The sequence below is a fragment of the Furipterus horrens genome, unplaced genomic scaffold (genome assembly GCF_987537825.1).
Source record: "Furipterus horrens unplaced genomic scaffold, mFurHor1.1.pri manual_scaffold_7, whole genome shotgun sequence".
In the NCBI taxonomy this organism is placed as follows: domain Eukaryota; kingdom Metazoa; phylum Chordata; class Mammalia; order Chiroptera; family Furipteridae; genus Furipterus; species Furipterus horrens.
The window spans coordinates 15,228,486-15,289,433 of NW_028327177.1; the positions used below are offsets into that span (position 1 = coordinate 15,228,486).

Below are 60,948 nucleotides of genomic sequence, written 5' to 3' on the forward strand. Positions count from 1 at the left end.
CCACTGCTTCTCCATCCGGCCTGAGTGCTCTTTTCAAAGCCCACCGCTGCCACAATTCAGCTCCTCGTCACTTCACACTGAACTTGAGGGTCAGAGTCATAGCTGTGTTCCTCACCTCCTGCCTCTCTTATCTGTGGAAATCTGATATTTCCCCTTTAGGGTTTTATTTATTTGGTTAACCAGTTCCCTAACATTAAGGAGCTACCTAGTCTTTCTAGATTCCTGGACTTCTTTTTTCTTTTAGGTACATGGTATCCTTTTAGAAAAATATTTTCTGGGCTTTCGACCTACAAAGCCCCAGGGCTATGTTTCATATCCAAGAGGGTTCCCTAATCGCTTTCCCTTTATTGTAGATAAATCTGCACTATCTTCTTCTAACAGTGACAGCACTGCCCCAGCCCTGGTGTTCTTCCACCCGCTTGTATCAGCAGTGCCATCATGGGTAGAAGAGTCAATTTTGGAGACAAATAAATTGGGGCCCTTGCTTAGCCATCTGTTAGTTGTGTAGTGATGAACAGGACTTACCATGTAGCCCAGTTTGATCACAGAACTGAATACTTAGATGTTCTTTTCCCCCCTAAACTCAAGTCATTATATGGATTATGAACAATTAATATTAAGGATTCCATAGTACCATACTCTTAATACCCTCTTCCCCCAAAACTTTGAAATAATATTTATAATTTATTGGCTACCTAACTTGCACCAACAGTACCATTCATGAGGGATTTTGTGAAGAGTGAAATATGAGTATACAGAATAATTATTGGATAAACTGACATTATAAGAGCGAATACAAGTGACTTGAATATTAATTTATGTCTTTCAATTATTTTACTAGCAACATGCATTAGTGAGTAATTACTGAGTGAATATAGATTGAACAATTAATTGTTCACTTTGCTACTATTTAACCTAACATCTTTCAGCAAATAATGTCAAACGAATGAGCAGCACACCCTTGAGCATTCTGATTTGATCTTTTTTTGTTTCAGTCGAAGATACATTTCAATACCCTCGAGTACTCTGTGCTAATTCTCCTTCCCCACTCCTCAGAGTTTCTCCCCACTCCTGTCACATGTACCAAGGTGGCTCCGAATTTCTCACACCTAGCCAGAAAAAGGGACGGGATGTAGGGAAGAAGGGAGCAAGTGGTGAGCAAAGATGCTCTGAGCCTCCCAGCTGCAGACCCCGCATACCTCTCCTGGCTGCTGCTAAAGGTTTATTTCAGAAGCAGAAACCTACCCATGAAGACCTCCCTGATGCTAAGGTTGCCCAAATGGGCTATCATGTCGTCTATTTTAAAGCACCTCTGGTTAAAGTTGTCTGCCTCACTTGTGTTTCTTACAGGCTTACTCCAAAGAAAAGGTATTGAGTGAAGAGAGTATTGAGTGTGTGAAAACTGTTCATTGTTAATTGTTTGTGCTATTACAGTTGTTCCTCCTTTATCCCCCGCTTTCCCCACCTCCCTCCAGCCCCACCCCCTCCCCTCCCTCAGTCAGTCCCCATATCATTGTCCATGTCCATGGGTCATGCATAAATGTTCTTTTTGGTTAATCCCTTCACCATCTTTGTTGTTTGTTTGATGCATGTTCTTGGTGTATGTATTGTGGGGACTGGAAGGTAGAACTAAATGTTCCATAATTTGGAAATTGTCTTTTGAGGTTTAGTATCAAACAGCATAAGGTGAATTTTATTAAAAATACACAAAACTACGTGAGCTTTGGTGGTGTTTACTACTCAACAGTAATTACCTGTTTGTCACTGAAACCCACTCTACTCCCAGAAAAAAAGCAGCATACAAAGTTTGATGAGTTTCCACCGATGACAGTGATAAATCTCTGATGGTAATTAGCTGGATTCTCTCAGGGAACAGTAATGCTGTTTCACTTCTTTTGCCTGTTAACATATGTCTCCAAGGAGGGGAAATTGGCTGGTATCTTTTCAAAAGATCTTCAGGAAGGATTTTTGAGATTTCTGGCTAGTTCCAAGTTAACAAAAAAAAATGTTTCCAAGTACTGGGTACCTTATTTCTCTATAAAAAGTTCAACATAGTTTTATTTCAGTGATTCAGAGCATTAAATATACATCTGAGCTAGAATAATGGGGAAGATTCTTCATTATAGGCTTCAAATAATTAGGAAGAAAATGTTGCTTAAGGCGTAGGGACAAGGCTAAGAATATAGGTATTGGATGAAAAAAGTCAGAAAGCACTAAAAAATACATTTTGTTCTCTAAAAGAAAGGTTTATAATTTTATTTTATTTCATTTATTTTTTTAGTTTTCCGTTAAAGGAAGTAAATGTTTATTGAGAAAAGCTTCGGAAATATAGAGATATATAAATACCAATCAAATTTCACTACTCAGACATGACTGATGTTAATATTATGATATTATCTTTCAAAATTTCTTAACCTCTCTGAACTTCAGTTTCCTTATTTGTTCAGATAAGGTTAACAATAGTACCAACCTCCTCAGCTTAGTCTGAGAATTAATTAGATAAAACATGTGAAAGCTTAATGTTTGATACAGAGTAAGAACCTCAAAGAGTTTCGCTGTTATTATACTTCATTGCATATAGCCATTTTTATATTTCATAAATCAGGGTCATACTTACCTTTTATATCCTGATTTATTCATTCAAAATATTATGATCATCTTTCTAGTCATTAAAATTCCTTATAACATATTTTTAAGCTTCATAGTATAGTATTTCACCCTGCAGACCCGTGGTGCTAAACTAAGTGCAATTTCACACCCTGTGGACATTTTGCAATGTCTAGAGACATTTTTGATCAGCACAGCTTGGGGAAACAGAGTACTACTGGCATCTAATGAGTAAAGGCCAAGGGTGCTGCTAAATATCCTACAAGGCCGAATACAATCTCCCACTACAAAGAATTCTCCGGCCCCAAACATCAAAGTGCTAAAATTTAGAAATCCAAGAATATATCAAGATTGTTTTTAGAACCAAGCCATTTTTAGTAAACATTTAAATAAATTTTATTATTATTATTATTATTATTATTATTATTATTATTATACTGGAATAAAATTCTGATTGTTCCTATTTGCCGAGGCTGTTCTGTGGTCTGTGTAATAATTTACTTTTAAATTGCATCAATATAAGCCATTGGGGGAGTGTTCATGTGCACATGAGTGTGTGTATATGTGTGTTGGCTTGCACTTGGGAGCATAATGCAAATCATCTTTAATCCACATCCTAGGGACAATTAATTATCACTTGAAATGTTCTAAAAGGAGTCAACATTGTAAGGGTAGATTATTTGGTACTAAAGTATTCTTATTGATAGCTACACTAGAGGGTTTATTAATTAACATAAGCAGTATTAAAAATAATTTTTCATTTGTGTAATAAGTGGTGATTAAGTGTTGATTAATGTATCCTTTAAATATGCTTATTGATATCTACACCAGAGGGTGTGTTAATTAGCATAAGTGCTATTAAAAATTAATGAAATAAGCCAGTCAGAGAAAGACAAGTACCATATGATTTCACTTATATGTGGCATTTAATGAACAAAATAAACTAACAAAATAGAAACAGATTGATAGATACAGAAAACAGACTGTTAGAGGGGTGGGGGGTTTGGGGGGCATGGGCGAAAAGTGCAGGAATTAAGAAGAAAAAAAAAGTATAGATACAGTATGGTGATTACCAGAGGGAAAGGGGGCTGTAAGGGGAGGTAGAAGAGAGTAAAGGGGGGATAAATGATGATGGAAGAGACTTGACTTGGGGTGGGGAACCCAATGATGTATTATAGAATTATACACCTGAAACCTACGTAATTTTATTAACCAATGTCACCCCAATAAATTCAATTAATTTTTTAAGTAAATTTTAAAATAAGTAATTAAATATAAAGTCTTGGAATACCTCAAAAGAATAATTTTCATTGGCGTATTGAGCGATGTTTCCTGTGAGCGATTGACAAGGAGTAAGTTACAAGAGTCATTGCTCTCAGATGCCGGAGGTGTAGGACAAGCCCAGGAATCCAATGCCATCAGTAAAGTATTTGAGGTTGAGAGTCCCCTGGGTCATTAGCCCCTCCCTCCACCACCAACCCTGAAGCCTGTTAGACCCCTCACTTGCCGTACAGACGATGTTTTGTTTGGCCTTACAACAGAAAGCAAAATGTTAGTGACTGTACATAAAGCAGAGACCCAGGCTCTCTCAGAGAATTGTGAGTGGAGTGCATTCAAACTGGTTTGGAGGAGATATATATCAAAACCTGAGTTCCTTGATACTGTTGCTTAGGACAAAATTACTTTGAAAGACACACAGACACACGCATGAAGGTGGAACTCAAAAGACTAATATTTAGGGGAAAAAACAGAGGATCATCAGATTTTTGATTGATCTAGACATTTCATAAATTTATGACTTGGGGCCAGTTTCTTCTCTGAGCCTTACTTTCCCTCATGAAATGAGGATGGATCATAATTACCAACATCAGCATGGTTGTGATGATTGAGATGTTAACCATGTAGCAAAACACTTGGCACACTGCAAGTATGTTGGCATTATTGGCATGTCTTTATACCCAAATCTACCTTATTCCTTAGAATAAATTTTCAGAAATGTACTTTCTGGTCAAGATACCACCTTTGAACATAACATGATAGATCATTCATATTTTCTCAATAAAATACTAATTCAGTGACTTAATGATTTTCATGTTTTTCTTCACTTTTGGGGGGGAGGGGCGGGGAGAGAAGATCAGTCTTCCTTTTGTTCTCGTTTGGTGGAGTCAGCTTTTCTACTTGGTTTCAAGAATGTACTTTGGGAACCTGTATTCCCAGTTCTTTCCCACTAGCCCTGGAGTATTCAAGTGCAATCAATCCCGGAACCCTCCCACCTGGCTCCTAAGATTATTCTAGAAAAGTCTCACACCAAGACTTGCAAATAGCATGATTTTAGAGCCCCTGAGACTGAGGGAAAAGAAATCTTGCTCTTTGCCCTGAGAAAGATTATTATTTGCATTTTATAACTAGGAAGACATACAGTTTTTCAGCATCACAAAGCTAGTAATGAGTATGTTAATGTATGGATATCTATGTGTAATGATATGTCGATGTAGGTTCATCACTTGTAACATATATATTATGCCAGTACAGGTTATTGATAGTAGGGGACGCTGTGCGTCTGTGGGGAAGGGGCCTTTCCGCTTGATTTGCTGTGAACATAAAACTGCTTTAAAACCTGAAATTACCTTTTTAAAGTGAATAATACTCTATTATAGGCTTTGGGAAGAGCTGAATGCCATCAATAGAGGCAGAACTCTTGGCACAATGCCAGGCATATAGTAACTGCTCAAGCCATGTTTATCTTTGTTGTTGGAGCAAACATAAACAAAGGCAGGAATTGCTTAATCTGTATATCTCCATTCCCCATAATAATAATTTAAACATTTATTTAAACAAAAGAGAGGGGAAGGAGAACATACTAGGGACTAAACGCCTCTAAATACCTCTATCATATAATTAGTTCTTAATTCAACAGACATTTATTGCCCATCTGCAATGTGTGAGGCACCTAGGCTCATGCTGAGAATAGAGAGATGAGTGAGACCCAACAGCCCAGAAGGCAGGAAATCTACAAACAGGTACATGTGTTCAGGAGTCACAGGCAGGGAAATCTAGATCAAATCAATTTCATCATCGAATATTAACCATTTTAAAATATCAAGGGAGAAAAGATCTGATTCACAATAAGTTAGTTTGTCTTCTTTTTCTTCACAGGTATAGCATTCCATTCCAAGAGGAGCTTCATAGTGATTCAAACTCATCTTCCATTATCATTCTTGACAGTACTCATCATGAAATGGAGACATATTAGCTGCAGCTCAGGGTAAGAAGGAATTTAAATTGAGATTTGTTGGTTTGAAGTTAAGTCTGATTATAGTTGTGAACTGAAATCATTATGTGAAACTCAACTCTACCCATTCACTTTGCTTTAAATTTAGAATGCAATTCCTCTTTTTTATTTGACGTTCACATTTTTCTTCAACCTGTGTAATTTATTTTTATGATTGACATCTTGGTTAGATTAATTTTTATCATTTACTCTCAGATCTGTTAACACTTACATTATTATTTCCTGCCTTGACATAATGTAATTGATGCCTAATTAATGAAATATCCTACCTAGGCTAAATGATACTCATAGAGAATTGTAATAAAAGTATCAGAGAAATGAAATATATTGAGTTATTTTTAGAAAATGAATCAAGATAAATGTTACTCATGAGTAATATTATTTTATATATTCACCCCATCCTTAATAATACTGTTTGATTCCTATTACTTTTAAACATGCCACTACAATGTCCCTTAATTAGTATAATAAATTATTTCTACTAGATATCATAATCTCAAGTAGTTATTTAGCAAGACAAAATTTGATTCCATAGTCCAAGAACCATAAATATCTACTGAGAGGTGCTCAATAATTAAAATAACTCCTGGAAGAATACCTTTGGCTTTTAGCTTTTCAATTTAAGTCAAAATGTTCCCATTCTGGTGAAATGTTCAAAATATATGATAGAACCTATTTATAATGTTGGCATTGGAAAAAAGGCTTACACTTAATTAATAAGCTTCATGTAAAGAGAGCGAGACACTGTGCTAGAGGAAATCTATTTGACCTTCAAACGAATTCCATTAAATGTGAGCCACAATTTTGCTTTCTGATTAGATAAAGCAACGGAGCCACCTGTTAATTTGCAATAAGAAATGCAAGTATCAAGCCAATCACAATGTTCTTATCAGTTAACATATCAACTTCCAAAAAGAAAAACATATAATTTGGAAGCCAAACTGTTAGATCTTTTCTGCCCCTCATGACAGTCCTTTAAGTGAGTGAGGTTTTAAGAGTCCACTGGCAACACTTTTTATTTTTCCACTCTTGGGCTTGGCACCCACTAAGAAACAGAGTGACTGACATAAACTAGTGGAAGACAAGGGTTGGAAGGGCACAGTGATCTCTCTTGCACTGCACCTGGCAGTGTTCACAAACACCCTCTGAAGTAGTTACTATATTCTCCCCATTGTACAGATGAGGAAACTGAAGCAGAGAGAAGGCAAGTAATCTGCTCATGTTTGAACATGTACTAGGTGGTGGAGCTAGACGTGTAAAGCCAGGCAGTCTGCCTCTAGAACCTACACATAAATAATTGTCTCCCTCCCCTCCCAATATTTTTTTTATGTCAATGGGATTCTAATTAATTGAGAACAGAGGTGCAAGCAGGAAGCTCTTCTGTTGCACAGTTGGGTCTCAGTCATTTTGACAATTGACAGTTTATCTGAAAGAGTCACTTCCTGTCAGTATGAGCAGCTCAAGTGAAGCCAGAAGTTTGAGGACCACAAAATCGAAATTGACCACGTGACTCCCATGGCTACCTGTACCCATCTGTACAGGTTCCCTTCCCTTTACCTGAACCAAACCCTCCTTGCTTGTCTACCTCACAACTCTTAACCCACCAAGGTTCAGTTAAAGGGGAATCAGTGCCCATTTTTAAAAACGATATATGTACTTGCCATAAAAGCTCCATGGAAACAGAACTAGTATTTTATATATTTTGCTCTTCCTAGGATAAAGCACACTAATCATGTGGCTTTAAAAATGTAGGCTCTGTAATGAATGTTGTACAATCATAAAATCTAGTTTGGTCTTATTCTGGCTGTTTGAATTCCACTCGACAGTTCTACTATACCTAATGTGGTCTAAGTGTGGGCATAGTTTCGAGATTAATGTGACTATTCTTCTCTGGGTATAAGAAAAGTCAGGAATTAAGAATAAACTAGGTAAAATTTCACTGTATAATATTTGCAGTTTTATCTAAAAAGCAATACATACTAGTAGAAAAATATAAAAATCATGAAACAATCATGTCATCTCACTTTACCATTGATATATTCCTTCTAGTCTTTTTAATGGCTTTTGTGAAGCCAGTAAAAAATAGAAAAAAATGGAGTAATAAGTCTCTTGAAAAAGCAAAATACGTTAGTTAAAATTATATGTTAAAGAGAGAAAAGGAAATGTGAAATGATATGGCACCTCAAATAGGGATAAGGAAGGTCCTCTGTAAGTCAGCAACATGTATTGAGTGATTGCTAAAGGCAAGATAAATATGGTGATAGTAATGAAATCACCTTTGTGACTTCATATTCCTCAGCTTTCAGATGGTGATCAATAGATAATTCCATTCAGTCACTCATTCATTCATTCATCAGAGGACTGTGACTTGACACAGTATCATATATTGGTTAGCCTTATAGGCTAAGAAGAACTTCAGAAGACATTTTCTCCTTTATCTAACAAGTTCATCCAACAAAAATTTCTGACACCCTACTGAGCAAAAACAAATTAAGCATGATTCCTACCCTAAGTGAATTTATGTAGCAATCTTTTGTCAACCCCTGGGGTGTACCTTCCTGAAAAGTCTCACTTTCATCAAACTCGAGCTTGGCACAAATCAAGGTCTCATAAACTTGGGCGTGAATAATGATTTAAATGGCATTAAATATATATTTAAAATAATAAATAATACATATTCCAAAAGAGGACCTGCTTCCAAAACCAATCGGATTGATGGCATTAAAACCCAGTTGTATTAGAAACCCTTCCAATTAATTGCCTCTTCTGTTGTTCGGGATACATTGCTGGGGTATTGTTCTGCTGAGGCAAAATGGATTTCCCCACAATTTTAACAACATATTATAGGCCTTCTGGGTCTTCAGATTTTTTAGCTGCCCTTACTAGCTTGAAATGTAATGACATCAACACTTGCATTCTTCCTGTTTTGTTTCAACATGCTCTGCAGCATCAGCCTTGTCATTAGTGATCACAGTGCTTGAGGGTACAGTTGTCCTGATCTTGAATCTATAGATAGAGAGGGTGGAGCATTCACACACACAGATTCTCTCTCTGTAATATTTTCATAAGTACATCCCTGTGATCTCCAAGAATGAGGCGCTAAATGTGGATTCATTAACAAGACTGCACTGAACCACATTTTTTAAAAATCAGATAACAAGATCCTGTTATCTCTACAAAAATAAAAAATGGCCAAACCTGGTATGAGACAGAACCCTATTTTGTAATATGATTCTAAAACTGCCTCTAGGAAGAAATTAGTCCTCCTGATAAAATGCATAAGCAATTTTCTCATGATGTTTAATGGGTTTAAGACTTGTTCTGAGAACCAGTCATCTATCCTCCCAGCTGACTCTCACTCAGCAACTGTTTGGAAACATTAAATCAAAACTTAAAAATATTTACATAAACTAAGATGAACCAAAAATTGTACCAAAAAAAAAATTAAGAATAAATGTAAGAAACAAATACAGGAAGATGTGCCTGAACAGTAGTAGTTATAAAGATAATTTAAAAATCTGAGGAGCTTTGATGATAAGCTTAGTGTTAGTTAAAATAGGGCACAGCAAAAGAAAGAAAGAAAACTAATACAAACTCAAACTATTTTCAAATGCGGTGACTACTCAGTAAGATCTCATTTTGCTCTGTGTTTGGTTCCTCCGTGTCATCAGTTTATTGATATTGCATGTTTGAGCTTGCAAGTTTTTACTGAAATAAATTCTCCACAGAACACATTGAAGAAAGTATTTATTATAGAAAATCCTTAAGAGAATTTCATGTTCACCATTTGTTTGAAATTCGAAAAGGGGAAATGTTAATAAGGGGAGAACTTGTATAAAAAGTTTGCTTTTGTTTTTGTTTGTTTGTTTTTACCATATAAGGAATGCTCTTGAAAAGTATCTCTTAATCTGAGGTCACTTCAGCCTGACAGTCTAATAACTGAATCAACAATCTCTGATATTAGATGATAATCAATTCTTATCTGCATCTTACCTCTGTTAAAAATACCGACTTAATTCCATAGAGACATCTTCTTAAAGTAAAATAAAATTAGGATCACCTAATGAACTACTGGGCCAACTGCAAACTTTGGCAAAACCAATCTCAGCATAGCAGGAAGGGTTTTTTTCATCAGGGAAAAGGACTTTCATTCTACCCTGAACTTCAGACAAACTCTGCAGAACTGGAGCTCCATGAACTACTAATTTAACTGATAAGGACTAACTCCCAGATGTTTCATGCTTTCTATAGTGAAGGATTCATTTGCCTCTCAGCTACATTCAGCAAACCTCAGATAGCAGAAGGCTCCTCAACATAAATGGACTAAGAAAATTGCAGGAAAGTCAATTTGCTTTCCTGCTTGGCAACTTTTCACTTCTGGGATGAAGAAACTGACTATAATTTGCTATAAAGTGATGGATTCAGCTATGTGCATGCAAGTACCAATAGTATATCTTAATGGAAACATGAGAAGTTATTGCTGGCATCCTCTCCTTCCCCATTAGAAACCAAAAGGCTCGTCCAGCTATCCCATTTTTCATAAAATAGACTACTTCTCTATGTCTGTATTTGGAACAGTGCATAAGAGTAATAAATGCAATCTGGAAGGAGTTGTAAGCCACACTAGAAATTCTGAAATTGCACAATTTTAAAAGTTATTATGTTTTGATCCCATCATTGGGCTTCAAATAGTTGTTTTATTCCCAACGGATCTTGCTAGTACTAGGAAAGACTTGCAGGTTGCAGCAGAAACCACAGGCAAAACCAGATTTCTAAAGGCTAAGTAAGTACAAGTTGACAGTTGAGCCCATAGGTTATGGAGTCAGACCTCAGTTCAAAGAATGAGTCTGCCACTTACTAGCAGATACTTAAATCTCCCCAAGTCTCAGTTTCTCCATCTGTGAAATGTTATAAAAATATTACCTATGTTAGAGTAAATAACATTATATATTAATATAAATAATATATACATATAATATTTTGTTGCTCTAGAAACTAAATGATGCAATGTCTAGTTTCCCTTGCCATCTGTCAAAGTGCCTTTCATACAGCAAATGCTCAAGAAATAGAAGTGATTGTCAACATCATCATTATTATTATTATAGGCAAGAATTACCAACATTTGCCCGGGGTTAGAAGTACAATCTATGAAGTTAGACTTCAGCGTACAAATACACTTTCCTAGTGATCTTGGAAAAGTTACTAATACTCTTTGCTGTCATTTTCCTTGTCTGTAAAATGAAGATCATGGTGATACTTAATGTATAAAGTTTCATAGGATTAAATAAGTTAAATAAAAAGTGTTTAGATTTTCAACAAATGGCACTAGAATTGGACATTCAGTTGCAATATATATATATATATATATATATATATATGAATCTAGACACAGAATTTACAGTCTTCACAAAAACTAAACTAAAAATGGAACCTAAATATAAAACAGAAAGCTATAAGGCTCTTAGATGATAGGAGGAAATCTAGATGACTTTGAGTTTGGTGATGGCTTTTTAGATACAACACAAAAGGCATAATCTATGAAAAAAAATAATTGATAAGCTGGACTTCATTAAAATTAAAATTTTCTGTTCAGTAAAAGACATCAAGAAAATAAACAGGCAAATCACAGACTAAAATATTTTCAAATGGTATTTCTTATAAAGGACTATTATCCAAAATATACAAAGAATTCTTAAAACAACCCAAATAAAAAAATGGGCCAAACAGCTAAACACAGCGCTTACCAAAGAAGATACACAGATGGAAAATAGGCATCTGAAAAGATGCTCCACATCATGTCATCAGAGAAATGCAAATTAAGCAACAGTGAGATACCACTACACACCTATTATAACGGCCAAAATCCAAATAACTGACACTAAATGCTGACAAGGATGTGGAGCAACAGGTACTCACATTCATTGCTGGTAGGAATATAAAATGGTACAGCCACTTTGGAAGTTAATTTGATGGTTTCTTATAAGACATGTTACCATACAATTCAGCAATTGCACTCCTTAGTATTTGTACAAAGGAGCTGGAAATTTATGTGCACACACAAGAAACCTACACGTGGATATTTACAGCAGCTTTACTTGTAAATTGCCAGAACTCAGAAGCAACCAGGATTTTCTTCAGTAGATAAATGGATAAACTGTTGTACATCCAGACAATGGAATATTATTCAGTGCTAAGAAGAAATGAGCTATCAAGCCATGAAAGGATATGGAAGAAATTTAAAAGTATATCACTAAGTGCAAGAAGCCAATATGGAGAGGCTACATACAGTATGATTCAAAATATATTACATTCTGGAAAAGACTAAGATATGGAGACAATAAAAAGATTGATGGATTGTTCTCAGTATCTATGAGCCCGATGATTACCAAGTAGGAGGAGGGTTGTAAGGATGGGTGAAAAAGGGGAAGAGATCAAGATATGCAAATTGCCATTTATAAAAACAGTCACGGGGATGTAACGTATAGCATAAGAATATAGTCAGTAATGTTGCAATAACTGTGTATGGTGTCAGATGGTTACTGGACTTATCAGAGTATTCACTTTGTAAGTTATACAAATGTCTAATCACTATGTTGTACACCTGCAAATAATACAGTATTGTATGTCAACTTTAATTGAAAAATTAGAAAACATAGGGGAAAAAGGTCAGTGGTTGATAGAGGTTAAAAGGAGGGAGGGCTGAACAGGCAGAGTGCAGAGGATTTTTAGGGCAGTGACACTACTCTGTATGATACCGTAATGATGGACACATGTCATTATCCACTTGTCCAAACCCATAAAATGTGCAGCACCAAGCATGAACCATAATGTAAATACTGACTCTGGGTAATGATGCTGTTGATGTAGGTTCATCTATTGTAACAAATGTATCACTCTAGCGGGGCCTGTTGATAATGGGGCAGGCTATATATGTGTGGGAACAGAAGGTATATGGGAACTCTGTAGCTTCCTCTCAATTTTTCTATGAACCTAAAACTGCTCTAAAAAAATAAAGTCTTAAAATACAAAAAAGTGCTTAGAACACTGGCTGGCAGAGCACTGTATAAATATCAATTGCTTCTAGTAGCAGTAAGTAGTAGTGAGAGAAAAATACAAGATCACATGTAAATTAATTCACTTGCGTTTGAACCAAGCAAGCAAAAAAATAAATAAAAACTAAAAAATGAATCAGTGTTACATTTCCTTAGCTTGAAAGTGACCTTTGAAGATTGTTATTCCTGGCCATGTACAGCAAGCCATGAGGGTGGGAACAGGCGTGATGGGGTGAGGAAGACAGCCACCACCTTACAGCAAAGAATCATCCAACCCAAAATGGCAGTAGTGCCTAGGTTGAGAAACCCTGCTCTCTGCTCTCTGCTTTCTCTCTCCTAGATGTCTTCTGTATAGTTTTCTCTTCAGCTCAACTCCTATGCGTTCCTTTTAATTCCTAGACTTATAGGTTGGTTTATAATGACAAAGCAATGCGTTTTGCAATGAGGTCACTTTTGTATCAGACAGAAACTAGCATTCTTAGAATATGTGTATTACTTGTGAGGATGAGGTATTTTGTTAAAAGAAGATACATGTAAGTTGCTGTTCCCTACAGAAATGAGCTTATTTTCTCACTTTTATCTTTTATTAAAAATAAGTGATATGTCAAACCAGCCCATTTGTTATCCTCTACCCTTAAGATATGTTTCAGTGATGTATCTGACAATTTACTCATATACTCAGATTTTCTTCAGATGTAATCTCTGCACTATAATAAAGATGAGGTCTGTTGTAAGAATCCTCCAAAAGGTGGAATTCAATCACATAACTCATTAATTCTTCACACAAAAATGTTATATCAAAGACAGAGATGTATTTTTAAATTTTTTATGATAAATTCTAAAAAAAAGGAAAACGAAACAAAACAAATACCAAACTAGATAGGACATCTTTACTAGCACAGAATATTATTTAAAAGCAAGTAGCTTCAAGTATATTGGTAGTACTAAAGCTGTTCTTTCGTTTCCAGAAGCCTGTATTAGTTTGCCTTCTATCCAAATCTTCAAATATCCTAGTTCAAGATACACAATGTAGCACATCAGACAATGAATGACTTAAAATGAATAACTTAAGAAATCGCTGAAGAAATCCCTGCTTTGGAGCGTGAGTCTCTCTGACAGAGGTCTCATCCCCTCACTCCACTCCAGCCACACACACTTCTTGCTGTTCCTTCAAAGATCCAGGGGTAGCTCCTGCCTCAGACCCTTTGCACTCCCTGTTCCCTTTCCTGGACGCTCCTTCCTTAAAGGCCCACGTGGCTCCTCCACTCACTTCCTTTGAATCTCCCCATGGATATCGCTTTCTCGGGAAGCCTTTCCTCCCCGCCTCGGTACTCGCTGCTCCCGTTCCCTGCACGTGTTCTCTCCATTGCACTATCCCCTTCTAATGTGTTACATATTTTACTCGCTTCATGTAGCAAGGAATCAGTAAACAAAAGGGATGACGGGCAGTGATGCTGGGACAGGTAACGTGCATTTTGCACAAGTGGATTTAGTAGGTGTTGTCTCGCTTTGGAGTTCTACTGCCAGTGGCACGGCAGCTTCTAACTCCAGTCCGTGGCTAAGGCAGTATGATCGTGGAAGCTAGTGCGCCAGCAAGGCCTTCCCCGTGCCCCAGCATCCGGACAGGTGCAGAGGTAGCCCTTTCTTTAGAGGGTGATTCTCAGTTGATATCCTGGGAATCACCCCTGGAGACACAGCTAGAGCAGGCAGCTCTCTACAATCTGTCTCATTCATCTTAGATTATCCAAATGTTCCCTATTATCTGAAACAGAGCCCAGACTAATATTATATGTATACTATACTATTTCCAGAGAAGGAAAACTCTGATTCCAAAAAACCTCCGCTGCCTTGCGGCATACCTCTTCAGGGGAAAGGCTAAGGGAGTAAACCCCGACAGAAAATCCGGAGCCGGAGTCCCTAAGGCGGTTTGACGTTGTAGTCAACACCGGCAACTCCTGCGGCGCACCTGAACCCAAGCTGTATCGACTCCGTCTTTCCCTTGGACCCTTCAGCTGCGAAGAGAGGGGGGGTCTGCTGCATGGGCAACAGCAGACCCTCCATATTACCCTGCCCAGGCTCTGTAGCTTCAGCGTCATCACAAGATGTCGATTCAACACGGGAGGAGACAGATACCATGTCACTCCCGAGTCGGACTGCACAGCCATTCTCGGCGGTGCAGATAGACTCTTAAGAAGCTACACCATCGTCTCTCGAGACGGATGGCTGCCGATGATGATGACTATACTATTTCTATTTATACCAATGTTATATCCTCATTTTACAACAGGAGAACTGAGCATCTAACAGGAGCACTAAATGACAGCAATGGGTCAAACCCACATTTCCATGACCCCGCAAACAAAAGAAGAATTCTAGGTTCCTCTTCCAAAGGCTCAGAGAAACCTACCCAGCCCCAGAAAGTCCTTCTCCGAAGCCCTCACAAACATGGGTTTCTGGAACTGATGAATAAATATATTCTTTCCAGCCCAGCCCTCCACCTGGAATAGTTCGCTCCTGCTGTCGATGCCTGTTCAGACAGCTCCTGAGAGGCGAGGAGGATCTTGCATCTCAAGATTTGAGCATTTTGCCTGGTGTATCCTGTATGATATTTTTGTGGAGTTTTCAAGATATGTTGTACTGGGAAACTCAAATTAAATCACAAAAATCAGCTGGTTATAAAACATCCATTGTGGGTTTGCAGTGCATGTTATGGATTCAGATCCTCTTTCAACTAAAAATGGTTTGTTTTTCTTTTGTGATGACTCAGCTGATGGCCTGTGTGATTTGGGACAATCGGAGACCAAAGATCTGGCTGTTGCTTCCTGTCTTTTGCACATTATGTTGAATCAGCTAAACTTTTTTTTTCTTTTTTCTTTTTTAGTTTTGTTTGGGGGGGCTGGGTGTTGGGTACAAGGGGTTTACATGGTATTCTCACTGCTTTTGCAAATGTTTAAATTTTATTTTACAAGTGCACTTGACAGTCATATTATTTTATATTAGTTTCAGGTGTAAGCATAGTGGTTACACAATCACATACTTTCCAGTGCCCACTCCCCAATATTTCCAGTACCCACCTGGCATCGTACTTAGTTTTAACAATATTATTGATTATATTCCCTATGCTCTACTTTACAACCCATGAGTATTTTGTGACTAAACTCGTTCTGCATCTAGTTATTTTTTGTATATCTGTGGAGTTTGCTTTTGAATCTTAAAACATTTGTTTTGAAGAGAAAGCCACCTCAGAAAAACATTATGGGGAAACCCTTTCCATTATTTATATCACATTATACAGACAAGCCAAGGATAGGCTACTTCTCTGAAGAGACCATTCTTGAAGGAGAAGTTTCCATGATATGTAAAGCAAAGAAAGTAGGTGAGATCCAAGGATGAAGAGGGCCAACACATTCTTTCAGGGATATTTGAAAGTTAGTAACACAAGTTTATCAAATAACGTATAAGTTAATTATATTGCACTTTTAACACAGTATGTTTTTAAATATATTTCAAGAGTTAGTCCATGAATTATAAAGAATTGGTCCAAAAAAACTACAAAAGCAGCCATTCCTTCTAAAGATGCAAGTTAGAGAATGAGAAATTGTCATAGCTATTAAAAGAAAAGAGAAGCTCTCTCTTGGCCATCAAAGTCAACAGTAAATTGACTGCTGCTCAAATGGAAATCAGATCCTGACAACAAAGAGAATTAACCTAAAATTGTCAGTTTCATATTATTTAATATAATAGTTTATTGGTTTAAGAGAAAGAAGAGAGAAGAGGAGAGAGGGTAAATAAAATCTTTGCTACCATCAATAGAAATTCTATTTTTAAAAGGATTTTATAGTCGCAAATTCTGTCAAAAAACACCATTACATAAGATGTTTCCCTAAATATAAAGTACATATATAACACTAGGTGATTCACAGAATGTACCAGGAAGACTCGGGCCAGAGCAATTGCTGCGAGTGGGCAGGGGTGTGAGAAAGCGCCTGCTCTGTGCAGAGCCAGGTATGCATAGAATGAAAAAGGAAACCTTGGGAAGGAGAAGCCTCCTATTTGGATTTGCAGGATTTACTAAAGCACCTGAAATGTACAGTTTTTGGTTAATCATTAAATTCCACAGCCTGACACACTGCCCCACACGTGACGGTTCAACGAATATTTGTCGAACTGTTGGATACCATCGGTGTCTGCTGAGCCCAGGGGCACATGGCACCTTTCTTCCTTCTTCTTGTCTTAAATGGTGAAAGGAGGCCCAGAGCAACAAGCAGCTTGTTCCAACCATGAGGCAACAGCCAGCGTTCTAAGGATGATAGAGCAGAAAGATGTAAAAGATGTGGGTCTTCGAAGCTATAGGGAGCTGCTTCCTCCATATAATTTGTTATGTGAGATAAATAAATGATTTATTCTTCACTCCTGAAGCCACTGTAATTTATTACAGAAAAAGGCCATTTATTATGTGCAGAAAACAAAAACAAACAAACAAAAAAATACCTTAGTTAATATACCCCTAAAAGGAAAAATCTATCTTTTCTCTGGGTCTTCAAAAACAGGCCCGGTCTGATTTCAAGTCCCCTTCACCACAGCACTCCAAGACAAAACAAACAAACAGAATTACCTGTTTGCTGATACCTGCAATTCTTCGATTAATAGAACACTTTATCTAGAAGATGTGACATTGACTCAGACTTAATTGTATAGCTCCTGCTGTGGGCATTATCTTTGGGTCTGCTCCAAGAGAGAATTTCCTATATAGGGAACGTTCTGGCTCACAAATTCAAATAACCCTCAACATATCTATTCTTAATTATTACGGATGTCCTTGTTCAGCCATTACTAAGCTTTTGTTCTCAAATTAATCACACTACTATCGTGCATTACTGAAACGATTCCTCATCAACCATCTTTTTCCTGGATTCTTCCCTCAAATGGTTACAAATAACTATCTGTTCCAGTTAACAATGTATTGTGTCTCAGCTCCAAATCCACCTTTCTTGGTCTTGCTTTGTGATACAGGAGCAGCACTAAAAAAGTTATTTGTCAGCTGGTGCAATGTTACGCATTGTCAGTAGGGGGCGCGGAAGGGACATTGCTAGAGGAAGGGGCTGCTCTTCCTGGTTCTTGCGTGTTTTTTGCTCCTGAAGCTCTTGACAGCAAGCAGCATGTGGAGCACCCCTGGCGTTCATGCTCCAGCAAGTCTTGCCAGCACCACTGCACCACTGCAGAGTCTCACTAGCACCTCAGAGGGTGGCTTCCCAGTGAGTTTCACCAACGTCTCAGCGGGCTGATTCCCAGCTAGTTTCACGGGGGCCCCAACAGGTGGTTTCCAGCCAGCCCTGAGTGGTGGTACTTCAGCAGATTTCTCTGTCATTAAATAGGCCACAGCCACACCCTCTCTAAGAGGGTCTGGATGTCAGTTTTGTCCTTTTTCCAAGCCCTTTCCTTCCATGGCTATTAGCCTCAGCTGTAGGTGTAAAAGCTGTTTTCTAGATCTGCTATTCCTGAATTCTGTAGAGTTCTCTTTATTGCTAAGTTGTAATCCCATTATTAGTTAACTATTAATAATTGATCCCTTGGCAATCAACTCCTGTTATTTCAGTATTAGATACTAATTCTTTATATTGAAATATTGCTCCCAAATTACTGAGTGGTTTCTGTCTCTCCTGACGAGACCCTGACTGGCACATCTTCCGCAGGCCACTCCTAGGAATTCTGTATGGGGTAGCTTTGTTTTACACAAATGTCAAGAGTCTACTGACTTCTAAAATAAATCATCCTACCAGTTGTAGTTTCAGGCACTTAAGGCCAAATTTCTAAGCCTGATAATCCAGTACATTAAATTTAATCAATACAGAGTATATTATTTTGCAAAGGCCCAGGAATCAGAAAAAACTCAATTATTGAATTTGTGTTGTGGTGGACTTTCTTAAACCAATTAAAATTTATTTAAATTGTGTTTCTGAGAAAATATTTTGAATATCAGTCTGAGAACTAAATTGCACACTTAAATACTTCAATGTTTGGTGAAGTATTTGTGTATTAGAAATGGCCTCTGCTGTTGCCTGCAACTCAAGGATTTGAAATAATTTTTACTTCTACTAATAATGAGCCTATAAGCCAACTACCTTTAAAAAAAAAAAACTACACTTCTTTCAACTCACACAATTAAATGTCAGAACATTTGAGATTTTTAGGTTCTGTGCTATCCTTTGTCAAGAATGACCCCTAGTAGAAAAAATACAGTATTTGCAAATGATACATTTGATAAGGGCATAACATCTAAAATACATTAAGAATACATACAATTCAACAACAAAAGACAAACAAGCCAATTAAAAATGAACAAAATATTTGAATAGATATTCTCCAAAGAAGATAAATGGCCACCAAGCATATTAAAAGATAGTTGATAGCACATTAAAGTCACATGGGATACCACTTCACACCTCCTGCAATGGGTAGAATTTATAAAGAAAAAAATAGAAAAGAAACTAGTGGTGGGGAGGATTCAGAGAAACTGGAACCCTGAGGAATGTAAAATGCTGCAGACACTGGGGAAAGAGTTTGGCTGTTCCTCAATAATTAATATATGATTCAGCAAATCAATCCACTCTTAGGTATAAACCCAAAAGAATTGAAAACAGGTGTTCAAACAAATGTGTGTACGCAAATGTTCATAGCAACACTATTCAAATTGCCGAAAGGTAGAAGCAACCCAAATGTTCATCAGCTGATGAACAGATGAGCAAAATGTGGGAGAGCCATATAGTGGAATATTATTCAGCCATAGAAAGGAGTGAAGTACAGATACACAGTCTACTGTAGGTGAAGCTAAAACACATTATGCTAAGTTAAAGAATTAGAGGCCCTTCCTGAGTAGCTCAGTTGGTTAGAGCATTGTCTGGATAGGCCAAGGTTGCAGGTTTGATCTCTGATCAGGGTACATACAAGAAGCAATAAATGAATGCACAAATAAGTGGAACAACAAATCAATGTTTCTTTGTGTCTCTCTGTCTTCCTCCCTCCCTACCTCTCCCTCCCTCCTCCCTCCCTTTCTCCCTCTCCACCCCTCTTTCCTTCCCTCCCTCTCTACCTCTTTCCCCAAAAATTCAATTTAAAAAACATTTTTTTAAAGAATCAGGCAGAAAGGTCACATATTGTATAATTACATTTACATAAAATATCCAAAATAGGAAAATCCATAATTAGTAGTTTTCAGGGGCTGGAGGAAGGAGGGAATAGGGAGTGACTATTGAACAGGTATGGGGTTCCCTTTTTGGACAATGACAACGTCTTAGAGTCAGTAGTGATAATTGCACAATATTGTGAATATACTAAACTACTGAATTGTACACTAAAATGAGTTAAATGGTGAATTTTGTATTACATATATTTTACCACAGAAAAAATGATTGATTACACAGGAGAACAATTTTTAACATAATTCCTGTTGCATTCGATTTTTCAGCTGTTTTAGACTTAAATAGGCATGCTGATTTCAAAATTGCAGTTAGTTTTCCTCTATCACGTCAAGGTTTTTCTGTACAGCTTACCTTAATGCAACCACTCTAGGCTGGATCAGGACTGGGTCAAGTGAAGCACTAGTGCTCTCTTATTGCCTGAGGGCAAACCTCCCAGTAGAGAGGGGTAGGGGACGACCTTGGAGACCAGTGATAGGTTTGTACTTGTCTAGGCTATTCAGTTACACACGAGACAGTGTGGTGAGAGGTTTTGTGCCGCTCTATATAGTGAATCGTATTCTGATGTATACTCCGAGTTCTTGTCTGTGTACAGGAGTTAGCAAAATTTATTTTTTTATTTACATACGTACTTATTTCCTTTCCTTCAGATCATGTCTGTCTCTGCTATTTCTTGTCATAAGTGCCTAAACAACCCTGATTTGTTTTGTTCTATCTGTGGCAGTTTCACCATTCCCAGTCAAAAGACAAACATCACCGCATTTGTCAGGCAAGCCTATTTTGCATATTTTAAAGTAAAACTTGTTGATCAAGATAAGTCCTGGGCCCCTCACAAGCTGTGCAACAATGTATCGAGTTTATGGATGTGGACAAAGGGAATACGTGATCAATTGCCATTTGGTATACCTATGGTTTGGTGAGAGCCCAGAGATCATTCAAATGACTAGTACTTTTGTATAGTGAAAACATCAGGATAGAACAGGAAAAATTAATGTAAAATAGAGTATCCTAGTCTACCATCAGCTATACGCCCAGTGCCTCACTCAGCTGCAATCCCAGTGCCAGTTTTCATTGAACTACCCTCTTTCAAAAAACAGGAGTATGGTGAAGAACTAAGTGACAGCAACGATGAAGATTTTGAAATTGAAGATGAGTCAGTTCATAAGGGATTTGATCAGCATGAGTTGAATGATTTGGCACAAGATTTGGGACTATCCAAAAAGGCTTCAGAACTCCTAGCGTCAAGACTGCATGAGAAAAAATTGCTTGAAAAAGGAGTGAAGGTATCCTAGTTTCGATCAAGAGAAAGTGCACTTCTGCAGTACTTTCCAAGTGACAGTGGCTTTGTGTATTGCCATGACTTACACGGTTTAATGGAGGAATTGGGAACTCCGATCTAGAACGCAACTGAATGGCAACTGTTCATCGATAGCTCAAAGTGGAGCTTGAAGTATGTCCCCCTCCACAATGGCAATTCATTTGGTGCAGTCCCAATTGGCCATTCAGTTTGTTTTCATGAAGAATATGAAGACATAAAGGGAGTCATTGATCTGTTGCAATATCACAAGCACAACTGGATCATCCGTGTTGACCTTAAAATGGTCTGCTTCCTTCTTGGTCAGCACCGCAGATACACCAAGTATCCCCGTTTTCTGCGTATGTGGGACAGCAGAGCTCATGAGAAGCATTGGGTGGAGTCACATTGGCCTCCAAGATCTGACCTCAAACCTGGTGATCCAAACATTCCACACGAGCCACTTGTTGACAGAAAGAACATTATATTCCCACCTCTGCACATAAAACTGGGTCTCATGAAGCTATTTGTTAAAGCTTTGCCAACTGAAGGAGACTATTTCAAGTCTCTCATTTTGGCATTTCCTAGCCTGTCGTTTGAAAAGATAAAATACCTCAATATGTATGTTTGGTATCAGAGCTTTACTACTTGTACACAATTTGACTTGCAGTAACAATATATAGCCTTTATATGAATAAAATAACTCTAAATAAAGAGTATATTCAGGTAATTTTTTTCTTTATTTTCCTTTGTAGGTACATTTTGTATGATTTTGGGGACAAAGGGAGGGTATCCTGTACCTTAAAAAGTTGTTGTGATAGTGGAAAAGCTGGGGTCATATTTGGATTCAGATGCCAAAAGTTAGTCAAAAACAAGTGTCAGATCTAACTCATCAAAAATTGTGTTCCCCAGTGTTATGGGAGGGGAGGAATTGGAGATGGAAAACATAAGCAATTCTTTTAAGGATTTCTGCTGTATGGGAAACTGAAAAATGCTGCCGTAATTGGAAGAGGATGTGGGGTGAAAGGAGAGTTTTGAAAATATTGAAGATAGTACTATCTTAGGATAATTATCAGAGAGATGCTTGTTGAATGGATGACTACTGGACAGACACATAGGGTGGCAGAGTTCGCCTCAGGACGAGAAGGTAAAGACTGTCATTGAGACCCTCAACAGGTGACACCATGACCCTCCTCTGCCTGTGATGCTCACTGCCTCACTGTGCTAAAGCAGCGGTTCTCAACCTATGGGTCGTGACCCCTTTGGGGGTCGAACGACCCTTTCACAGGGGTCGCCTAAGACCATTGGAAAACATATATATAATTACATATTGTTTTTGTGATTAATCACTATGCTTTAATTATGCTCAATTTGTAATAATGAAAATACATCCTGCATATCAGATATGTACATTACGATTCATAACAGTAGCAAAATTACAGTTATGAAGTAGCAACGAAAATAATTTTATGGTTGGGGGTCACCACAACATGAGGAACTGTATTAAAGGGTCGTGGCATTAGGAAGGTTGGGAACCACTGTGCTAAAGAAGTGAGTAATGACAGCAGGGAAGCAAAATAAAATATGAAAGACCATATCTTGATTGAAATATCAATTAGGTTTCACTCCAGTTCTTCTTTGCATAGTGGGATAGTGGATAAAGCTCACTGATTTGTGCTAATAGCAAGATGAATGAATGACAAAGACTATTTCCACTTGATTGCTGCTAAATAAAACATGAGTAATGTGTTGAATTGGATGGATCCATATAAATATACTTTATAAATTCCAAATGGTCTAGAGTAAATGCTGTTTGAAAAACATTCTCTGAAACCTTGAAAATTTACTTAAGTTTAAATTTTTTCTTTAACTTTTGATTACAGTTGACATTTAATATTAGTTTCAGGAGTAGAGCATAGTGGTTAGACATTTATATAGCTTACCGAGTGATCCTCCCAGTAAGTCTTGCTGTGTGCCATGTTGCAAACTGGAAAAAAAAAGGGGGGAGGGGAATGTTGGGAAGCAACTCTCAGTTTTAGTTATGGAACTCAATAGAAAATAAAGATCAATAGTGAAGAATACAATCAGCAGATCTCAGGAAAAAAGAACAGTAAGTATGTTGAGAAAAATAAGTATGTTACTAGATATCCAAATACTAATAGTAATTTAAATAATATTAAACTGTTAATTATAACTTACTGAGCACAGTGGGCCACACACTGTGCTAGATGCTTCAAATATGTTGCCTCATATGATGAACACCACAGATATGAGGGTGTAGATATAATTAGCCTGATTTTACAGATGAGAAAACTGAGCTTCAGAGAAAGTGAGCACCTTAGTCTCACAACCACAAAATGAAAGAATCATGATGCAAACCCAGGTGTACCTTGTTCCGAAGTTAATTCTCTACCGAATCCTTGACCCTTGATGTGGTCCATGTATCAGCAGCCTCACAATTACCTGGAAGCTTGCTACACACACACACACACACACACACACACACGGAAGCTTGCTACACACATACACCTGGAAGCTTGTCACACACACACACACCTGGAAGCTTGCTACACAGATACATACACACGGAAGCTTGCTACACATACACACACACACACACACACACACACACCTGGAAGCTTGCTACACACACACGCGCGCACACCACTGCCATCTTAGGCCCCACCTGAAACTACTGACTGCAAATCTGTATATTAAGATCCCAAGATGGGTTGTAAGCCCATTAAAACTGAAAAAAATGTCACTCTTTGCCCCGTTACCCTGAATATATCAGACCTCACTGATGATAAAACCTTAACTTTAGTGTTTTGTTAGTGTGTTTCTATAATAATGTTAAAGCCTCACATACAATTAGCTGATAGGGGAATGATTTCGAAACAATATGGAAGTCACACTAGTTAAGTCTTCCCCCAGCACAGCAGGTTTTTGCCCCCATCAAGATGATGCAAAGCACGTTAACTCGGCTGAGCATCTAGCTACGTACACAGGACTATACATGACACCCATTCACTGCAAGTCAGCTCCTGAGCCCATGCTATGTCTTTGAAGCGCCTACTGTAAAAGTTTCCCTTATCTCTGTGTGTTTGCCCTCATCTATAACTCTACAGCTTCTACCTTTCCCTTACAGTATTTTTAGTTTATTTTTTTATTACAGTTTGCATTCTACACTTTTTTTGTGTATTAGTTTCGGATGCTCAGCACAGTGATAGACATTCATATACGTTACAAAGTGTGCCCTATGATGTCAAGTGACCACCAGCCACCATTGACAGTTATTCCAGTATCGTTAACTATGTTCCCTATGCTTTACCTTGCATCCCCATGCCTATTTTTTACCTACCAATTAGTACTTAGTCCCATTACCTTTTTTTGACCCCGTCCTCTGACGCCCCTCCCCTCTGACCTCCAAATTTTGTTCTCTGTATCTATAAATCTGTTTCTATTTTGTGTGTTGATTTATTTTCTTCTTCAGATTCCACATACAAGGGATGTTGTCTGGTATGTCTTTTTCTGTCTGACTTATTTCACTTAGCATAATACTTTCCAGGTCCATCCATGCTGTCACAAAAGGTAAGACGTCCTTCTTTTTTATGACCATGTAGTATTCCATTGTATAAATGGACCATGGCTTTTTCTATCCATTTATCTACCGATGGGCACTTGGGCTGTTTCCAGATCTTGGCTATTGTAAATAACACTGCAGTGAACACAGAGGTGCATATATTCTTTCAAATTGGTGTTTCAGGTGTCTTCAGATACATTCCCAGAAGTAAGATCACTGGGTCAAAATGCAGTTCCAGCCCTGGCTGGTGTGGCTCCATGGATTGAGTGCTGGCCTGCAAACCAAAAGCTTACAGATTTGATTCCCAGTCAGGGCACATACCTGGGTTGCAGGCCAGGTCCCCAATTTGGGGTGTGTGAGAGGTAAATGATTGATGTTTATCTCCCTCCCTCTCTCCCTCCCTTCCCCTCTCTAACAAATGAAATAAAATCTTTACTTTTAAAATGCAGTTCTATTTTTAATTTTTTGAAGAAACTCCATACTGCTTTCCACAGTGGCTGCACCGGTCTGCATTCCCACCAACAGTGCCCAACAGTTCCCGTTTCTCCACATCCTTGCCAACACTTGTTTGTTGACTTATTGATGATGGCTTTCCTGACAGGTGTGGCATGGTATCTCATTATAGTTTTGATTTACATTTCTCTGATGATGAGCAATGTTGAGCAATTTTTGCTATGTCTATTGGCCATCTGTAGTTCCTCTTCGGAGAAGTGTCTATTCTGATCTTCTACCCCACCCCAAGCCAAAAGAGTGACCCAGAGTGAGTGGAACACAAGACCGCCCACTTTCTTGGCCACTTGTTTCAGCAACGTAAGAAGGGTTAAAGTGAGTTGTATTGGTTATTGTTAAAACCTTTGAAGGGCCCAGGACTTAAGGGTATTTGGTGCTGACACTGAAGAATGTATGTGCTTAAATGTCTCTTTCTATGAGTATTTCTTTACTTTAAAAAGTGTTTACACACAGAAACTATGACAGAAAAGTAAGTTATTACTCCATCTTTTCAGAAAATACAAAACAGGCAGTTAAAAAACTAATGCGCAATTGGGCTTGATTAAAAGTACAGGTGTGCACATCAAAAGATGACACTCTCACTATCTTCTTCGGCTACGAACATTTGGTCTAGTTCTGGGAGCCCATTCTCTAAGAACATACTTATAGAGGAGGATAATGGTAACAATGACGATGGAAATAGTAATAAACTTAGATTGCTTACAAATTGCCGTGCACCATTCCAAATGCTTCTACATATATTAATTCATGAGTCTTCACAACAAACCTCAGATGAGAAACCTGAAGCTAACTTATTTCCTCATTGCCGTACAGGCAGTAATTGGTGGGGCCATTTTGTAAAGCCATGAAATCTGGGGCAGAGAGGGGACCCTTTTTTACAGTAATAGTGTTACCCTAAATAAGACAGAGGATGAAAGAGAGCTCTCTTGAAGAAGTGACTTTTGCACTAAAATGTGGAAGATTAAGAATTAGACAAAAGGAGAGGGGAGGGAAATGCAAAACTGTTCTAAGCACAGGGAACAGCAAGTGCTCACAGTGCACCTGATAATGTAAAAGGCAGAGGGACTGAAGCACAGTTAGGAAGAGAGGGGCCAGAGAGGGAGCTGGAGCAAGAGGCAGGGGCTAGATCATTGTATCATATTATCTTAAGCATTGGGGGTAATAGCCTAAAAGCTATGGAAGATTTTAGAGAAGGGGAGGGGAATGATTAAGATATGTTTTGCAAAGGTTCTGGCTGTGTTGCAGATAATTGATTAACTGGAGGAGGACCAGAGTGGAGGTGGAGAGACTAGTTAACACCAATGAGAGAATAAAAGCTTGGTATTGAGATGGGTAACATGACAAAACCAAACCAAAACAAAGCCCTTATATAACCTTCCTCCATCTGCCCTGTCTTAGTATATGGCTTCCCAGTCCAGTCCATCTAACCTTGGAAGCCCCAAACCAGAGGAATCAACTTGGCAACTTCCTCTACCACAACTCCATAAGGTATCAGTCACCATTTTTTACTGGTTTTGTTCTTTAAAAAAAAAAAAAAAAAACCTCAAAGGAACACAAATTACATGTGAGCATTTGCTCTAGTACTCAGTATGCCTGGGTGATCTTTTTAAAATGCAGCAGCCTCCCGAAGTGTTCAGCGCATGGGCTTTCCTTCTTTTCCGCTATCCTCTCAGCTGCCACTTCCCAGAGCTCAGCTTTCACATCCCGGCTCTTAATATTACTCAGGAAAGGCCTTCTCTTTGTTACAGAAACAGGGGAGTCCAAAAACAAACCCCAGAGTTTGCAGACTGGGAGATAGGGAGCAGGAAGCAGCTTTCAGGATGCCCTTGCATGCCTGGAGCTAGTGGCTAGATACATTGTTGCAAAGATCCACTTTACTTCCAAGACTCAGGAAGACAGGAGGGATCTTGGACTGTGGGCTGGTACAGAAGAAGCAGATAGAGCCTACCTAGGGTTCTGTGAATGGTCAGGACGGTTTGCAACACCCACTGCGGGAAGGACGCAGGGGGAGAGAGGAGACAGGGAGGAAGGGAGGAGCTGCGGAGATTTTGGGCTGGCTCTGGCTCTAGGAGGCTCTCTCTCTCAGGCTCTCTCTGGCCCCCACGCCCTCACTCTCTGGCTCTTGTGGGCTCCCTCCATGTGGCTTAGAGAAGGGGTCTCCAGGCTGCTTTAAGAAGAAGCTCTCACCAGGCGGTTTTGAGGAGGAGAGGAGATCCACGCAGTTTACAGGAAGAAGACAGTTTGCAAGGAGGCTGAGAATCCAGGCGGTCCCGTATTGAGAGGTGGAGGGCACCACAGCACAGAAAGGACCTCCCCAATCAGAACTGAGTGATTGGCAGCTACTGGTAAGGCTGACCTGTGCCTAGGAAGTAGGGAAACGGTGTTTCTGACTTTCCTAAGACTGGCCAGGTCTGGGAGGGGGAGGCAGAACTATGTGTAAATAAACAATTCTTTTTCTTTTCACCGAACTCTGGTATTCAGAGTTACAATTCTGGCGGCGGGCAATCAGGCCCCTAACTAAACAGCCCGTGGGTTGTTACATCTTCCACTTCCCAACGTCCCGACTACGAGGTCTCCGTCTATACCCAGTTCCTTCTTCATGACACAAATAAGGATTTGCAGAAAATTTAAGATTCTTCCTTTGGTATACTGCACGGTTCATGAAGGCGGTTAGTATCTGTTTTATTCCTCACTGTAACCCAGACCCTAAGCAATTACATGGTGCTGTTCAGAGATGAGCATGTATAAATATAGGCTGACTCAATGCATGAACCCTTGCATTTTATGGGACTTAAGGGTTTTACATTAACTTAATCGTTACAGAACCATTAAAATAAAGTCTTGTGTTAGGGGTACACAAACCTGCACAACGACAGTTCTCCCCTTTAAAAAGAACCGCAAGAAGCAAGCCAAATCAGCAGTTCATTGGCCAGCACTGCGCGTGCGCTACTTTCTGGTTTCGCAACCTTAAGAGACCCTCTAGCAGGAGGATCACCTTCGCGCTTGCTCAGTTCGGCACTGTATAACCAGGGGGCGGGCTCCGAAGAAAAGGAAATGGTCGTTGCGCCTGTGTCGCTTTCTCTGGGTCTTACGCCTGCTGCGCAGGCGCACAGGTACCATTTTGACCGTAAACATCCTGCCGATTTGAACCGAGAATTTGGGCGGCAGGAAGAGCTGCGGCGTAACGGCAGCCATCTTGTTTGTTTGAGTGAATCGGAAAGGAGGCGGCGGCTGTGGCGGCAGCGCGAGCTGCTCGGAAGCTGTACCTCGCACGGGCTCCCCCCCTTTCCCCGCCCCCTCCCCCGACCCTTTCCCCTCCCCAGGCCACCCAGTCGGCCGAACTCCCGGTGGAGAGCTAGGTAAGATACTCCGCCGATCCGTCTTATCCTCCGGCTCCCTCCCCCCCACCCCTTCCCGTCGGTCTGGCGTGCGGGGAGTCGGACCCCGGGGGGCGGGAGAAGGCAGCCCTCGCCGCGACCCCGGGCGCTGGCTGTGCTGCCACGCCGGCAGCCCCCGAGCGGCGGCGCCGCCCGCCCGGGCCCCTTCGCCCCCGGCCCGCCCTGGGCCGGGACCCGCGCGGTTCTGGGCCCGCATCATCGCCTCTTTGGCCACAAATGCCTCTGGTCCGTTCCGAGGCCCCCCAAAGCCGTTACTCTGCGGGTTCCCCAGGGAGCCGCATCTTCCCCGAGGAGGCAGAGGAAATCTAGGGCCGCCGAGAGAGGGGAGGAGGTTTGAACCAGCGCGCTCTCGGGAGCGGGCCGCCTCCTCCTGGGGTAAAAATGGCTGGTTGGGGAGACGCGGGAGGCGGCGGCGGCGGGCACGGCGCCCGCGATGTCAGCGCGAAGGGGCCGCTACCGTCCGGCGCGCTCGGGTGCGGTGGGGCCGCAGGGCGGCGGCGGGCCCCTGGCCAGGGGCAGCTACTGCTCCCCCTCCCCGGTTATGTAAAGGACGTTTTTTATGTTCGGACATTGATACTGGACAGACCAATAGAAAACGCGATCCAGGAAAGTTGCTTCTGAGTCTTAGGAAATAAGCATAATTGGTTTCCCCCCGCCCCGACTCCTAATAATGAAGGCTGTTGCGTGCTGTGGAGATGCATCGCAGACGTGTGTTTTTTGACAAATGCTTGGTGTCTTTTTCCTCCCCGAGAAAGGCATTGCAAGTGGTCTGTGGTCGTGTGGGGTGACACTGTCGAGTTGCGCTGCCGGCCTCAGCGGCCTTCTTCGAATTTGAAAGGAGGAAATGCTGGAGGGTCGGTCTGGCCGCGTCCAGAAGCGCGCGTGTGTTTTTAAGGGTCTCCGGGAAAGGGTTGTGTTTATCGACTTCTCTTTGCAAGTGAAAGTTAATGTTTGCTCCCGTTACACGGTTTGGTACAATCCCTAAATCCCAGGGAAATTTTTCTGCCTTTTAAAATGAATGTGAATGTCAGGGAGCTGTGTTGAGTGCAGAATTTTGGTGACAGGCTGGAGAAGCGTTCCTACGTGGTAGTCATTATATTTCTTTGTTTAATGTTGGAGGCATCTAATAATTGTTTTGAAAAGACATTGATGAGGTATATGCCATATGCAGCGATTGAATTATTTAACAGTTTGTAGATAGTTGATGTGACAGCAAGCGCGTAACTAATGGACATAGTGTTTTTTCCTGCACAAATCAGAATTACATTGATAGAGCATGGCCTTTATAGACCACTTTTTGTGCTTGTAAAGGCAACGCATTAGTATACTCTAGAATTACGTTTTCCACTTGAATGGTATGTGTTTAAAGTATTATTAAATACTTTAAATTCTTTCCTGATAAATTCATACTTATTGGAACACAGAAATCCTGAGGAATGTTATCTTTATAGTTTGGCACAAAAGAGAAAGTTATCATTCTTGAGTAAAGATTTGTTTAATTATAATGTCAAAATTATTAGGTATGATTATGCTGATTGGTATATGATGTGTGAAATTATTTTTGAAATTGCTTGTATCCACAGTGGTATTGTGTTAGATATACTGTTCTATTTAATCCTCATGATCCTGTTCGATAAATATCCCTATTTTATAGATGAGATGTTAAGTAAGTACTAATCATTAAAAAAGAACTAAGGAGAGAGCTGAAATTGAACCGAGGACTGAGTGTAGGATTCTTGTCCAAAGAATGTTAGTTAGTCCTACCAAAAGTGAGGGGAGCTATCTAGTGTGCAGGGTTGGAAATACTTTTAGTCCCTGACACACTCCCCCAGCCCCCAAAGAGGTAGTTCCAATCTTATCTTAGGTATTGACATTTCAAAGGAGAGTAAATCACTGAATTTCAGCCTTCCAGGTTTTTATAGTTAGGGAACTGGAAATACACAGATCAAGCAGCTTAACTTGCTAGTTAATGGCAAAGCCAGAGCGCGTTTTGACTCCCAATGTAATTTTCCTTTGAATAAATGATGTATGTGTATATCCCAAGGTTAAACGTAAAAAAAACAAACATTGCAAAAGGGTAGGCTCACTTTCCCAGCAGACCCACTTTCCAAAGGTAACGGATGTCAAGACTTATTTGTACAACACAGATAGGTTGTGTTTATGCAAGTGCAGGTAATGTACAGAGAGCCCTCGTTTTTGGTACATATGTTACATCATTGTGTAAGGCTGCATGGAACCGTGTGGTATGGCTGTGTAAGTTTGTTACAAGTCCCTTATTAGTATCCAGGTAGGTTACAGTATGTCTAATATTTTATTAAAAGTAGTGCTGACAAGGCAACATAGTAGCGTTAGAGGTGAGGGCTCTGACACTGAAGTTCCGCTTACATTAACTATTCGTGTTGGCACTAAAGTTCCCTTTCCTTTTCCTTGTGTCCTGGTCTGTAAAACGGGCCAGTCTAAATTTACCTTAGAGCATTGTCATGAGGAGGATGGATACATAGAATACTTACCGCTTAGTAAGATTGAAACAAATGTTTAAGTTATTAGTATTAAACACTTTAAGTACATCTTTGGCATTATTACTGACACTGCAGTTTCTGTTTAGAAAGTATGTGTGAAATTTTCATAAGATGTTGCCCAATTGCCCCTTGAAGAGTTCATACCAATTTATACAGTTATCAGTCCTACTGCCTTGTTTCTAACAGGTGAGGGAAATACTGTAATGACTAACGTCATCATAGATAACGTGAGCTATACAGTAATTTGACTTTGGCTTTTTGAAAAAATAATTTTTTAATGCTTGCTTTTGTGTGAGTGTTTCTTAATATGTTCTCAAATATCAATCTTTCTGACATTTCACATCAGATTTAAATTTTATTTTTTAGGATTAATTGAAAGAAGTTGTTTGCTGCTTTAGGAAAAAATCAAGAAGTCATAAAGACATTTTGTAAAGGGTTAGCGCTCTGGCTGGTGTGGCTCAGTTGTTTGAATGCAGGCCTGTGGGCTGAAAGGTTGCATGTTCAATTCCCAGTCATGGCACATACCTGAATTGTGGTCCAAGTCCCTGTTGGGGGAATGCAAGAGGCAACTCACACTGATGTTTCTCTCCCGCTTTTTCTCCCTCCCTTCACCTCTACAATTAAATAAGTAAAATAAAAATTAACAAAATTTAGAATCTTCAAAACCTGCAGAAATTAATCAACTTTTTAAAGATTGGCTAACATTTGGTATAAAGAGGGAAATGATTTCAGAGGCAACAATGATTACACTTTCTTATTTAGATATTAATCCAATAGTTGATCCACTACTGTACCTCAGGTTTCCTTTAATTATTAGGGTGATTTCCTCTTGCTAATTGTTTCCCAAAATAATTTTAGCAGCACTCTGCTTTAGTTACTGCCCCCCCAATCCCATTCTATGCCAAGAAAGCATCTATTTAGGAATGTCTCTCTCTGCATAGCTGGGATATTTTGGGCATGGTACTCTGAGTAGCAGCTGAAGTGCTGGCCATGAACTACTGACACCTGTTGAGAAGTGCCAGGAGTTTTAATTTCTAAAATCTCCAGAATTATTTCCATATGTCCACTATTAGATCACTTGGCATATCTCATTTTCTTATTCGTTAAGCACATATTCAGTAGTTGTCATGCCGCAGGCAGTGTTGTAGGAACTAAACAAATACTAAGGAGTTTTTATTGAGAGCACAACTATCTTGTGTAGTGAAAATTAGGACTTGGCATATGTCAGTGACTTTATTTCTAAGAACACACTGCCTTATTGGAGTTCTACAGAATCCTTTAGATTTTATTTACCATGCTGTAAAGGCAGTTTAATTTTTGTACTAACTTTAAGGCTTCAAGTGGAAGCATTGAGTTGCAATGTATGAGGATGTCTTTGGTTGTGGGAATATATTTTGATCTATAAAATATTGCTGATGCTTCTGGCTGGGTGGCTCAGTTGGTTGGAGCATTGTCCCGTTCACCAAAAGGCGGTGGATTCAATTCCTGATCAGGGCGCATGCGTCAGACAACCAGCCAGTTGATGGATGTTTCTCACATTGAGGGTTCTCTCTCCCTCCCTGTCCGCTCCCCTCCCTTACTCTTTCTATAACTCAATAAACATAGCCTCCCTCCCATGAGTGTTAATAAAATATTTCTGAGTGGGATGCAGTATACACTTGAGGTGATATAAACCTTTGAGTGTTTGATCCGAATTCTTCCTATCCTAGTATTCCTTAGTTCTTAACTCCATATTTGAGATAAAGAGTTCACCACATCAGGCAATTGGTGAAACTTGTTTTCCTTTGAGAAAATTTTCCTAGTGTAAATTAATGACCCTCTAGAAACATCTATTCAAAAAATGAGTTTCAGGAATCTTTACTGGGGTAGAAAATGGTGATGAGGCAAAACTGACTTGAGTTACTCTTGCACTTCCCAAACTTTTTGGACAGGCATGAAATCTCTTTACTATGGATCTTTTTTTAAAAAAGGTAATTCAAAAGACATTCTAGGCCCTGGCTGGGTAGCTCAGTTGGTTAGAGCATGTCCCGGATAGGCCAGGGTTGTGGGTTAGATCCCCTAGCAGGGCACATAAAAGAACCAACTAATGAATGCATAACTAAGTGGAACAACAAAAACCAATGTCTATTAGTCCCTCCCTCTCCCTCTGTTACCCTTTCTCCTGCCCTCTCTCTCTCTCTCTTCAAAATCAGTATTAAAATTTTTAAAGAAATTTTACATTTCCACTAGCAGTGAATGAGAGATGCTGCTTCTCTGTATCCTCACCCAGCACTTAGTGTTAATTTTAATTTTTATTTTAGCTCTTGTAATAGGTGTGCAGTGAAATCCCCTAATTACTGGTGGTGTTCAGCATCTTTTCTTGTTCTTATTTGCCATCAGTGTATCCTCTTCTGTGGGACTTTTCATTTGTTTTGTTCATTTTCTAATTGGATTTTTAAATTCTGGTTTTGAGAGGTTTTTATATATTCTAGATCCAGGTCCCTGTCAGATATGAGGTTTGCAGATATTTTATTTCCCTTCTATATATATCTTGTTTTTGAATCCTCGGTGGGCTTCTTTGTAGACCAAAATTTCTATTTTGATGAAGGCGAGTTTTATCAGTTTTTTGTTTTTGTTTTTTTCTGTTATGGGACATGATTTTGTGTCATGTCTAAAAGTTCTTGTCAGATTTTAGGTACTGATGGTTTTCCCTATGGTATTTTTTCTAAAAACTGTATAGTTTTGGATTTAAGTCTGTGATTTATTTTAAATTAATTTTTATATGATTGAGATTTGGGTCAAGGTCCTTTTTCTGTCCCCCCCTTTTTTTTGTCCTCCTATGGATGATATCCAGTCACACAAGCACCATTTGTTGAAAAGGCTATTCTTCCTCTTAATTGCTTCTGCATTTTTGTGAAAAATCATTTGGACTTATTTTTTGGGAGGGGGTTCTATTTCTAGGTTCTCTGTTCTATTCCATTGATCTCTTGTCTTTCTGCCATGTAATGTTGACTACTGTAGCTATATAATAAGTCTTGAAATTGGGTAGATTAATTCTCCCCAATATATTCTTCTTTTTCAAAATAGTTTTAGTTATTGTAGTTCCTTTGCCTTTTTATATAAATTTTAGATAGGACCTTGCCAATACCATTTTTAAAAACCTCAGTAGGATTTTAGTAGAAGTTGTGTTGAAGTTTCTTTAAAAACTAAACATATACTTAAGCATGCTATCCAGAAATCATTCTTGTGGACATTTGTCTGAGAGAACTGAAGACTTATGCTCACAAAGAGTCTATATACACAAATGTTTATAGCAGTTTTATTTGCTGTACTACCCAAAACCTGGGCATAACCAACTGTCCTTCAGGAGGCGAAGTGCTAAGTAAATTGTGGTATATCCATCTCATGGAATGCTACCCAATAAGAATGAACATACTGCTGATACATGCAACAACTTGGATGGATCTCAAGAGCATTATGCTGAGTCCAAAGAGCCATTCCAAAAAAATCACACACCGTACAATTCAATTTATGCAACGTTCTCAAAAGGACAGACTAGAGTTGGAGAAGAGCGTGGTGGTAGTCAGGGCTTAGGCGTGGGTGTGGCGGGGACAGGGGGCGAGGTCTCTGTGATGACGAAATAACTATCTTATTTGCTTGGATGATGGTTACACAGATCTACACATGGGATAAAATAGCAAAGAGCTGTTACGCATGTACCAATTTTAGTGTCCTAGTTTTGAAGTGCTGTATCTTTTATGTGTTATGGGTGTGCTTGAGTTCATTTCTGTAAAAGCGTCACTTAGATGCCTTATTCAGTTCATGAACATTTTAGAAAAAGATAAAAATTAATTTGGCACATAGACTTAAAAATCATCTATGAAAAAGGGAAAAATAATATAAGGGGAAAATTTATTTACATAGTTAATATACTCTCCAGTCCGGAATTTTCAAGCTGCCTTTTTTCTTCTGCATTAATACATCGGCTTGTCAGAAGAAGTTAAATGTGAAAAACATACTTGTATTTCTGCTAAGACCATTTCAGACATAAGATAAATGTTATACTGTATCATATTTCTGAATTTAATTTTAAAATAAGCAGACAGGTGCTTTTCAAGTACTTGAGAAAACTATATATATTACTTTACCTTTTTAAGCCTCAGCTTTTCTAAACTACTGACCATGGAACCAACCCACCTGCTCGTCTTTGCTGGTGAAATATAGAATGCTTAGCACAGTGCTCATCCTAAGATACTAATTACTGTAGAAAGCTGGAAATCTCAGTTTCTAATAGGGTTCCAAAAATGGAAATTTCCACAAATGAATATTTGTACCTGAGTGTTTTTCTTCTTGGACATTCTTTTCTTGCCATGAAGGATATATTCCCTAGCTTTTGGTCAGAAGCAGACTATTTCCATAGTAATCAGGATAGGAATTAATTAACACTTGATGGAACGTCCAAAATAAGCTTTCTAATGACCATTTTTACTTTTAAAAAAAAGTAGCACTTTTAAGGTGACAGCAGGGAATGAATATAATTTGACTCTTGACCCTTCCCCTTCATCTGTTAATGTTTGGGGGTTTTTTTTCCTTGCTCTCTCAAAATTAAAGCAATAGGTTCTATCTTAATGCATACTAAATTCAGTCCTTATTATTATTCTCATACTAAAAGGAATAGGAAACTTATTTTCAGATTTCTTATGTCGTGATAAATATTTCAATTCTGATGCGGTATTTACTAACTTTCTTTTCTTTTCAGGTTTCCTCCTGTCTCCTAGTAAGCCAGAACAATGTTCTACGCACACTTTGTCCTCAGTAAAAGAGGGCCTCTGGCCAAAATTTGGCTGGCGGCCCATTGGGATAAGAAGCTAACCAAAGCCCATGTGTTTGAGTGTAATTTAGAGAGCAGCGTGGAGAGCATCATCTCACCAAAGGTATGTTTGGTGTTGATAGTTTTCCTCATTGTCGATTGTTTACTGGCATGTGTTATAGAAATCTGTAAAACAGCTCTTTAGGTAGGCATCTACGTATACTGGAGGCCAAGAGAAGCCATAAATTACCCAGAATTCCAGTTGGATATTCTCTTCTCACACAGATATTTTTATTTGCCTGTTCTAAGGGTACATAAGCGTGAGGTCAAGCAGTACCCAAATATGTTCTATTTGGCTTTCTAGATGTTTTTATATTAAAATACATGTGTGGGTGTTCCTCATTTATGAATTTAGAAAATATTTGAAATAACCCGTAATTAGAAAAGGTCACAGGGGGCGGATATATTTTATCACCGGGCAGGTAATCTCCATACCTCTTGCTCCACCTAAGCTTACAGGACTACTTGCTATTTCTTGAAGATACCAAGCATTTTCCCCATTTTAGAACTTTTGTCCTTGCTGTGTTCTTCTAAATAATTAATGACTGGCTGTCTCCCACTGGAATGAGGAGTCATGAATGTCCTTACCTTACCTGCCTTGTTCAGTGCTCTCTTCCTGGAGAAACTTTTATTGACCTCCTGTAAAACTGTTCTGAGGCCGTGGTTTCCACCCTTGGATTTCACAAATAGTAGAACTTCAGAGTAATATGGGGGGTTTGTGTTGCCAAGAAAGGACCTTTAACACACCCAGATGCAATTCATCATTAACATTTCATTGAAGAACAGACATGTTGACTCCAAAAATGTACAAAGGATAATCTCAAAATAAGGGAAGTCCTTCTATATTTTGTATACCTAACATCGGTGTTCTAAAAAAGGTCTTTTCCTGGACCTTGTATTTATACATATGTGGACTAATTGTCCTGTTGTGAAAACATTCTAAATCACAGCTCTCTGGACCAGCCCTGGAAGCTACCCTTCTTAGAACGGACAGTTTGGACAATGCTGGCATAGCGTGTTAAATAAGAGTAGTTTTCCATTGCTGAAAGAACGAGGTGTTCTCGGAGGATGAAAGCGTGGGTGTTGCAGAGGCTGCTTCAGAAAAGTTATGTGAGAAAGTGTATATTTTAGATGGGGAAAGGGAGAGTTTGTATTTGGAATTAGAATAAATCATAAAGTTTCTGCGTGTGGAATTTTCGCTGGTTTCAGTTATAGCTAGTAGAATTTACTTATTTTAAAGACATTTCTGTCAATTTATTTCTAAGACAATACTTATTTCAAAAATTTATTAAAATGAAAACTTGACAGAGGAAAATAAATGACCTGTAGCCCTACCACCTAGAGAACCTTTTGCATTTTGATGCCTGCTAGACTTTCATTTGTACATGTAGTTTACATACTATTTTCTCTCTTTTTATGAGTGTACAAAAATACATTAATTAATATGTTTTATAGCAAGACTGCGTTCTGGAAAAGCATTGTTCCTAGCTCTTTTGTCATTTTTAATGGTGGCATTGCAGTGTGCATGCATACATGAAGAGCCTAAAAGTTATACCGAAGTACTACTAAGGTTTCTCTACATGGTAGGTTGTAGGTTGTCTAGGTTGTCTTTATTTTTCTCCTTTCAAAAACCATTTAGTAAACATTGCTTGCTAAATCTTATGTTCACTTCTGTAAGTCGTTCCTTAACGTTGATGTTTAGGAATGTAATTGAAGAGCCAGGTGAAAAATGTAACGTTTCAGATTTCTGATGTGCATTAGCGGTGTGCTCTGTGAGTTGGTTGTACCAGTTTGCACCGCCAGTCAAATGGTATGGGAACATGATTTCTACTTTTTTATAAATATGCTTAGTAAGACAGATTAATGGAGAAGGAGAAATTTAGCTCTTGAAATTGATACGTGTAGGTAATCTTTAACATCCATAGCAAATACTGAGGGTGATTTGGCTTAAAAGGGCAACAGTTTTTTCGTAGTGTGTTCAGAGGACTTTGTACCCTGTTGGCGACACTGCCTAGTCTGAGACAGGTGCAGGAAGGTGTATGTGTGCACCAGCAGCCACAGAGCAGAGCACACACACGGTTCAGGAATAATGTAAGAGGTTATAGAGCGTGTTGTGAGAGACAGGGTAACTTACTCTAAGAACCATTTCTAAGTGAGTTTTTATTTGATTGATTGTGCTTTATTGTGATAGAATATAAAGATATTTCCACAGGGTAAAGTGACCTGAAAATTTCTAATGTTTCCTCTTGGTGTGCAGTTGGAAATGTTGGTTTAGTTGTTGAGAACAAGTGTCAGAAATACAGACATGGCTCAGTTACAGCGCCATGCCTTCTCTTTCCCTTCTCTGTGGTTGGAACAGCCGCCAGCAATCCCTGCAGAGCTTTCCTTGGATATATATTCTTTTTTATACTTGTACTCTTAACGTGAGCTAACAGCTGTACTCTAAACCAAACTCATCTGTAAAGAAAGCCTTTACCCAAACAGTGCTTTTAAAGGTTGTTAATTCTGGACAAGATAATAGGAAGCAAAACTCTGTTTTCTCTCTTCCTTTCTTAAGTGAAGGTACAATCAGTATTAATTTCAAGTTTCCTAGGACTACCCTATAAAGATTCTCATTTGCCATTAGGAGCAATAAGTCCTGGATTTCATCACATTCGTTGTAATTTTAGACACGTAAGAATTTATAATGGTGATCTTCATAATTTATGCTCTAAATCATGTCAGGTGGCCCTAAATATAGAGCCTAGGTGTCATCATAAATAGAATTCTAGGAACTATAGGGTGTGCACATATAACTTAAAAATAACGTTGTATAAGTAATGTAATTTCCTAACTATAAATTAAGCAAATATTTAATAAAGTTTTTTGCTAACTTAGAATTTGCTAAATTGTATGGTATGAATTGGAAAACGATCTGGGAAAGTTTGAGATCATGATGTCTTATTCCCTCAAAAAATTTTCTTTATTACAGCCATGCATGCACATTCCAATCCGCTCTCCTTGGCTGCCAGGTTTCATCGAGTTTGTGCAAACCGTTCTCGTTATATTAACAATGGCTGATCTTTTTCTGGATAGACCTCGTACTTTGGCTGAACTGGATTATATGCCCACTCAAGAATAAACATTAGCAGAGAGAACTGAAATAGTCATCCTTCAAGGCTGGGGCCATTTGGTTCCCAAACCAAATCAGTGCAGTTAGCAGTATGGAGCAGTAGCTTTGGATTGGCAGCTAAAGGTTCCACATACACCCAGTGTGCTAAACCCACAGAACGCCTTAGCACCTGTTTTATAGCTACTGTCACATCTGCATTAAATTCATGAATTAATGTCAGTCTTACGCTTTGGCATATTTATGGAATTTGCAGGTAAAGGCAGTGAGAAATAAAATATAGGTGATTGAGGTAACTAAGTAAATGATAAAGTATATGAAGAGATATAGTAAAGCTGCCTATAAATTGAACAAAAGGAAAGATTTTAAATATGATTACCTATAAAATGAGAAAATTAACTTTATAAATTAGATTGATATTAATATTTTATTCACAGGTGAAGATGGCACTCCGAACATCAGGACACCTCTTACTGGGAGTAGTTCGAATCTATCACAGAAAAGCCAAATATCTCCTTGCAGACTGTAATGAAGCATTCATTAAGATCAAGATGGCTTTTCGGCCAGGTATTGTTGCCTTTTTGTTTGTTCTTTAATTTTGGAGTTTCTCGTGTTTGGTGCGGAAAACTGCTAAAAGATATTCTAGATCAGCATATCTTGTTGTATTTTAATTGCAATACAAAAGACCCTTCGAAGTAAGGCAAGGCTAGGGGAGGCAGTGGTTCCAGGGAGGAAGCCGCCTTTCACTTCTGTCTACCTGGGTAACTGGGACAGTGGCCGCTTGGTTCTTTGGGGCTGCCTTTTGCAGCAACTGATGTAGAACTCAGTCAACAGAGGTCAGACTGTTGGAAACCAGTTATTATATGATTTTTTTTTTAAATATAGTTCAGAAAAGAAAATCACAGGATTTTAATTTTTTCCAAATAATTTTAGTGTATAGTGTGTCCTTAAAATCAGATTCACTTTTAACTTATGTAGTTGAGAATTTTTATTAAATGTTCTCTGTAGTTTTTTGTTGTTGTTGTTGTTTTTTTTTTTTTTTTTTTAGGTAATACTTCTAGCAACCAAATATCTATCTGCATAATTGCTAGGGTATTTATCTGAATTCATATATTCTGTAAGTTTTTTAAAGTATTGATGTAACTTTTTTCTAATTAAAATAATCTGAATGTATAGGAGAGATGCTTTATACAGTAGTTTCTACTAAGGTTATGTTCTAGTATTCCTTTTACTGTATGAATAGAGAACTTTTTTAGATCTGAGATTTTATTTTAAAACTAAAATGTTTAGGCGGAAGCTGTGATAATTGATTTCTAACACATAGCTTCCAAGTGCATTTTGTTTTCTAAAGAAATACATGTTTATTATAGACAGTCGGGAAAATATAAAGAAAATTAAAATCTTGTAGTCTCACTTTTCTACAAAAACAACTTCTTTTAACATTGGGGACCCTAGTTTGCAGTTATTCCGTTTTTCCCCCATAAATTTCATGCTTATTTTAAAAATTATTTATGTTTTTAAAGACATTAGCTTCATACATAAATAATACTTTGGCATTTTTTGTAAAGCATGTAGTATGGCTTATGATTATAGAAAAACAAAAGTACTTGTGTTTTAGAACTTATGTTGTCAACCTTCTAGAATATAACCTTAGGAAATTATACTGACTTCATGTTCCTTGGATCCCAAGATAACACTGGGGAACACAATTTTTCATTGAGTTAGATCTGACACTTCTTTTTTACTAACTTTTGGCATCTGAATCCAAATATGACCCCAGTTTTTCTATCATGTCAACTTTTTAAGGTACAGAATAACTTCCCTTTGTCCCCAAGATTATACAAAATGAATATACCAAGGAAAATAAAGGAAAAAATTACCTGAATATATGGTTTATTTAGAGTTATTTTATTCATAAAAAGGCTATATATTGTTATTGTAAGTCAAATTGTGTACAAGTAGTAAAGTCCTGCTACCAAACATACATATTAAGGTATTTTATCTTTTCAAATGACAGGCTAGGAAATGCCAAAATGAGATACTTGAAACAGTCTCCTTCAGGTGGCAAAGCTTTAACAAATAGCTTCATGAGACCCGGTTTTATGTGCAGAGGTGGGAATATAATGTTCTTTCTGTCAACAAGTGGCTCGTGTGGAATGTTTGGATCACCAGGTTTGAGGTCAGATCTTGGAGGCCAATTCGACTCCACCCAATGCTTCTCACGAGCTCTGCTGTCCCACATACTCAGAAAACAGGGATACTTGGTGTATCCACGTTGCTGACCAAGAAGGAAGCAGATCATTTTAAGGTCAACATGGATGATCCAGTTGTGCTTGTGATACTGCAGCAGATCAATGACTCCCTTTATGTCTTCATATTCTTCACAAAAACAAGCTGAATGGCCAATTGGGACTGCACCGAATAAATTTCCATTGTGGAAGAGGACGCACTTCAAGCTCCACTTTGAGCTATCGATGAACAGTTGCCATTCAGTCGTGTTATAGATTGGAATTCCCAATTCCTCCATTAAACCGTGTATGTCATGGCAATACACAAAGCCACTGTCACTTGGAAAGTACTGCAGAAGTGCACTTTCTCTTGATCGAAACTAGGATACCTTCACTCCTTTTTCAAGCAAGTTTTTGTCATGCAGTCTTGACGCTAGGAGTTCTGAAGCTTTTTTGGATAATCCCAAGTCTCGTGCCAAATCATTCAACTCGTGCTCATCAAATCCCTTATGAACTGACTCATCTTCAATTTCAAAATCTTCATCATTGCTGTCACTTAGTTCTTCACCATACTCCTGTTTTTTGAAAGAGGGTAGTTCAGTGAAAACTGGCACTGGGATTTCAGCTGAGTGAGGCACTGGGCGTATAGCTGATGGTAGACTAGGATACTCTATTTTACATTAATTTTTCTTGTTCTATCCTGACGTTTTCACTATACAAAAGTACTAGTCATTTGAATGATCTCTGGGCTCTCACCAAACCATAGGTATACCAAATGGCAGTTGATCGCGTGTTCCCTTCATCCACATCCATAAACTCGACACACTGTTGCACACCTTGTGAGGGACCCAAGAGTATCTTGATCACCAAGTTTTACTTTAAAATATGCAAAATAGGCTTGTCTGACAAATGCAGTGATGTTTGTCTTTTGACTGGGAATGGTAAAACTGCCACAGATAGAACAAAACGAATCAGGGTTGTTTAGGCACTTATGACAAGAAATAGCAGAGACAGACATGATCTGAAGGAAAGAAAATAAGTACGTATGTAAATAAAAAAATAAATTCTTTTAAATTTTGTATACAAACGAGGTCGGACTACACTTCGGAATACAGTTCACTATATAGAGCGGCACACAGCCTCTCACCACACTGTCTCATGTGTAACTGAATAGCCTAGACAAGTATGAACCTGTCGCTGGTCTTCAAGATCGTCCCCCACCCCTCCCCACTGGGAGGTTTCCTCTCAGCCAATAGGAGAGCACTAGCGCTTCCCTGGATCCAGCCTAGAGTGGTTACATTAAGATAAGCTGTACCGAAATAACTTGACGTGATAGAAGAAAACTAACTGCAGTTTTGAAATCAGCATGCCGATTTAAGTCTAAAACAGCTGAGAAATCGAATTCAACAGGAATTATGTTAAAAATCGTTCCGCTGTGTAATCTATGATGTGGCCAGGCCTTGAAGCTGCCCAATTCTTTTCCAGGTGTTGTTGACCTGCCGGAGGAAAACCGAGAAGCTGCTTACAATGCCATTACTTTACCTGAAGAATTTCATGACTTCGATCAGCCCCTGCCTGACTTAGAGTATGTTTGTTTTTTTGTTTTGTTTTAATTGTTGACTTCATCTACAAGGAGACATATTACTGACTTCTAAGTGTACAGATTTCCTTGGAATGTTTTGATGTTGAATTAACATTTAGCTAAAATACATATTCTCTCATTTAGGATAGTGAAGCCTAAATGAAAGTATGTATATTTCTAAATATAACCTAGAAGTGCTGCTTCTGTAGGATATTAGTATAGAAGATACCAACTTTAACACAGCTAAGATGCAGGAATTCTTACGTGCTTAGGCCAAGGCTTATATAAACTGAACAGTTGTCCAGGTTTGTACTTTCATGATGATATCAGTAAACTTAAACTATTGCTTTATGATTCTTTTTATGGGAATATATTAATATTATCTACTGGGGGGTTTTGTAGGGTGAGGGGGACAGGGAGGGTTTGTTTGTTTGTGGCCAAGCTGTACTCAGCCACAGTTTTTGTATTTTTAATAAGCATATGAGATAACTTTCTGTGAAGAGCATGAAAGGGTATTGATTGTTACAGCACACATTTAAAAGTAGAAAATTTTACAGAGATGGCCATTATAGCAGAACACCGCTCTGCATTTCTTTCCCTCCTCAAGTCCTCAAAATCCAGGCATCATTATCAATAGCAGGGAATGTGACTGTAAGTTGCCAAGTGATTGATTAGCACTGTTGACAACCAGGAAACCCTCTGTACCAAGTTCCAGTTATCCTTTGAAAAATTTCTCTGCTTTTTTAAATGATCTGTGACTTCTGATTAAATTTGATTTATTTTGATTTTGTGTGTGTGTGTGTTAATTAGTGCTAGGCATCACCTAACCGCTGTACTGTTTATTCCCTCTTATATTTCCATTACTTGTTCTTTTTATATTTTATCATGGAAATGTTTTGACATAGCTAAAAGTGCAAGGGTTGCTGTTATGAATCCCGTGTACTGATCATCTGGCTTCTTTAATTATCAATATATTGCTGGTTTTATTTCATATGTATTGCCCCAACTCACCTTGTGGTCCCCACTGAATTATTTTAAAGCAAGTAACATATCTTTTTATCTGTAAATGCTTCAGTATGTATCTCTTTGGAGGTGTAAGGAATTTTTAAAACATATCCATCATAACACCATACTTTTAGAAAACTTAAAGTAACTTAATATATATGCAGTCAACATTCAGATGTCCCAGCTGACAAACAGACCCGCTTTTTTTTCTTCTAGCTTGTTTAAGTTAGGGTCTGGACAGAGTCTGCATACTACACTTGTTAATGTGTCTCTTTAAAATGATATGAAAGGTTATTTGTTAGAGGAAGATGCGAGTCTTGAAAAAGCCAGATGACTTCAGTTTACAAAGCCTGTAAGTTGCAGGGACCTGATAAAAACCCATGCCTGTCTATTCCATGCATTTCTAAGTTTTTTCTCTCTAACATATTGCCTTATGCAGTGATTTCAGCATATTATATTTTGCTTGCTAGTCATCGATGGCTTTAAAAATTTAAATACAAATTCACTTTCAGTCTTTGAGATCCATGGACTGCATTTATTTAGTATTAAATACTAAGGATTCTAAATCTTGATAGGTTATATGTATGCTCTTTCTTATAGAGAGTTGGGGGTTTTTTATATTAACTAAAATGTATTTGAAAATTTTTTACAGTGACATCGATGTGGCCCAGCAGTTCAGCCTGAACCAAAGTAGGGTGGAAGAGATAACCATGAGGGAAGAAGTTGGGAACATCAGTATTCTACAGGAAAATGATTTTGGTAATAAGAGAAACAAATCACTAGCTAGAAATGATAATGTTATAATTATATTTGTCACTGCTAGCAATTTGAAAAAGAAAACCAGGCACATGTTACATTCATGATGACAATGACTTAAAATTTCATCTCATGTGTTTTCATCAGGAAAAGAATTTGCCTTCCTACCAGTGTATTAAGCATCATTTTCATTTATGCACCAAACCTAAAGTTCATTCTTTGCCTGCTCCTGTTCCCCATACACAGTGATAGAACCTATATATTAATTTGTGTGAAAAGTCTCAACTTTTCATTGCAGTAATGTACACTTTTAAACTATTTATTTTGTAACAGTTGCATTATGTACCTATTCTTTTGGAATAGCATTCATAGCTAATGGCAAGCGAAATTCTTTGCTTGAGGAAAACCTATTATAAGAAAGTTTAAGTCTGTGAATGTTAATGCAACCTAACAGACGTACATATTTAGATGTACTTAACATATTAAGGATAATCTAAATGTGGATCTTACCTTTGAATTTGATAGTCATGCCCTGGAATGTGTTTATCAGTTACAGATGCTAAAGATTTAAAGTTTAAAGTAGATGTTTTAACATTCGAAAATAAGCAAGACTTCAGTATACTATATGACATCATAATTATAATAAATCATTAACATTTTTTTTTGTAACAGCGATGTGTCTAATTTTTTTAACTAATGACTAAAATTTTTTCAGGTGACTTTGGAATGGATGATCGTGAGATAATGAGAGAGGGAAGCGCTTTTGAGGATGATGACATGTTAGTAAGCACTAGTGCTTCTAACCTCCTATTGGAGACTGAACAGAGCACCAACAATCTGAATGAGAAAATTAATCATTTAGAATATGAAGACCAATATAAGGATGACAATTTCGGAGAAGGAAATGATGGTGGCATATTAGGTAGGTCATAACGAGGTGGTTATTCTAACATAATTTCTTTACTCAGCTGTTAAAGCAGTTGCTAATTCTGTGTCTTGAGTAACTATGTATGTATTGGTTCAGTGAAAGTTCTCAGGGTTTTAAGTTCTACTAGTTCTTAAAACTGCTCTATTTGTGTTTGATATCTATGTTAAGTAAAGTTATGTTTTAAATAGAGATAGGAACTAGAAAATATACATTAGGAATGAGAGACTTTTACATACTAAGTTTTTATTTTATATACTACTTTGAAGCGAAACAGATGCAAATTAAATGCAGATTTAAATTTTTAAACTTAATCCATTTTAACATAATTTTATTTTCCTAGTGATTGGATGTTGTTCTTTTAGCATTTCTTTTATAAATTTTAACTGCTACATCTCCTATTGCAGATGACAAACTTATTAGTAATAACGATGGTGGTATCTTCGATGATCCTCCTGCCCTGTCTGAGACGGGGGTTATGTTGCCAGTACAGCCTGCGCATGATGATATGGATGAGGATGATAACGTATCGAGTAAGCATTTCATGTTTAGTGATCTGGGCATAGTGGTGTGGGATTCACGAAGATGTTTACTATAAAAGACCACAGAGTTCCAACTTTTAATGAACTATAAACCTTCCTGATACAGCGCTATGATTGAGCACTCGTTCTGAGTCCCTTAGGTGTTTAACCCGGTGCCTTTCCCCGCTTTTGGCCTATAGGGTTCAACACTGGGGGGACTTCCTCAGAACTAAAGGCTTTTCTTGGTACCAATGGTTTTTTCCAGTTTCTCAGAGGGATTTCCCCCCATTGTAGAATATATGGTAAATAACCAAGCCTTTTGTGACCAAATTTCTGTTTTTATAGTGGGTGGGCCTGATAGTCCTGATTCAGTGGATCCTGTTGAACCAATGCCAACTATGACTGATCAGACAACACTTGTTCCAAATGAGGAAGAAGCTTTTGCTTTGGAACCTATTGATATCACTGGTGAGCATGCTTTTTGACTTACAAAGTCCTAGATCTGGCTCTTGTCCACTAAACTACTGCCCTCATTTTATATAACTGTTACTTTCTTTCTCCTTTGTCACAGTCATCTATTATTGATTCTTTATTTAATTCAACTATAATTTGAGTATCTTACAGAATATTTGTACAAGTTGCTATAAAATATGAACGTATAGAACAAGCTCTCTGCTAATATATATCTTAGTCTTTCGGGATTCCCAAAATGCTAGCAGGTCACACGTGTAACAGTTAGAAAACATTGGAGGGCATTTTACAGTAAAATACAAAACTGACATATCAGTTATCTTCCAAAGTTCTATATTGTTGGGCTACAATCTGGAAAAACCTTAAAATACTTATAAAAAAACAAGCAAACTGGAACGATCAAAGGTTCTAAAAACAGTATTCTGTTTCCTTTGGTGCTTCTTAAGAAACAGAACAAAACATTTAATTGGGGGTGCTGCTTCTGACTAAAAGAGGCAGTTTGAGATGTGTAGTTTGGATGTGAAACTTTAAAATTTCTAAACAGAATATGGGTACAATGGGATAGAATCCTTGTAATCAGTTACAATATATTTCAACATATAGTTATTTTTAAATAGAACAGAATTAACTTTTTGGGTGTTATACTTAAAATCTGGTCATGAAAAATTATTTGTGACTTGGGCTTCTGGTTTATAAAGAGTGCTTATGACCATGTAAGTGATTCTTGAGGAACTAAAAGCAACAAACAAGTCTTTATCCTCGTGGAACTTAAACACAAATTATGAGAACATGAGTAAGTAATATATATATTGTATTAGTGCCATATTACAGAGAACTCTAAGGAAAAGGGGATGAATTGCAGTGTTTAAAATAGGATCATCAGCCTTTGCCAGCTGTTTTAAGAACTTAAACTTTTAATTTCAGGGAAGGGGATCCTCAGTACCTGGAGGACAGTTTAGACAAAGACTGTCACTCTGTAACATATTTTTGAAGTTTGAACCACATAAATAATTTACGTATAAAAACCTATGGGGTATAACATGTATGACAGGATGAAATGTTAAGGAATTTAATTTCATGAGCTTTTCCGTTATCTTCAGTAATGGAGACAATGCTACCTGTTCTGCAAAGTTTTAGTAAGGGTTAGAAATAAATACACATGTCTGTGATGGAGTTCCAGGTCCAACAGACTGGGTTTGGGCCTGTTTCACTTCATCCAGCTGCTTGTACAACTGCCATATACGAGTTGTACCTTTTTCTAAAAATCATAATAATTGCGAACATCTATGGAGGATGCAATCTATGCCAAACAGTCTACTAAAGTATTATACAACCCTATAAGTGGATGGCCATATTGCAAATAAGAAAATGGAAAGTTAAAGCAAGGTGAAGTTAACTTTTCTTAGTTAACTTTCACTCAACTAACAAGGTAACCCAGAACTTGGGCCCAAGTGATATGTGTTTACAGTATAAAGTGATGTGGGTCAGTATGTATTGGCTCTTGAATTATTTTACTCATTTTGTACTAAATATATATTCATTTATTTATTCGTCAAGTATTTGTTGAGCACCTACTGAATGCCAACCTCTGTTCCACATGGTGCTTGGGAAACCTCATTTCAAAGAGATTCTGCCCTCATGAAGTTTACTTTTTGTAGTGGTTTTGTAGAAAAGCGGGATAATGAGACCAAGTCTCACTGTGTTTCATGCTGCCCTCTCAGGGAAGTGACTTTATTTTCTTTTATCATTTCAGTCAAAGAAACAAAAGCCAAGAGGAAGAGGAAGCTGATTGTTGACAGTGTCAAAGAGTTGGATAGTAAGACCATTAGAGCCCAACTTAGTGATTATTCTGACATTGTTACCACTTTGGATCTGGCACCACCCACCAAGAAATTGATGATGTGGAAAGAGACAGGGGGAGTGGAAAAACTCTTCTCTTTACCTGCCCAGCCTTTGTGGAATAACAGACTACTGAAGGTAATACAGTTCGTAGAATTATTTCCTATACATTTTGACCATTTTTTAAAATAGTTTTAAAACCTTTATTTGAATAATTTTTGATGAGGTATTTTTTAACTATATGGTACCTCTTTTTCTCTCTCACATCACAGTATAGTGAACATAACTTGATCTGAAAGATCTTGATGAGTGACACTTGCATTTCTAAAAGATGTAGAATGTATATTCCCTATACAAAAAAGCTACTGACATTTCTAATAATAGTTCTCTCTCCTCAGCCTCCTATGATAAACTGTTAGTTCTATTTCCTGAGTGTGTACTGTGCTTCAAGTCTGCAGTCTTGATGTTGCTTTCTGGCCAAAACGTGTGGTGTGTCTACTTTTCCACAATAAAGAGGACTGGCTTTAGGAGACCAGGCCCTAGGGCTCACTGAGGAGTCCCGAGCACTCCACAGCCAGGTTCCGAGGCCCCTGCTGAAGGACGCAGCACTGTCAGGCGGTTGCTCTTTCTAAAGCCGAAACATGCATAGAACCAAATGATTTTACTTTAATTTCACTGTGTTCTAAATGCAAGACTATGATAAACCTATTTACTGAAAGCACAGTCATATATTCATTTAGAAAATTTATATTTCTATTTTTTTTTGACTTTGTGATCTTATAGGACTTTTTCCTAAGGAGGTAATTCAAAATATGGAAAGCCATTTTTTGAAGATGTTCATTATTCATTGTTATTTACAATTAAAATTTTTATAAAAACTTAAAATATTGGAAAATGGTTCACGTGTGAGATATATGTGTGTATACATACACACGTACAATCTCCTCAGTGGAACATTATGTAATCATTTAAAATGTTAAAATGATAGTTAAGATTACCATATAATATTAAATTATAAAAGCACTATGTAAAGGTGTTGGATACAATGACAATTGTATTGAGTTTTAAGTGTATCAGTAGGAAAATAAACTTCAGGCAAATTTCATTTATTTTCAACTTTTTTAAATTGCTGCAATTATAATTTGAAATTATTTAAAATCAGTTTAAGATGGAATGAAATGTGATTATGTTATAATAATTAAGTAGAAATTATGCTAAATATATATGCACACTGATTACAACTATATTAAAGATTATGGAATATGGAAATGTCAGTGGGTGGGTTTTCAGTTAATGTTATTTATTTTATAATTGACATTTATTTTTTATTTTTCTTTTACAGCTCTTTACACGCTGTCTTACACCTCTAGTTCCAGAAGATCTTAGAAAAAGGAGGAAAGGAGGAGAGGCTGATAATTTGGATGAATTCCTCAAAGAATTTGAAAATCCAGAGGTTCCCAGAGAGGACCAGCAACAGCAACATCAGCAGCGTGATGTTATCGGTCTGTCCTATTAGAATAATTCCTTGGTGAAGTTTACATGAATGTTTGGCTTAAAACTTACCTGTATATTGGCAAAGTAAAAGAAACCAGGAACAAGGGAGTATACTCAGGATTTGGGGCAGGGAAATACATGCCTTATTGTATTGTGTGATTGCTTTGTTAGATATGAAGATTTCTGTTATCATGACTGGCTGCATGATAGTCTGCTAAAGGATGGTCCTGCATTGGACTAGAGGTGGGACTTGTTCTCTTAAGGCCCTCTCCCACCTTTCAGTGTATTATTATAAATTGAGTAATCTATGGAAGTAAAATTTTATCCGGTCATGTTCATCAGAGAAAATACCTATGTCTTAGTGTATTAGTATTAAAAGTAAATGGTTCTAAAATAGTGTTTTAAGACTGAATAGCCTAAGTCTCTTCACATGGCCGATTGCAGATGAGCCCATTTTGGAAGAGCCAAGCCGCCTCCAGGAGTCAGTGATGGAGACCAGCAGAACAAACTTGGATGAGTCAGCCATGCCCCCACCCCCACCTCAGGGAGTAAAGCGAAAAGCAGGACAGATCGACCCAGAGCCTGTGATCCCTGTGAGTAAGCAACATCTCTCCATCCCGGTGTTTGGGGGGAATCAGAAAATCATTTTAAATCCCCAGAACTAGCAAATGTTTTTTAAAGAGCCTTTTTTAAAGTATCTTGGTTCAGGCAGAAAATGGAAAGTAATGGGTCCAGAGAGGAAGAATGGCAGCCGAAGATATGAGCACAGTGTACCTTAAATGAGAGAAGATGCTCTAGGAATTTTCAGTCTTGCTGACTCTTCTTGGGCGTCTTGCTTCAGAGTGGCCTAAAGTGAGCGTCCTTGGCTAAAGGTGACATCCTTGACCATGAACTTGCTTTTGGTTTGCTTTTTATTTTCAAATGTTAGTCTAGGGTGAATCTGAGAATTCTAGATAAAATAAGAAAAGCAGTATCTTGAACCTGTTAAGTTCTACATGTATTAAATATTTTGTGAGTAAGTGAAACAAACTTTTTGCTTAATAAAGAGAATTTTTGCATTTAAAAATAAGCCTTGGAGCCCTGGCTGGGTCGTTCAGTTGGTTAGAGTGTCATCCCAAAACACTAAGGTTACAGATTCTATCCCCGATCAGGGCTCATGTAATGGACAACCAGTGAATGCATAGATTAGACACATGGGACAACAAATCGATATTTCTCTTCCTCTCTCTCAAAAATCATTTAAATTTTTTTTTTAAATAAGCTAGTAGGTTCTTGGGCAATTCCAGGCCAAGTGGGGACAGATTGTCACTTACCTAGTTTCAAGTGTTTGACCGCTTTATTTTGTTTAATCTTCATTTCTTTTGTTTTTTTTTTAGTTCTTTTTTTAAAATATGCTTTATTGATTATGCTATTACACTTGTTCCAATTTCTTTTCCCTTTGTTCCCCTCCACGCAGTGACCCCCCCTTCCTCCAGTTGTCCCCCTCCCCTTAGTCCATGCACATTGGTTGTGCATATAGATCTAAACATCTATCTACTCCATTCCCTCCTACTATGCTTCTTAATTCCTGTACCGTCTCCCTCCCTTTCTCCCTTTCCCCCTTCCCCCTCCCCACTGACATCTCCCAAAAATGTTCCCCATACCTATAATTCTTTTCCCACTCTCATTGCCTACTTTGTCTGCCTTTGTTTCAATTCCCTAGCTTCTGTTGTTGGTTGTTGTGATAGAGTTTTCATTTTAACGTTCATAGTTTTGATCCTCTTTCTCCTAAACAAGTCCCTTTAACATCTCATATAACAGTGGTTTGGATCTGATGAACTCCTTCAGTTTTACTTTGTCCTCGAAGCACTTTCTCTGCCCTTCTATTCTGAATGACAGCTTCGCTGGATAGAGTAATCGTGGTTGTAGGTTTTTGCTTTTGATTACTTTGAATATTTCTTGCCAGTCCCTTCTTGCCTGCAGAGTTTCTTTTGAGAAATCTGCTCATAGTCTTATTGGGAACCCTTTGTACATAATTCTCTTCTCTCCTGCTGCTTTTAAGATTCTCTTTATCCTTAATTTTTGACATTTTGATTATAATGTGTCTTGGTGTGATTCTCCCTGGGTCCAGATTTTTTGGAACTCTGTGCTTCCTGGACCTGTAAGTCTATTTCCTTCCCCAAGTTAGGGAAGTTCTGTTTCATTATTTTTTCACACTTTCAGTTGCTAGTTCTTCGCCTTGTGGCAACCCTATGATTCGGAGGTTGGCCCACTTATAGCTATCTCATAGGTTTCTGAGCCTCTCCTCATTTTCCTCACTTCTCTTTTCCTCTTTCTGCACTGGTTGACTGTTCCTTCCCTCTGTTCCGATTTGTTGATTTGATCCCTGGTTTTCTTGCCCTAACCACTAGTTTCACATGTGTTTTTGTTCATTTCAGCAGGACTAGCCTTCATTCCTTCCCCATCTTGTTTAAGATCTGCTGTTAGATCTGTAAGCCTTTTTATAACCAAAGCTCTGAACTGAGCCTCAGAAAGATTTCCTATCTGCTGCTTCGTTAGATTAGGAATTTGCTGTCTGGTCAGCTGTGTCACTGGGATCTCTATCATGATCTGTGCCATCCTGATTGTTTTGTGTTTACCTTTGCTTCCTGGGAGGAGCTGTCACACCTCCTACGTTCTAGGGGGCGGAGCCCCGTGCACTCGTCACAACTGGGCAACTGGTCTCACCACACTGTGGTGTTTACTGCGGAGGGTGGGGGTCCAGGATGGATTCCTGCCGTTCACTCTCCGCTGAGAAACTGGGAGCCTCCTCCTCTGTCCCCACCAGGCCTCACAGCCCAAGGCAGTGGAGGTCTGCCTTCCCTGGGTTTGGCATCGCAGGGTGACGGGTCTGGTCTGCAGCTGCAGGTGCTCCCCAGGCACTTCTCGCCTCCCCTTAAATATGAGTGTCTGTGCTTACCGCTGTCCTGCCTCCATTGCTGCTGCCGCCGCGGCCAGCACAGCTTGACCTCTCCTCCCCGGCTTTGCCCCTCCTACCCGTCTGGATGAGCATCACTTCTTTATAACTTCATACGTTGGACTTCAATTTATTATCTGGAACTTCTGGTTATTTCTAGTTTTGCGGTAGTTGTATTCCTTCTTAGTTGTGGAGGGAGACGGAGCGTGTCAGTCTAGGCCTCCATCTTGGCCGGAAGTCTCCTGTGTTTGTTTGCTTCCGTGTCCCAGGGAGAGCTGTCGCTCCTACTACGTTATAGGGGGTGGGGGTGGAGCCTTAGGGGTTCGTCAGTAACGGGCGACCTGTTTCACCACGTTGTGGTGCTGTATGTGGGGGAGGGGTCTGAGAGGGAACAATGCCGCTTGCCCAGCACTCATCCCTTTTCCAGGCACTTCTCCCACTTCCGTCCTGGACTGGTGGCCCTCCAGCTGCTGTCCTGGCCATCGTTTCCACAGTGGGTGGGTCTGCGGACGTTCTAGGTTCATGGGGCCCTTTAAACAAGCAGACTCTGCTGAGAGACCAGCAGTTTCTGCCTCCACCTCAACCCCCACTGGTCTGCACAGTCAGAAGCAATGAGACTTGATTTTCCCCTGTGCTGGGACTGTGAGCTGTGCAGTCTGGTCAGGAGCTGGGAACGCTCCCCAGGTGTCCCTCCTGACTTTTTAGAACATGTAACTGCGCTTTCCTCAGGCCTGCTGCTGCTGCTGCCGCCGCCACTACCACCACACTGTGTCCTCTCTCCCCGGCTCCGCCCCTCCTACCTGTCCGGATTAGTATTTCTTCTTTATATCTTTGTTTGTTGGACTTCCATGCACTTTGATTTTCTGGAACTTCTGGATGTCTCTAGTTTTGAGGTAGTTGTATTCCTTCTTAGTTGTGAAGGGAGATGCAGCTTGTCTGTCTACACCTCCATCTTGGCCAGAAGTCCTAGTCTTCATTTCTTTATGAGCAAGATCACAGTCTCCTGTTTTATTGGGAAATGTTAACATAGCATTGTGTTTCAGATGAAAAGCATAGTGATTTGATAATATATATATTGTGAAATGATTACAATAAGGTTAGTTAACACTCATTACCTCACATGGTAACAGTATTTTTTTGTGATGAGAATTTTAATATCTACTCTCAGCAACTTCAAGTACTTAATTACAGTATTAACTGTAATCACCGTACTATGTATTAAATCCTCAGAACTTCATCTTGTAACTAGAAGTTGTACTCTGACCAACATCTCCCCATTTCCCAGCCCCCAGTAATCACCATTCCCTTCCATTTTTAGTCCACATGTAAGCAATACCATGTGCTGCTTATCATCTTCCTTTGCCTGAATTATGTCATATAGTGTAATCCCTCGTGGTCCATCCATGGTGTTGCAGATGGCATGATTTCTTTCTTTCTCATGGTTGAATAATATTCTATTGTACATATATCACTTTATTCATTAACAGACATCGAGGTTGTTTCCATAACTTGGCTTTAGTATATAATGTTGCAGTGAATGGGGTGGGGGGGGAGTACAGATATTTTTTTAAGGTAGTAAATTTGTTTCCCTCAGATCAGTACTCATAAATGAAACTGGTGGATCAATATGGTAGTTCTAGTTTTGATTTTTTTTTTTTTTTTTTTTTGAGGAATCTCCATACTGTTTTTCATTCTGGCTGTCCCAGTGTACGTTCTACGAATAGTGCACAAGGGTTCCCTTTTCTTTACATTGTTGCCAACATTTATTTCTTGTATTTTTGATAATAGCCATTCTCACAGTTGTGAGGGTGATATCTCATTGTGGTTTTGATTTGCATTCCCATGATTAGTGATATGGAGCATCTTTTTTATGTACCTGTTTGCCATCTGTATATCTTTGGGAAAATCCTCTGCCCATTTTTATGCAGGTTTTTTTTCCTCCTTGAGTTGTGAGGGTTCTATCTGGAAAGGGGTTAACATTAAAGTAAGTGTGTGTGTGTGTGAGAGAGAGAGAGAGAGTGAGTTGCAATAAGAAAGGAGTTTTCATGGTTTCAGATCTTACAGTCAAAATCTTGAATGATTCCATTTAGTGTTTGAAGGTGTAGGAGACTAGGGATTCAGTTTTTCTGGCACCGTTTATTGAAGAGACTGTCCTTTCCCCCTTGTATATTCTTGGCTTCTTTGTTGTAAATTAATTTAATGTGTATGTGTGGCTTTATTCCTCTTAGGGTCTCTGTTTTGTTCCAGGTTCTGGTTTAATGTTTAGCAAACATTTCCTGCATGTCTCCAATACTAGGCAGTTTTAGGCTATCTTATTAAATAATCAGAGTACACTTTTCAAATTGCTGAACAAATGTAAAGTGACATCAGGCTATTTCATTCAGAATAGCTACTACCATTAAGAACACTTAAGGACAGCAAAGCTAAAATAAGTGTAAAGAAAAAGTAAGGTCTAGTTTACGACTTCTCAACCTTATGTCTATAGAATAAATGAACATGAGCAGAAGGAAGCTCTTTGGTAACCACCTGTGTGCTCTCAATGCAGCCTCCATCGAGTGGTATTGGCAGAATACCCTGCGCCCTTCTGGAGGTGCAAAGTTGTTGAAAAGAGCATTTTTATCTGTGAGCTCAGGAATAAGAATGGGGAGAGGTACCCCTCTCCTGGTAATTTGTTTCTTGCCATTGATTTAGTTTGATTGTCTTTTTCTTATAATGCTCTGAACTGTTAATATGTAAGCCTGAGAAGAAGGAAATTAAAGAGATGGATTTTAAAAAGTAGTCTACTCATTTGTAGTTGCTGCTGTAAGAGCTTCCAGGCCTCATTTAGAGCCCAGGTTTAGTTGTGATAGCCTGAAGACAGTTTTATGCAGTAATGGTGACAGGGCCAGGCTAATTGATGGTAAAGCTTTTATGCCCTGCCCCGGAGTCAGTGGCTTGTGTTTTTTCTAAAATGCTCCTACACAAAGTGTGGGAATTTTTACCGTTTATCATTTTTCTTATTTGCAAATTTGTCACATAGACTTTGAAGTATTTGACTCCTTAAAAGTAAGTATAAACACTTTGTTCTGGGATAAGATAATGGATTTACTACTTCTGTAAACTATAATAATTTATTGTAGTGTTATAATTTTAAAAAGATGTATATGTGGGCCAAAGTAGGTTTACAGTCGTAGGTGAAACAGTTTATTCTTGGATTATTTGTTAATTATTGTGTTATCTTTCATACTAACAACTTTAAACCTACTTTTGCTGCCCCACCCTGTATAATCAATTCTTGATTGTGAGGAAGTTATGGCGATATGACTCCGGTATTTTTCATTTTGAAAACTTGAGCAACTATGTATTTGCATATTTAAAAGAAATTACCCTTAAAATGTGCATCTCAAGTTGCCTTATTTTTATTGCTTTAAGCCTCAGCAGGTAGAACAAATGGAAATACCTCCTGTAGAGCTGCCTCCAGAAGAGCCTCCAAATATCTGTCAGTTAATTCCAGAGTTAGATCTTCTACCAGAAAAAGAGAAGGAGAAAGAGAAAGAGAAAGAAGATGAAGAAGAGGAGGAGGTAAAGTAACGTCCTGAACATATTACTATTTCACCTTTAGCAAAACTTCTACCAGCTCTCTTTTCATATTGGAAGTAAGTTCATTAATGTTGGGCTTCAGAGTGATGAAAAATATTCAAGCATGAGCAAAATTTAACCAAGTGTTTAGTGATCTAGTATCAGGAACATCGAAATTCATGCTGTGCTATGACTTAGAGGTTATTCAAGGACAGAAACTGCCTTTCACTATTTTTTTTGCCTGACTTCTCAGTGATTTGTAGCCACTTTTATTATCTTGTGGTGTGGAAATCAGATAATAAAAACAAAACCCACGCATGAAAAATGTTTGGTTTTCATTAGACTGATATGAGATGTAACTTTCCTAAAGTACGTTGAGTGAAGGCTGGAATGATTTACTTTTTTTAAAGTATAGAGGTGCTTTAGGAATGGGTTTCCTTTTCCTGGGGCATGTTTTGGCTATTTAAGGTCTTGAGGTTCTTGTGTAAGATAGAATATATTCTTCTATTGGATGTTGTTAAATATTTTATACCTTTATTGAAATGTCTTCCAGGTAGCATTGAAGCTTTTTAAATTTCCTCTAAGACTAAAGGTTATGGATTGGATTAGACATTTTCATTAGCATCTGTTTGTAAATCTATGCCAACCATAGATTGTATAGGCATTTAGTGCTTAGAATTTAATATGAGTACTACATTGTTTTAAAGTCAAAATTTAGCCCCAGATCTGCTCTAGCCCATGCACTAGAGTGTGCCGTATCTCGGGCTTAGTGTTAAATCAGGGTTTAAAAATCATTTTGCTTCCTATTTGTAAAGCTGTTTACTTCTGGTTCTTTGGAACATGGCGTGTACTTCCAGTATAGCCTGGGAGCTGGGCGGCTCAAGCAACATATATATTATGGGTTATAGCCCATTTTTTTTAAAACACCATATATACCAGTACGACTTGCTCATCTTTGCAGGCTCTTCTTGGTACTGTTCCACAGTGAAGTTGGGAATCTGCCAGAATATAAGTCATTTAGAATATCATGCTCCAGAAAAATAATACATAAATATTCAGTTGATATAAACAGTGTTTAGTGGCATAGTTGATTTATATCCCAGCATAAGTTCCTTCCTTATCTTAACAGGGGCCAAATAAGCAACCAGCAATAGTCCATGGACCATGCTGTATAGACCACATCTTTATAGACCAGTACAGAGTCATATATTCAGCCAAATGTTTGCTTGCAGGTACAGAGGACTTTCTTTTGTAATTTAAGAAAGACAAACGTCAAAGTTCATACTAAATCTAAGTGATTTTTCAGCCACATCAAGTGTAATTTTTTATTAGTCAAAATGAAAGTTTAAATTAATTTAGAGCCTTCAGGAGATATAGACATATTTCATTTTGCAGCAGAGTAGTTTTATCAGCTTATTTTCTAATATGTGCGGTGCCATCTTCACTCAGGATGAAGACGCTTCGGGGGGCGATCAGGATCAAGAAGAAAGGAGATGGAACAAAAGGACCCAACAGATGCTCCACGGGCTGCAGGTACGCGGTGTGGGCTTAATCCTTAGCAAGGGCTGTGGGGTTACTGCCTCACAAAATAGCCACACGCTATAGAACCAGAAAACCTACCTTTGTCAGATGTTTTCCAGAACTATGTATTTTAAGCTATTTAATACATAAACCATTAGACCAAGAGTAAGTCTGGAAGGCATCCAGGTGAGTACTTTCTTATGGTTTCTCTTGCAAAGCCAAATTGTGGTGGTGATTTATGGTACTCCTTTTTGTTCTGCATCTTATTTTTGGTTCAGCAATTTAATCTGTTCGAATCATTGAATCTGTCGAATTATTGTTGTGGCAGATGTCACTTACCTTGCCCCTGAACTGTCAGATACATATGAGGTATCTTGGGCATATAATATACCAGGGAAGTTGCTAAAGGTTTCCTGAAATAGAGTCAAAGGATAGTTGAAATAAGTTGAAATTTTAAGAACTATTAAGTGCTAGATTTTACTATTGTGTCAAATTAGATGTTCAAAGAACTAAGTCATTTTAGTATTTCTTGGATTTATGATTTTAGGCATACCGTGATATACATTTTTTTTTTAACTTCTTGATTAATCTGAGAATTTCTCTTCACTATTCAAAGAAGTCTACTTCCAGCCCCCAACAGAATGGATATACAGTATACTTTTTCCAGTATCCAGATTGGCATCTTCTTACACAAATTACTTTCATTTAATTCTTTTTTTTTTTTTTTCTTTCAATTTCAGCGAGCTCTTGCTAAAACTGGAGCTGAATCTATCAGTTTGCTTGAGTTATGTCGGAACACAAACAGAAAGCAAGCTGCAGCAAAGTTCTACAGTTTCTTGGTTCTTAAAAAGCAGCAAGCTATTGAGCTGACCCAGGAAGAACCGTACAGTGACATCATTGCCACACCTGGACCAAGGTTCCACATTATTTGAGCAGCTTAGAAGCACTGTAGCTAGTGTTGGTTTCACTAGTGTGTACAAATTGCCCCCATGTGTAGGGCACACAAAACCCTTTTAAGAAAATTCAGATTTTTGTCTGTACAAAGTCTCTGCCTTTTTCTTCATTTTTTCCAGTATTTTAATGTTACCAGTTTCATCTTTAAGGGAAACTGCTTGTATGGATTGTGTTCTGATGGCGAAAACAAGCACCCCAAGGACTCAGAAGATGATTTTAACAGCTCAGAACAGATGTGTGCAATATCGGCGCATGTGGTAATGTTGAGTAGCAGTCGCAAGTCAGGATTTTTATCTTTGTCTCCATTGGAAAAGAAAACTTGTCAGGAAAAATACCTGCCGGTTTAAGAATTATGGTGTGAGTCTTAGAAATTGTCTTCTCCCATCAGTAACACCAGCAATCTTCTTGGGAACCGCTGTCCTTAGGGATGGTGCCCCAACAGAGATTGTCCCCAAGACCTGTTTTTAAGTATAATTCCATCATGACCAAGGGGGTGTGTGAGATTGCGTTGTAACTCATCCCCTCAGCTACAAAATGATAGAACTTGGTTTTAAGTGTTCTATTTTTAAATCATTCCGTGAATCTTTTAAATGAACCTTACTATCCCGAAATCTGTTGTTTTAGTGAGGCTCTAAAATGAGCAGAAATAGACTTTTGTAGAGTAGAATGAATTTAAACATTTATAACTTTCCAGGAGCTATAAATCAAAGTTTTAAAAAGGTGTTTGAATATATTTGAGTATTCAGATCATGGAAATAAAAATTGCTATGCCAACTGAAAGGACAGACTGATGGGAAATCATATACCTGGTTGACTTAACCTTTAAACAGACAATGCTGTAAAAATAATGGCTTCTCTGATATTTATTATAAGTTTTATTACTGACCTCTTTTTCCAACACTGCACACTCTGTGTTTGGAACTTTTAATAGCTTTGCAACAGAAATCCTGTATCCAGTTTCCTACAATTTAAGTGAAGAAAACCATCCAAATAAAGGCTTTATTATTAACAGACCAGATAGCACCAGAAATTATGTGACTATTATGATTTTCAAAATGTCTTAATTTTTTAGGGCAAGATTACACTGAAAGTTCTAGCTTAAGTGTTGGCACTTTTGTGGGAAAAAAAATTCACTTTTGAAACTCAGACTTCAGTGTATATCCAGTAATTTAAAAGTAAGTGAAATGTTTTAAATTTGTGAACGCGTAATTACTGTTTTGATGATTCTTTTTCTTGAGAATGGTAATTGTATAATTGCTATTGCAGCTTTATTTTTCAATATAATGTGCCTGTAAACCATTTTTCTCCCTTTGTAAAAAGACATTGTAGATAATTGAATGTTTGATTATAGAAAGGTCATTAGTTCCTTGTTACACATTTTGTTAGTCTGGTTTTTGTTGCTTATTGGGTTTAATATTGTTCCTGAAAATAGTTGATGCTATGGTATGTATAACTTTTCTAATAAAAGTTGTGTTATAAGCTGTAAATTTTTGGAGTATTGGTTCTTTGGTTGGTTGTGTTGCCCTGAAAAAACATTGATGAAGGTATTGTGCCTCATCTTTTGCTAGCCTTATCTAGAATAATTATCCATGCATACTGTAGGTGAATTTTTCAAAATGTCTTAAATATGAAAGACTTGAAGAGTTTAACAAGAGCCATGTGATCTGAAACCTTGACAGATAGCCACACATGACTAGTGGCTACCATATTAGCACTGGAAGGTCACAGAATCTTAAGCTAATACTCCTAA

General features: G+C 38.3%; 1 protein-coding gene across 1 annotated transcript; it reads left to right on the plus strand.

Annotated features, from left to right (window-relative positions):
* Positions 1–28,744: 28,744 nt before the first annotated feature.
* Positions 28,745–60,685, plus strand: RAD21 (RAD21 cohesin complex component). Its single transcript, XM_090283429.1, has 14 exons — positions 28,745–28,893; positions 36,190–36,364; positions 39,847–39,976; positions 43,123–43,222; positions 44,877–44,983; positions 45,696–45,902; positions 46,313–46,438; positions 46,772–46,894; positions 48,651–48,874; positions 50,079–50,238; positions 50,675–50,823; positions 56,577–56,726; positions 58,173–58,256; positions 58,985–60,685. Exons 2-14 carry the CDS (start codon positions 36,221–36,223, stop codon positions 59,174–59,176), a joined length of 1,896 nt encoding a protein of 631 aa, XP_090139555.1. The 5' UTR covers positions 28,745–28,893; positions 36,190–36,220; the 3' UTR covers positions 59,177–60,685.
* The last annotated feature ends 263 nt before the right edge of the window (positions 60,686–60,948 follow it).

What these genes read in the sequence shown, in the direction of transcription:
- RAD21 (XM_090283429.1), top strand. Translation starts at nt 36,221, where the DNA reads ATGTTCTACGCACACTTTGTCCTCAGTAAAAGAGGGCCTCTGGCCAAA. An exon ending in CAGCCCCTGCCTGACTTAGA is followed by an intron (nt 43,223 to 44,876) that starts GTATGTTTGTTT and finishes AATTTTTTACAG; the next exon opens with TGACATCGATGTGGCCCAGC. An exon ending in TCTACAGGAAAATGATTTTG is followed by an intron (nt 44,984 to 45,695) that starts GTAATAAGAGAA and finishes AAATTTTTTCAG; the next exon opens with GTGACTTTGGAATGGATGAT.